This window comes from Choloepus didactylus, chromosome 6 (assembly GCF_015220235.1).
Source record: "Choloepus didactylus isolate mChoDid1 chromosome 6, mChoDid1.pri, whole genome shotgun sequence".
NCBI classification, from domain to species: domain Eukaryota; kingdom Metazoa; phylum Chordata; class Mammalia; order Pilosa; family Megalonychidae; genus Choloepus; species Choloepus didactylus.
This window is the reverse complement of record NC_051312.1, coordinates 8,440,659-8,499,722: the sequence shown is the minus strand read 5'-3', so window position 1 is coordinate 8,499,722 and position 59,064 is coordinate 8,440,659. Positions and strand designations below refer to the sequence as shown.

At 52.4% G+C, this 59,064-nt stretch overlaps 1 protein-coding gene and 1 pseudogene across 4 annotated transcripts; both read right to left on the bottom strand.

Annotated features, from left to right (window-relative positions):
* Positions 1 to 5,452: 5,452 nt before the first annotated feature.
* Positions 5,453 to 15,396, bottom strand: LOC119535719 (annotated as a pseudogene).
* A 4,549-nt stretch (positions 15,397 to 19,945) lies between these two features.
* Positions 19,946 to 58,803, bottom strand: SPTBN2 (spectrin beta, non-erythrocytic 2). Of its 4 annotated transcripts, none has more exons than XM_037839199.1 (37): positions 57,959 to 58,111; positions 52,618 to 52,796; positions 47,791 to 47,942; positions 47,188 to 47,361; positions 46,341 to 46,432; positions 46,120 to 46,200; positions 44,686 to 44,801; positions 42,823 to 42,935; positions 42,505 to 42,692; positions 41,172 to 41,289; positions 40,485 to 40,643; positions 39,930 to 40,232; positions 38,719 to 38,872; positions 37,672 to 38,542; positions 35,763 to 35,900; positions 34,113 to 34,869; positions 33,398 to 33,600; positions 32,970 to 33,060; positions 32,609 to 32,755; positions 29,786 to 30,049; positions 28,398 to 28,622; positions 27,995 to 28,084; positions 27,383 to 27,643; positions 27,165 to 27,295; positions 26,748 to 26,952; positions 25,909 to 26,283; positions 25,006 to 25,250; positions 24,779 to 24,917; positions 24,421 to 24,505; positions 23,958 to 24,154; positions 23,487 to 23,629; positions 23,321 to 23,396; positions 23,188 to 23,238; positions 22,763 to 22,983; positions 21,692 to 21,865; positions 21,134 to 21,176; positions 19,946 to 20,803 (listed from the first exon to the last, which is right to left on the bottom strand). In XM_037839199.1, the coding sequence occupies exons 2-37, from the start codon at positions 52,772 to 52,774 to the stop codon at positions 20,570 to 20,572; spliced, it is 7,173 nt and encodes a 2,390-aa protein (XP_037695127.1). In that variant the 5' UTR covers positions 52,775 to 52,796; positions 57,959 to 58,111; the 3' UTR covers positions 19,946 to 20,569. The 4 variants fall into 4 exon arrangements, with proteins under 4 accessions (XP_037695127.1, XP_037695128.1, XP_037695130.1 ...); XM_037839200.1 differs by lacking the exon at positions 57,959 to 58,111 and adding an exon at positions 53,652 to 53,733 and having other exon boundaries at positions 52,618 to 52,749; XM_037839203.1 differs by lacking the exon at positions 57,959 to 58,111 and adding an exon at positions 58,644 to 58,803 and having other exon boundaries at positions 20,570 to 20,803.
* Positions 58,804 to 59,064: the final 261 nt, after the last annotated feature.

The following is a 59,064-nucleotide window of genomic DNA, read 5'->3' as shown; positions in this document are numbered from 1 at the left end:
AATCTGTTCCTGGTGTGCTTTGAGTAATGTGCTTAGTCTGCACCTTATGGGGTGTTAATTAGATTTGCTGGGCTTTGGGATGCCTGTCCCCTGGGGTCTGAGATAACGATTCAACCTACAGAACCTGCTAAGAACCAGTGGTGCTTCCCAGTACAGTTGCCTCAAGATTGAACTTACAGGGGCCCAACCTGCCTCAATTAGTGAAGATGGGTGGGAATGGCATTTCTTGCCTTATTTATTCCCTATCTGGTAACATTCCCATTTCTGATGGACAGCATGCAAACCAGATTTGGGGCAGATGCATAAGTTTTAAACCCTTTTGAGAACTTTTTCTTTGGCAAACTAGTCCCATTGGCAATTCAAGACAAAGCTTATTTGTAATTTTGAGAAACTCCCTTTATATTTGGTAGAAAAGCTCAATCATTCACAATAAATCTGCCTCAGTATCCATCTGGGTGCATTGCCATGCTTGGCCTTTTCCACTTTATTAGGAATTCGCACAGGTCCCATGGCCTTTTCCTTGACTTATTTAGAAGACCATTGGTGGTCTCTTAAAATATATGTTACTGGGCTGTAGGATAAGCCAGGTTGGCCTAAGTGAAGGTCTTGTCTCCCAATTTCCTGCTGGGTGAAAGAAAGACTTGTTGAACCTTTGCTCAGGTGACCTTATGGATGATTGTGGATCAAGTTACAGGATAAATTAGCAGATGTCTTCATTTCTGGGTGTCCAAAGTCAAGGTCTTGTTTTTGTCTCCTTCTGCTTTGGGGTCCATTTTGGGTGCATTCTCATGCTGCAACAAGACAGCTTTTCTTTTCTTCCCTGATCTCAACAAACCATTTTTAAATTGGCTTATGGTTGGTTCAGTTTTGCATCAGAGACCATGTTCTAATGTAACTTACGTAACTACACATTTAGACAGAGTCAAACTAGGATATGTTGATTTGCTTTTACCAAAGCAAATAATGAAATACTTGGGCATTACCCAAAATCAATCAAGTTAATCACAAAACAGTTTTGTAAAATACCCTTTACGTTTTACTGCTGGATAGGATATCTCCAGGTAGCAGGTGTATAAAAAAATCTGGCTGGCAGTTATTTTCCCTTTTAATCAAGTGGGAAATGGGTAAGTCACATCAGTGGCAAACCATTCTTAGATACCACTTGGTGTGGGAGGGGTTTTGTTTCGTTTCACTTTTTGGTTTGAAGATGATCTTTCCAAGATTCCAGCCTGTTAATTCCTTGAACTTTACCATCTTGTCCTTCTTACCTTAGCCATCTTCTGTTTCTCCAGATTGCTTTCTCTAATATTCCAACTCTTAACAATCCTTTGATCCTATTGGAGCCTTCAGTCCATTGATCCTGCCAACTTTTCATGTCCCTCACCTTAATATCCCCTTTTCCCAATTTGAAATCCATGGCTGGTCCTTCTCATAATTTCTTTGCCTTTGGAATTTCCTTGCAAGCCCTGGTCTTGTCCTGTCCTGTCCCCTTCCCCCAGCCCCCCAAGCCCTTGGGCTGCTTTGCAATTAATCTCTTCAGCTCCTAGTCAATTCTTAGTCCTCATCTCACTTAACCTGTATCTTGGGTATCAGTATTTGACATACTTGGTTATTTGTTCCCTTAAAACACTTAATTCGTTTGGCTTCCAGGACACAACATTCTTGCTTTTCACTACCTTTCCAGTTTCCTCCACTGGTTCCTCTCGCTGACCTGTGGTTGTTGGAGGCTGAGCTCAGTTTGCTTGGTCCCTTTTTTCCTTCCTTGGGCCCCTTTGATGAGCCTGTGGATTCAGATGCCATTTGCATACAAAATTCCCAACTTACATCTCTGCCCCAGATCTTTCTCTTGAACTCCACTCCAGACTTCCATCCTACTGCCCATTTAACATTTTTACCTGGTTGTCTGATATTTCGAACTCAACTTCTACAAAACTGAACTCCCAAGCCCCCCCTCCCCCCACCTGCCACACACACACACACACACACACACACCTCTTGCATCCTTCCCTTCTCAGTTGAGAACAATTCGCTACCAGTGTACCAAGTTTGTGTGTTTTATGATACTAATTTCTTCGCTTACTCATTTACTGAATACTTTCTTTGCAAAAGTCTAAGCAGGAAAACAGGAAACTTACCTTTTCTACACATACCCCAGTGTCTAACATGTCATAGGTGTTTAATCATAAATGCATGTACATAAGTTACTTGATGACCCCCTCCTGGGAATATTCTGTTGTCTAGCCTTGCTCCCCGTCCATTCACTGCCTTAACAGCCACCAGTCAAGAACAGCCAGTGCCAGCAAAGGCCAGGCCCTGAGGGTAGGACCTGGGGATATATGGAAGGCCACCTTTAAAGCCAGTGCTTATAATTCAGCAGTCAAGAAAGGCAGAGCAAGGTGGAGCTGTCTGATTACCTGAGTGCCCTTTAGCTTTAAGATTTGGTGATCCCTAAGGGCACAACTTGGGCAGGTTTGACTCTAGCTCCCACAGCTGAGCAAGAACCTGGGAAGGGGAAGGAGCTGGAGTCCTTGAAGGACTGCAGAGGGAGTGGCTGACCAGGCTCCCAGTGGTCCCTCAGCTCCCCCCGTAGCCACACTTACAGCCCTCTCTCCCTGCTGGGATAGCCCTCCTGATAGTTCCTTCTCATCCCCATGGTTGTGTATTTGAGTTCTGACCCCTCTTAGTTGGTGAGCTTCCTGAGGGGTGGGGCTCTTGTCTTTTGCTTACTTGCATGTAGCACCGATGTATTTTCAGGGCCTAGTTAGCACATTTGTAATTTAATAGCCAACATTTATCCAGTGCCTTACCTTTAAAAGGAAGGTATATAAGTATCCCTGTTTTCCAGATGTGTAAACAGGCGCACAGCAAGTGTAGGCTGGCATCCCCGTCCAGTTCTGTGGGGCAGCTCAAGAGGGGCATGGGGGCCAGTGGCTCTGTAGTCCTTGGAGTGATGGCCACGTGCAGAGCTTAATTGACTTTGGCCAGAATTCCTCACTGGGCCCTTGTGGAGAGGTGGGGTACCATATACTTGCAGCAACCTATGTGTACTGGCCACACCTCAACAGCGGAGGGAATAGGGTGGGGAGGAGAGAAGGCCCTCTCCCTACACACTTATTTTCCTGATTCTTGAAACCATAGTCCTGCTCCTGAGTTATCAGAGCCAGGGGTGGGCAGGGCCACCATCCCAGCAGCCTGCTTCACTTTGCCAAATGAAGAGGCTTGCATTACCACCCTCCACCCAGCTAGGTGGGTGAGCATTGCTGGGCCCTTTGCCATTTGCTCAGTCTCCACCTCAGTAACTTCTTACTGCGGATTTCTGATGTGTGAAGTAGCACTTTTGGAATGAGTGGTCTTTTTTTCTCACTACCAGTGGGGGTGGGAGTGGAATAATTTAACCTTTCTAAACCTGTTCCCTTTATTACTGGGGTAGCCCACGATCATACTTAGCTGAAGTCTTGCTGATCTGTGCGAAATCAAATCTGTGGGGCAATTGTGCCGTTTGAATTTGGCTGGGTCCTCAAAGGCCCTGAAAACCCGAGGCACCAGTGATTGAATTCATCCACCCAGACCTGCACTTCCCCTGTGGATTCCTGGAACTGCCTGCCGTTTCTTGCACTTCAGTGCTCCTGGGCAGTGGAGCGCTGGCTTCACACAGGGAAGCCCTGAGGACTGACTGACAAGCTGACAGCTCCTTCCAGGGAATGTTTTTATTCCTCTTTCCTCCTCCCAAATCTCGTAGAGCAGGAATCTTCCTCTCTCAGGGCCTGATTTGTGAGCCAAATTCTGAAGTCATGAAGCCAATCTTGGGTAAGTTGCTTCCCCTTTTTGGGCCACCCTGTAGCCAGCTGATCTACTGTGTCCTTTGGACAAGTTCACACAGTACACCAAGTGCCCTGAGGGCCTAGAATCTTTCTACCTTATTGTATATTGTGTCATACTGACTTCAACATGTGGCTGGAAGGGCAGAGCTGAGGCTCCTGCAAGCAGGCCTAAAAGGTGGAGCAAGGCTTGGGCTACAGGGATTTTTGCCAAGGAGCTGTAACCGAAGAGGTCTATGGCTTCATCCACCAACTGGAGAAGGTGTTGCAGTGGAACCCACAACAACACCTGAGTTGTGGAGTTCACACCTACCACCTTGAGGAATTTGGCTGCTTTTCTCCCAGGCAGTGAAAATATTTAAACCAGGCTGGGGTTCATTTTCCCTTGTACTTCAGCTGTTTCACCGAGTGCTGCTGCTGCGGGTGGGCCATACCAAGTGCTTGGACTTCACTTCAGAGCTCCCTGCTCAGAAAGAAATTAATAGAGGTGAAAGCCTGGGGTATTATTTTTAGTTTTTTTCCCAGTTTGGCCAGGGACAACCTCATCCTTCACAGACATTTCACTGACTCTCTGTACAACTCTCTGTAGGCAGCTGAAGAGTTAAGAGGGCACATTTCTCTCCTTTGAAATAGAAATAAGTACATTTCTATTTCAAAGGAGAGAAAACAATTTGATCTTAAGGCACAAAAAATAAACCATAAAATTTTGGTGGGATTGCATAAATAATTGCCCTTCTCTGAATTATCACAATGGTTATTCATCTCTCATAACAAGCACCACTCTCTATGGCTCATTGGTACAGGTCTTAATCTCTTGCATGCTGATGCATAGTAAAGCTGCAACTCTGACCCAGGAAACTCAACTGCAGACCTGTGTTCCTAACCACCGCACCGTGCTGTTAACTGTCTCTTTAAGATCTCAGAGGAACCTTTGTATCCCTTCTGTCCCTTAGCACTCAGGGTGCCTTTTGTAAAGCCCTTGGCAGGGCCTGGCCCACAGCTGATAAGCAGATGTTACAGTGGGAGATGCACAGCCCATCTTATTTTCGGTTTCGTCAACTGCAGATTTAAAAACCTCAGTTGAGAGATAGTTCCACCCTCTCCTTGTCTGATTGCCCCCTGAATCACATGGCCTCATGCATGGTCCTTTTCCTGTCTCCCTAGTATTTTTTCTTTCTTTACAACAAAATATCAACTATACTGACTTTATGATAAGGGGAGAGACCACTGTTATATATATATGACAAATCTCACATTAATGCTATTCACTTTTGTTCCTCTGCAAAAAAGAAAAATACATCTGATCCTGTTACCCCCAAGCTTAACTGTTTAACAGCTTCCAGTTACTGTTAGTGTAAAAATGAAATTCCTTAACACAAAGCCTACAAAGCTTTCCATGAAATGTGCCCCCTTAACTCTTCAGATGCCTACTGCAGCCTCTCTCCTGCCAAAGAGCTCATTTCCTGGTTCCCAGTCAGGGGCCTTCTTGGCTGCTGCTTCCTCAGTTGCAGTAGCATCTCACTCACTTCACTAAATCCTGCCTTCTACATCTAAATTTCAGATATCCCTTCATTTGAATTTTGTATATGAACACAATGGTTGTGAATATCAGTAACACAAATGCAAAAAAAAGATGTGTTAGAAACGTTTATTTGTCAAAAAATAAAAAATAATATTTAAAAAAAAGTGGGAAGAGTGGCATCAAAACAAGGCTAAATTTCAGCTAATGCTGTACCACGATCACAGGTCAGACATAAAAAACAAAAACAAACAAAACAATAACAAAAACCCACCAAAAACCCCAATGGTCCTAGCAATTTTAGAAGATTGGCTTCAATGTTAAGGAGTCCAGAGCTAACAGAGAAGAGGAACAGATTGCTTGTCACTACACGGTCAGTTTAAAGGGAAAGGAGATGCTGCAGGGAGGCAGGGAGAAGGGTTCAACTCCGAAGGAAAGCAAGGGAAGAGGGCTCCACTGCACAGGAAAAAAGGGGATGCCCGCATAGTCCTTACCTAGGGCTGCTCAGAGGCTGAGAATGTAAGGAACAGAGTGAAAAGCTACAGAGACTAGTGTCAGGAGGAAAGAAAAGTCAACTTAGAAGAATTAAATTAAGAGAGAAAACATAGTTGGTCACAAATTCCTTTGTTTACTGAAACATGAAGCAATGGAAACATCCCGGCAAAGGGGACCGCGCGGAGCAAGTTCTCATATATGACCGCAGCCCGAGGGTTCAGTCCGCAATTATCCTACCTGAAAGAGAGCACAACACAAGAGGCTTACACAATGCCAGGAGAACTGCTTGGCTCCGAGTACAAGGGCCCTGGTCCCGTCCTGTATTCCAGGGGCAAAGAAAAACAAAAACAAAGAACAAAAGAAAGCCAAGTCAGTCTGGATCGAACTTATATCCAATGTAATCACCTAGGAATCTACAAATAGCAACATTTAGGACAAAATACAATCTATGTGGAAAACTCCTGTGTTGGTGATAAAGACATCTTTTTCATTTTCTTATCCACCTTTTAGGCAAGATAACCTCTTTGATAGAGGGCTACTGTTGCTGTGACAAAGGGCAAACACATTATCAAGAACTACAATTTAATTCTTGGGTCCAGAAAAAGCAGAAGATGCTGAGCTTCAAATACTGCCAATTGGACTATTCTAAATTTGTTTCATTTTAATCTTTCATAGAAAACACGGTTTCAGAAACGACAGTCACAAAGGGTAGGGTACCAAGGAGCGGCCGTTCACCCAACTCCAGCATCTCTCCAAGTCATACTGTCATGGATTTAGAGCCACAATTCCAGTAGTTTCCTTCCTTGACCAAATCTCCCTTTCCAAATCAAAGGAGAAATCACTCCTAAAATTCTCTAATTCTTCCACTGATGATGGGAACTCCAGACACCAATGGCTGGGGGAAAAAAAAAGTTAACTCACACCAGGTTCCTCTACTTATTACAGACAAAGGGCCAAATCTTGGTCTTGATCTGTGCCAATCGACTTCAAAAGCTGTGATGTTCTTGAATCAGTTCTGCTAGGGTGAGACCTGAATTTGGATCCCCAACAGTTCTGGAGTATTTCATCCTGGCAGCCTCATTAACATCAGGCTTCGGGGACTGCAACCAACTCAGGGTTATTCAGTCCATTTGAGGTTCACACCTGGAAGGTAAGTTTCTTTAAAAGTCATCACTAACAGAGGTCAGTTCAACCACCACTGCCCACAGACAACACTGACTTTAAAATACCCTAAACAATACTCTTTAAAAGACCATAATATACTAATTTAAGTTTGAAACATATACAAGAAATACAAGTTATCTGATAGATGATACCACCTTACTTCAGAGGCATATCCCACTTCATGATAGATTCACCTGCATTCAAAGTAAAAATTAATGGCAAGCTATCAAAGATGTAACATTATCCAATACACATACGTGGACACACACTGCTGCACAACAGGCTCAGGAGATTCCCAAGTCTTGTTGCTATGGTCAGATAGGCTATATTTGTATTCCTATGGTTTTGTTTTCTTCCATTCATATCCCAAAGGGGTAAGTTAGGAGTAACCCTGAAAATGCAGTGGTAGCTCAGCCTAACCCTGCTTACTGGGCCTCCAATTCAAGCACTGCTCAATTTCAAGGTACAAGGAAAACCGTGAAAATATAAACTTGTCATGATGCCATTTCCACTCAGATGAAGAAATTTATGACTTCTAGGTATTCCTAATCTTGCCATTCCAACACCTTTGGTATACATTTCCTGAAGTAGGAAATATTAAGTTTCCAGGGCCACCACCAATGGGATTTTACACTTATTAGAAAATTTACCAGTTAATCTAATTCCTTACATGCTCCTCCCTTAAACAAACAAGAAAAAAAACCTAAAAATTGTTGGAACAAATGGAAAGCCTCAGGCTCTAAATGATAGCACCACAGGCTACACAGAAAAGCACATGTAGAACAAGATGCCCTGGATTATTAATAAAGGACAGTGGCATGAAAACATTCAGCTTACCATCAAGCTCAGAACCAAACAGCCTAAAATTTGCAGGCTTGTAGATGTGTAACAGTTTGCTTTGGTAACGGCTAATGATCCAAGAAGCCATTTTATTAGAAATCTTGACGTGGCATTCATTACTAATTCTTCAGCTTAACACCACAGTGACTTTTGTAGTGGAGAGAGAATGGGTTTTGGAGTCAGCCAGAAATGAGGCTTAATCTTGGCTCTGCCTTTCAATTACCAAATTACTTGGGGCAAAATACTTAACCTCTCTGAGCCTTAGTTCCCTCACCTGTAAAAAAAAACAACATAAAATACCTTAAAGGTTTCTTATTTAGATTCAAAGATATAATGGACACAGAGGGGGGCACCCAGCAAATGTTAATTCTCTCAACTATTTTTCTGTAACCCAGATCCACTTATATGTGATTCAAGAACAGTAATCTCACTAACAACCTGAGTTCACTGTTCTCTCAATTTGGTTGGAGTCACACACACAAACAGCAACAGGCAAGTAAACCTCTGGCCTAAGCTAGAGAAATATTTAAGACTAAGATATAATTTGTACCTTTTGGATACTGTCCGACAGCAAACAGGTGGCTAGCCTCCTTTATGAAGCACAGGTTTCTTTCAAAGGAACTAAACGAAATCTCTTAACTACACCCACCCCACTCTCACCTCCAGTTTTTAAAAGGCTGAGTATCGAGCTCGGTCCACATACTGCTCCCGCTCATACCGAGCCATGTCATACAGAGAATTCCGGGCAGCTGCTGAAGCCTGAGACAGCTCACTCTCTGGCCCATAACCGTAGCCCTCTCCAACCGTGGGGAGCACAGCCGTGGCACGACGCAGGGGGCTCCTGTCCCTTCCATAATAGGAGGAACTGGTGGCAGCGGCAGCCGCCATAGCAACTGAGGTGGCAGCAGCACCCGAGTTCGGCAACAGGTGTCTGTCGTAGGGATCAACAGAAGTGGAGTTGAGGTGACTGGTCACGGCTGTGTTCTGGACTTGAGGCAGATGGGACATGGTCTGCTCTGCATAGTTGTACGCGGAAGCTGCCGCCGCGCCGCCACCACCCGGCCTCGTAAGAGCGGACCCGGTAGCGCCTTATAGTAGTCGAGTGCTCCGTATGCGTCATTGTAATACATGGATTCCCCGTAGCCATGGTAAGGTGGTGCGCACCGCTCCGTACTGTTCATTATACTGCTCAGTAAAAGTCTGCCAACGCACCCGTACGATCTACTGGGCACTCTTTTGACCAGTGCCCCTCTTTCCCACACCGATAGCAGCCACTCTGGTCCTCCATCCCAGGGGCAGTCCGAAGCCGGCTGGTGACAACTGCACATGCATTCGTTTCCTTAAGGAAATAGATGCAAGAAGATTTGTTAAAATTCATTAACATCCTCCATCTTTTCCAAAATGAAAGGTGAACTAGTATGCATAAGAAAACACATACATACACCCACTCTTGTTACCCTACTTCAGCAAACCCCTTGGAAGGAAGTGAGGCGAAGTTTAATATCAATGAAAGCTAGAAAATTTGAGTCCTCAGATACCAGTCAACACTTCCTACTTACTCCAGTAGCAGTAGCACTAGACTCCCTCCTACTTGTCTCCATAACTTTCCTTTTCGTCCCCAAATACAGAAATTGAAAAATTTTCCACTTCTTACTGCCTAAGACTACTATTTAATAATGGTTCAAAACAAGCCAAATATTACCAAATCAAATATCCAACAATCCTCATGCCTGCTTTGGAAACCATCTAGATTACCAACCTCTTGCTGATGGATATTCACAACCCACTTAAGGCCTGAGCATACAACGGTAGCTTAAAAATCACAGCAATCTTCTCTCCATCCTGTGTCCTCCAACCATTTTGGCAGGTGTCCCCAGGGGGCTCTCTAGGGAACATCTTCTGCTTCACTCTCCAGTACCTCTGGGAGTTTTAAGACCCTCCAGATTTCAATCCCACTCCCCAACCCAACCCCACCCTTTTTTTCAGCAAGAGTAAATCCATGCCTACTACTGTTGAAAAGAAAACTACTTGACCAAAGTCTCTCAACAAGAATCAGAAAGATCTTGAAACATACGGATTTCTTAGGAACGTTGTATTTGTCCCCTCTGTTCCTATGTCACAGAATTACCAGCATTTCATCCTGCCACTTGAGCCTAAAATTCTTTATAGGGCATTATGTACTTGTCAGAAAAAAGGCAGCATTTGCCAAAAATCTCTGGGCACCCACAGGCAAGCCACATCCATACTTCCAGGAAATGACCAGCACTGTGAAGAAGAGAAAACAATCTTTACTCAGGGCTTGTGCATCACCAGACCCAGGGATCACACTGATGAAAGCATTCAAGGTTCTTTCAAAAGTAGTTTGGGACAAGGGATATTCTTGGCAGTAACTTAATCCTAAACTGCATCAAGACTGTGGAGTGCTTTGCAAATTACAGCCGAAAGGCAGCCAGTACAGCATGTAGAGAAAGGGGACTGAATTTCACTCTCTCAAGGGCTGCTCAGAACAAATCCCCCCTCCACGGTCAGCACCAGTTGCTCTCTCTTTAACAGACCTTGTTCTGGATGCAGCTTTGCGACAGGAGGCCTCGTGTTCCACCATCCCGCTGGAAACAGCCCGACTCAGGCCGCAGCCAGAACAGCGCCTTGCACTGACCCTGAGAGGGGAGTGGGTTAGGGCAGTGACAGCACTTTAGTCAAACTCATTTCTGCCAACACGTCTATGATTTCTACCACCCAAAACAGTTTCTAGTACTCACTGCCTCCAACTTAAAACCCATTCTTTTGCAGAGACAAAGGTACTCAAGCTTTCCCCTCCTCCTGCCATTATAGATGCAGCATCCACTATCACCACTATAGTCAGCAGACACCACATGGCACTAATTCTCTGAAAGCAGTATTTCGCCATCCCATTGTTTTCAGAGATTGAAACACTCATTCTAATTCTTAGAAGTTATTAAGATATGCAACTCTACTTAAAACAGAGACACAGATTTTTGTCCCAATTTATATATCAAATGTAGAGTTCCTTGTAATCTAGACTAAAGGATTACAAGTTACTTTGCTTTCAAATATGCATGGTGACAGTAAGTGGCACGACAGACACAACACAAACTGTGCTCCAATTCTGAAGTCAGAGTAATCATGCCAATCTAAAAAGTAGCCAATCCAGAGACATTTATAAGGGAAAAATAATCCAATTAAACTTGCACTTGTTTACTTTCATATTTTACAGATTCTGGGTCTGCTTTGGGGGAACAAAACCCAGTGATTCTCCTTGGGTTTCTGTTACTAAATTCAATCTTCAGTCCTGCTTTTTTTTAAAATTTAGATTGGGAACTCATAAGTTTATGAGCACCTGAGGCAATATCTACCTCTGTAACAGTTGTGTAAAAGTTGCAGGTAAACTTTTAACCTGGAACTAAAAGACCTGTAATAGAAGTGATAGGTTTTTCCCCTCATATAATCTTTCCAAAGGTTGTAACTGGGCTCTTTAATTTAAATCCCCTAAAGTTTTCATGACAATTGAAAACCACTGTGCCTCTCTACCACTCTAAGGAACTCAGGAACAGAAAACTGAAAGAAGATAAAATTCCACCATGCTGCAACACTTGGAGAGACTAAAAGCTTAAGGATTTTCTAAGACTGCCTAAAGTCACTAAAATTCGCAGCCAAACTTTTCAGAAAACCAGACCAATAAAAGTGTTTTCTTTTGAAAAGTGGAACAGGAAAGAGTATTAAAATGCTGTGAGAGGTAAGAGACTTTGGGTTCCAATTTCTGAGCCCATGTGCCCATTTCCAGAGAAGGCTGGGGATGCAGCTGATACACAATAGTTCTGATATAATGCTTGTTTACATATAGAGAAAAAAAGAGACACTTGAACTCTTACATATCATTCCCAATTCAGCTGCCTGAATCGTTACTTGGGACCAGCTTCTTTGAGGTCTTCCAAGGCAAATCATTTGCTAACTAACTCAATGAGCAGTTCAGCTCACTGCTGCTTGTGGGGAGGAAACAGATCTTGAAAGACCCAGGTAAACTCAGATTCTGCTGCTCCCCTTTGGAAGTCAGAAGCTTAAATCACAACTGTAATCTATGAAATAAAGATTCAAATGCTGGCCAAAGTGGCACTCTCAAGAGGTCACCTTCATTAAAGAGAGATGACTGAAAAGGCGTTAAATTGAAAAACATGACAAACTGGTATCTAGATTGTATTTTCTGTAAAACTGCAACTTATTATGCAATGTTAAACTTTCTCTTGTTATCTGAAAAAAGAAAACAGAGCTGGTTATAAAAATGCCTATACGCATAATCCAGGGTAGGGTGTTCTCTTCAGAGGGATGGGGTGAAGAACATGAAAACCAAATAAAGGATTTTTTTTTTCCAATTCAGTTTACTTTCTATACTTTCTAAGAAAGTGATGAATTTTGTTTACAAACCTGGATCAGTTACTCATACCCACTTCCTGAAGTAATTAAACCTAACCACACATTCTTCCCAGGCCAACTCCCCCCAATTAGCTTATCTGATTTCCCTTATAAATATTTTTGCTCCTTTTATTCAATTGTACATTAAAAAGGTAAGGACATGATACTACAAGACTACCTCTGAAGACTTTGTACCTGACTTTAACTGCATTCTCTTTACATTCTGCTTGTTACCTCCCAAGAGAGAACCTCTCTTCCCCCTTTCCGCTGTCCAGTCATGAGCCCCTCCTCCACCAAATGAAAATAACCAGGATTCATTATTATAACTATCTGGAATGCAAGAGCATTCCAAAATAATAACAGTAATAAAAATAAACACAACAAAAAAGAAAAGTAAATAAGGAGCACTTAACTTTCACATTTTAAAGAACTTTCAATCATGATAAACACTCACTGTGGCAAACGCCACTCACCTTTCATCATTTTCACATCTATTACCTCATTCTAGCCTCACTACCATCCTGCGAGGGAGGTACTGCAGGGCGCAGTGACTCTACTTTATAAATGGGGAAAATGAAGCACGGGGAGGTTAAATCACTTGTCCAAGGTCAGACGACTAGTTAATGCCAGCTGTAGCTACAAGTTTTGCCCTATTCCAGGGCGCCACTGGTTGAAGCCTGAGTACTCGATGGTATACCTCCACCAGTCTCTAATAGCTACAAGATTTCTTACCCTTTTCTGGTCGTTTCCTCTTCTCCTGGTATTTCTTCTCTCATTCTGTTTTCTCGGTTTAGCAGAGGACCCTTTAATACCTCTTAACCACCCTTTCAGGGATACTCAAGGCAAAAAGGATGTTGACTTACAAACCAGAAAAGCAGCTGTGAATGTGTGCTCCAAAATAATACCGTCAACAAAAAACCTGTAGAGCAGTGCTGTACAGCTGAACCTTCTATGATGATGGACCTGTTCTGTGTCTGCAGTAACACGCTAGCCACTAACCTCATGTGGCTACCGAGTGCTCTGAAATGTGGCCAGTATAACTGAGCAGCAGAATTTTAAATGTTATTTAATTTCAATTAATTTAAAGTTAATAGCGACATGTGGCTAGTAGCAGTTTCAGATCTTTAGACAATCTCTTGTGTATTAACAACAACATATGTAAATTTATCATTGGTATAAATTATATGATATACTCTGACACCCTTACTAGAATCTATTTGAGAAGCAGGAACTAATTTCCATTCAATCTAATTATTTTTTAGAAATTTCCTTTTTTTTCCTTAGAGTTAAATAATACTACATGGAGCAAAACAGTCCATGGCGTTTTCTTTGCTGTTTGTAGAGTCCACAGGCTGAACAAATCTCAGCACCCATAAGATACTCCCCAAATTCAGAATCACCAAATTTACAATATAGGGCTTCTTCTAGATATCTTTTTCTCTTTCCCACCAGTACCTATCTCACCCAAGGCTGTAAAGAGTGTAAATCGCAAGCATTTAAACCCTCAAATATAAAGCTTCCGATCATAACAAAAGCAGCAGGAAAGCCACAGACTTCTCTCCTCCCTTTTCCCATGAAGTACTCATTTGCTTAGGCAGATTAAACCTCTAACAGCACTCAAACCAACATAACCTGCTAGATAAAGTAACCCACGGTTTGTGATCATAAACAGTTGCTGAGGAATGTCTTGGCAAACCCGAAAAGAGAAGTGTTCCTTCCCCAAGAGTAAGTCGTGCATGTGAGCAGTAAATATAACCTATTATATCCAGCTAAAATAGGACGGAAGCGACCACCCCGCCACCCCTATGGTCTCGTGTTCCTTCCGTCTTGAGCTAGGCCCACTCAGCTCTGCCACCCAGGCCCCAGAGCAGTTCACCTTGAAACTCTGTGTTGTCGAGGCCCCTGATGGCCTCCACTGCATCCTCTGCCCGCTCCATGTGTACAAAGGCATAATCTTTCACGATGTCACATTCGATGACTGGACCATACTCCTCAAACTTGGCCCGGAGCTCTTGGTTGGTACAAGTGGGACTGATGTTGCCCACATGTAACTTGGTCGAAGCTTTGCTCTTATTCTTGCTGGCTTCCACGTTGATGTTCACCCCGTGCAGCTTGTAGTGGTGCAGGTTGCGTATGGCATCTTCGGCCGCCGTCTTGTCCTCGATGTGCACAAAACCGTAGTTCTTAATGATGTCACATTCCAGCACCTTCCCATACTGCTCAAAGAGTGAGCGGATCTCCTGCTCTGTGGCCTCCCGGGGCAGGTTTCCGATGAACAGCTTCACCATCCTGACAACAGCCTGGAAGAGAAGAAACGAGGTATCAAAAGTCGGGGGTGGGGTGGGAAATTGCAGTGCACTTCATTTTAGTTTAATCTTCCCGAAAAGTTCTTGGCACTTTCGAGACCCTCGCAGAGACGTTCAGTGTTCTTTCTCAACAGAGGGGGCAAGGTTTTTTAAGAGCACTGTGAGCTGTGTGTGACGGAGGCAGACAAGAGGTCGGGGGTCAGCAGGCATAGCAGAATCCATGAGCTCCGTGAAAAGAGGCGCACTCAAGTAACGGGGTTCGCTGCCTCACGTCTGAAAATGCTCTTTTTGTGGGGAGAGAAGAGCCCGAGGGGAAGGCAAGAGACACATATCTGACTGTCCCCTAGTAACAAGGTTTTGGAGGGAAATCTAGGTACCTCTCCCGTGAGGCATCACCTTTCGGATACTCGACGAATAAAAAGCCTTCCTTTATCGCAAACCCGGACCCTCCGAAGCGGCCCAACCTCCAGCTCCTTCGCCCCAACAAAGGCTCGACCGGACCCCTGCCCCGCCCCCTCCGGAGACCCGGCCCCAGCTCCTCGGTCTTCCCCGGACCCCCGGCAGCAATGTGAGAAACCCAAACCCCGGGCCATCGCGGGCCGCCACAGACGCGGCCCGGCCCGGCCCGCCCCCGGGCTCCCCACACACCCGCAAGACCACCCCGTACCTCCGGGTGGCGGCGGCGGTGGCGGCGGATCCCGCGTCAGAGAGAACCCTACAAAATGGCGACGGCCGCTCGAGCCTCGGCGCGACCGGGCCCTTACTCGCGCGCCGGCTCACGCACGCGCGAGTGCGCGCGGCCGCCCTCCCCTCCCCTTAGCGGGAGCCGGGCGACCAATCCCGTTGCCGTATACAAACGGTTGCCCGAGGCTCGGCTCCCAGCAGCCCCAGCGCGGGGCGGGCCAGCTGTTGAGGGTGCTGCGGTGAGGACGCCAGCCCGCCCCCAGAGCCCGGCTGGCCAATCAGCGCCCCGGAAGCGGGGTGGTGGGGAGGGATCGACTCCTGTGCGTCAGAAGGGCTCGGGACGCAACCACTGACTTGGTGAAGTCAGAAGCCCGGGGGAGTCCCCAGTCGTCATAATGGGTTGTGCTACTGTGCCAGCCCTGCAGAGGGGAGGGCGGCGGGCCGTGGTGACAAAGGCTCACCTCAGTGGGTCCCCTAAAAGGAGACCTTCTTAGGGGGCCGGCCAAGCCTCTAAGGAAGCTTGGGGCCACATTTCAGAAATACAGACGTGCCACATTTTAAGCAAACTTATTCTTTTAGAGCTCTATAAATAATTTTAGACATTTTCTGTTCAAATCTTTTACTTATTGGTGACAAAACTGAGAACTAAGAAACAGAGAGCTGCTCTGTGGCCGAGCTGGGACGGCTCTTAGAGGCTTTTCTATGCAGGCTACACTTGAAGTCCTGGGTTTGCTCCTGTGTATGTATATTGGGGTGGTTTTCTCTCTCTGGATCGAGTATAAAGTCTAACTGGGTGTCCCTCACGGGTCCTGGTCCTTGGTGCAGAGGCTCCTTGTTTGGAGGTGGGACAGGGTCTCCACGTCCCCACCAAACTGCTGGAGGTCTAGGCAACTCGTGAGTCCTCCGGCGCTTTCCAGCGTTCAAAATTCAGCTGTGGTCCTAGGGCGCCTCCTCGTGGCAAAAGGGACGTTCTTGGCTGGATTACGCACCGTCGCCCTCCATCCAACAAGGCATAGATGTCTGTAGACACTGATGGATTGAGTTCGCCTGAGTAGAGCATGTCGGGGTGGTTGTCAATTGGGCACTGTCAGTTGGGTCACCACTCCTCACTGTGGTAGCTCCATAAACAGCAGCATCGGCTGCAAACCCCCACAGGCTTCCGCCGTTCTTCCCCAGCCTCTTCGGTTATGTTTCTTTCACTGAGTTCCGTTTCCCAGACTTTTCCGGAGAGGCACAGACCTTCAGTTGGAATAACCAGCACTCAGGCTCATCTCTTCCAAGACAGGGTCCTTGAGAGTCTGAATCTGCCGTTGCCTGTCTCCTACACTGTGTTTGGGGTTGTGTCCTCGCCAACTCCTTGAAAACGTCTGAGGTCACCCAAACTAATGGCCTTTTAACAGTTTTCCTTCTTCTGGATCTTTTATTTTGTTCCTCATCCTTTCCTTTTCTGTGTTTTTATGTTTCTTCTCGAAGCTCGGACTAGCATCCCATCTCTTGCTCCCCCATCTTATTCCCTACTCTTTTAACTATCCCCTTTTATCTCCATTCCCCTTCTGCCATAGGCAACCATCCCAGTGAGTTTGTGCATTATTTTGTTTGTGTGTTCTTGCAAAACATGTCTTTTTGATACACATTTTTTTCATTTTTAAAAGTTTTATTGAAAATTTCAAAAGGGCACAAATATATATACAGTATTACGATATATTCTCCTATGAACCCTTTACCCAGCTTCAACAATTATCAACATTTTGCAAATTTGTTTCAGCTAGCTCCTCTACTTTTTTTTTGGAGGGGAGACAGGAGTATTTTAAAGCAAATCCCAGGCAATGTCATTTTGCTTGTATTTCACTATTTGCCTCTAATTAAATTGTCAGCACTATGCCATTATAAAAGCTAAATAAGTAATTAATATCACCTAATGTTCATATTCAAATTTCCCCTAGATTGCCTCAAATATGTCTTTTTCCAGTTGGTTTGTTCTTATCCCAATCTAAACAAGGTCCATTCATTGTGCATTTGTGTAAATCTATTTATGTCAGTGGTATTGTTATGTAGCTCATTGTTATGCTTTTTTTCACCAAGTAAAAAAGCTTTAGTTGGGTTTTAGTTTCCTAGGCTGCTGAAGCAAATACCACATGATGGGTTGGCTTAAACACTGGGAATTTATGAGCTTACATCTTTGAGGCTAAAAGGAAGTCCAAATCAAGGCATCATCAAAGGGATGCCTTTTCCCTGAAGACTGCGGCATTCTGGGTTTGGCTGCTGGTGATCACTTGGTTCCCCTGTCACATGGCAAGGCACATGGTGGTTCCATTTCAGCTTCTTGCTTCCTGTGGTTCTCTGTCTGAATTTCATTCTTTTATGAAGGGCTCCAATAATAGAATTAAGACCCGTCTTGATTGAGGTGGGACATGTGCCACACCTTAACTGAAGACGCTTCATCAAAAGGTCCTGCTTACAATGGGTTCACACCCACAGGAATGGGTTAAAGTTAAGAACATGTTTTGCTGGGGTACGTACAACCTCAAACCATCACGGTGTGCCACCACCATCTCGGGGTATAGGATGCTCAGGTGGCCCCCGACTCCCCACTGCTGTAAACAAGGCTGCAATGACCATCCCTGTGCATGTGCCCTAATGGATCTGTGAGCGAATTTGGGGTTTATAAGCAAAGGGGTGGAAGTGCTGGGTTGCTGGTTCGTAGGTTATAGGTAGAACTAACTTGTCTAAGTAGAGCAAGGTTGTTCTCTGGGAAAGCTATGCCAGTTCACCCTCCCACCTGCACCTGAGGACTCCTGCATCTCCATGTCTCTGACGTTGTCCTGTTTCCTAATCTTTGCCAGTCTAATAGTCTAATGTGTGTTTCACAGCACATCACAGTTTGGACCGGCCATACTTCAAGTGCTCAGTAGCCATAGGTCAGTCCTCCCTTGTAGATGGTAGGTGAAGAATGCAAACATATTTTTCTCTAATTAATCTGTTTGTCCATCTTTCCTCATTGATTTCTGATACCTGCATTATGGTATTTTTGTGCTCTGATGTTGCTCATGTCCCTCACTGCTCTACTCTGTCATCTTTCCTGGAACTTTCCCTTTCTTCCATCCATATGCCAGGGTGTCCCCCAAGACTTACTTCCTGACCTTCTGCTCATCCTCTTCCACTCCTGTCTTTGGGGATTCATGCACTCGGGTAGCTTCGGCTGCCACGTGCATGTGGGCGATGCCCCGGCCACATTGCCCCCTCACCTCTCCATTCTGCCTGACCTCCTCACTCAGCTGCTCCACTTACATTTTATACGTTAAAAGCATAAAATTATAATTTCTCCATAATTTTCCTTCCCCATATACATTTCCTTTCCAAACCCCCAATGACTGCCTTTCCCTCTACCCTCCAGGCTTGCCCCCTTGGTGTGCAAATACCCAGGTTCCCTGAGTACCCCAGAGGCACGACTTTTTCTTCCCTTGGTGCAGTGGTGATTTCACTGTTGTACCTAAGGAACAAGAGAAGTTACCTGTGTGGTGCTGATGTATTAGTCCATTTAGCCCCACAGCAGATTGCTCCACAGATTATGTGTAGCCACAGATTTCCCTTGGGATACTTCTGAACTCTGCTCCTCTGAAGATTAAAGGATGATTATCCTTTGGGCTATCTGGTCTACCACAGCTCATGTTTTACAACCACCCTGGGGCTGTATCACGCTAGCCCTGGGTCTGCACACACCTGATCTTGTCTGTCTCTGCCATTGGCGATCCTGTTAAAGATAGGGCTTTAGCCTGGGAAGATCTTTTCTGAGTCCCAAAGCAAAATAGAGAAGTGGTTATTTGTGTGTGTGGGTGTGTGTGTGTGGGAAGAGAGGACAATTAAAAAACAAAACTTTTTCTGTAGGAGACCACCAGAGAATGGTCATCTCCATCAACCTCTTGAGTGCTGCGCTGGGGTCAAATACTATTGTACCAAACCTCCAATCGCCAAACCGGCGAAAAGGGGAAAGCTACCTTCTCCTCTTTTTATACTTCATCAGATCTGAAATATTTCTCCTAGGTGTTTGTGTGTGTGTTTATACACTTATGAGGTATCTGGTGGCTGCTCAGGGTGACTTTATTCTCTGGGTCAGTGGATTGAGAACCTGCCACTTGGCTGATCCCTGGATGAGCCTCCTTGATCGTCTCTAGGGAGGTGACACGTGGTGGGGGACAGTGGTCACCCCCTGTGTGCTCCTCTCCCTACTGCCAGGCTGAGCAGCAGCTGAGACCAGATCGTGCCAATGCTCTGCCGTCATCACCGTGATTCCAGGAGGGCCTGGGCATTCAGTTTCGAAATCAAGGTGTGGAGTTTTCTATGGTTTCTTCCATTTTTTAAAAAGGGTTGAGGGAATCAAGTCGAGTGTTGTGTGTCAGGCCTTATAACATTAATACTGTATTGACATCAGTACTACTTATCAACGTCATCCTAGCCCACGGTGAGCTTCTTTGGTCTCTAAAAGAGACTTGGCATTGATCGGCCAAGAAAACTGGAGGCCAGTGTCATGGGGAAATGGGTCCGAGGTAGGGAGACTCTAGAATAACAGGGGTTCTTTGAAGGTTTGGAGGCTGTGGGCAGAGTGGAAACCTGACACAGGAGACCAGCGCAAAGGACAGAGCACAGGCTGAGGCAGCGAGGGTCCTGGAAAGCAAAGCAAGGACACCAAGAGGCAGTAAGAGAAGCTGAGCTGTTTAATCACCTCCTTGGCCAGACTCGAGGCCACGGTGGCCCCCGAACAACTCAACCCTGGGCGCTGTTGAGAATCACTGGAGATGGAGTGGCCACTGGGGTCAGAGGACGAGGAGGGCGGGGAAGGGAAGGGGCATCGTCTGCATCTCTGACTCTGACACCTGGCCCTCCTGCCCCTGGGTCCCGCTCCAGCTCTGAGAGGTTCCTGGCCGGCCCCCGGGGGCAAGGAACCAGACGGGGTGTCCTCGCTGTGTTGGGGGGATGACCCTGAGTCAGGGGTAGCCATTCCCCACATGGCGCACGTTGAGGGGGCGGCACTGTCTGCACCGCGATGGGGGGCAGAGGCATAAGGCTAGGGGAAGAGGGAGGAAGGGGTGGTACTGGGAGCTGCCAGGGTCCAACCACCGGCTTGGAATTCACTAGCAGAAGAGGAAGGTTGCCCTCGGAAACACCGACATGTCCCCAGGGACGGTTCCTGTTGCTTGACCCTGGCAACAGACCCTAGCAGCAGGCAGTTGTCCTGACAAGTGGGTGGCCCCTGTCGACAGTCCCTGGCAGTTTCCCCAAGAGAGGGAGGGAGCTGTCCTGGGGGCCTTGCCCCCCAGCTACTTGTTCTTCTTGAAGAAGCTGAAGCGTTTCTCTCGCTCTCGTTCTCGGCCGTCCTTGCTGCGCAGGATGGTGGGCCCCTCGGCCCCACCCGGTGACACAGGGGGCATGGTCATGGCCCGGGTCATGCCCCGGCTGGCGCTGGGCCCCGCCGGCTCGTCGGGCTCTCCGGAGGCGGAGGACGTGGCGGCAATGGCCGCATTCACCACCCGGAGCCACGAGCTCATCTCTGCCTGCAGGGTGGATAGAAGGACACCTGGTGGGCTTCCAGGAAGTGGCACCGGGGTGGCGGGCAGGCGTATGGGTAGCGGGGGAAGAGCAAGAGGACGTGGCAGGAAAACAGCTCAGCTATTTCGTCTTGGGAGAAAAAGACCCCTGTGAGACAGGGAACATGTTTCTGTGTGGCCTTTGCAGACAGCCAGCTGGCACAACGTGGCCTGTCTCACTCCAAAGATGAGACGCCGATGGGAAAACAGGAGAGTGGGGAGACGGGGGTCACAAGGCAAAGGGATCTAAGTGTGGCCAGAGAGATGGGTGTGCGGGAGGAGACGGGGACTGCTCACCTCATCCTTGGCCTGGAATAAATATTCTTTTCCATCCTGCAAGCTGTTGGGAGAGGGAGAGGCCTCAGTGCAAAGCTGAGAATCTGGGTTTGTCGGTTCAGCGCTGCTGAGAGCCCAATTATAGCACCGAGACAGGCTGGGGGCCCGGGAGGCACAGCCCAGCTGCAGCCTCACCGCCAGTGCGGACACGTTTTGTACATTCATCAGATTCCCAGTGTTGTGCAAAAGCACATCCTTTTCTAATGGGTGGCAGGGGCCAGGGTGAGCTCATGTCCAGTCGTGGACCAGGCCTCCCGCTCCAGCTGCTCGAGGGCAGGCCACTGGTGGCCCCTTGCCTTCAGATCTTCAACCCAGGATAATTTTTTTAGCTTGATGTTGTGCAACGTCAGGCCTGCCTCTTTCTCCCCTTCAAAAGGGGTTCTCTCTCGTCTACCTCTCTTCCCGCAAACGCCTGGCCTTGTAACTCACGTTCCTCTGGACCTAGCTCAGGGGGCTCCCCCTTTACTGTGTAACTTCCAGCTTCCCCTCCCTTCCTGAGCGCATGCACCCCGATCCTACCCCAGCTTGAAGACGTGTTTGCGCTTGCGGTAGTCGAAGGCGACACTGCCCTGGGCCCTGGCCAGGCTGACAGGCACTTCTCCGTGGTATGGCACCCCCGCGCTGGCCGCCTTGGCGTCCTTGTAGAAGCCGAGGCTCCCGCGGCGCAGGATGCAGTACACGTTCTGCCATGACCTGGGAAGGATGCGGTGCAGGTCAGGGGGTGAGACAGGCCGCCTGGGCGGCTCCAGAGGGCTTCCTCTGGAAGTGGACTTCCAGCTCCACGCCTGTGTTTAGGCCCATCGGCTTTTTAACACTTAAGAAGAAAATTGTTTATTTTTTATTTTGCCAAACACCCCCACTTCCCCCATCTCCTGGTAACCTCTAATCTCCTTTCTCTCTCTGCAAATTTGCTGTTTCTAGACATCTCTTAGAAAGGCTTGCATACGGTTTCCATCCTTATGTACCCTGCTTATTTCTCTGAACATAACGTTTTCAAGGTTCATCCATGTTGCAGCACGTCCCAGAACTTCCTTCTTTCTTATGGCCAAATAATATTCCACTGTGTGTCTGCAGCACCTTGCGTTTCTCTGCTCATCTGTTGATGGACAATTCGGTTGTTTCCACCTTTTGGCCACTGGGAATAATGATGCAGTGAACGTTGGTTTACCAGTATCTGTTTGAGACCCTGCTTTCACTCTCTTTGGGTATATACCTAAAATGGAATTGCCGGGTCAAATGGTAATTCTATATTTAATTTTCTGAGAAACCGCATTTTACTTTCTACAGTGGCTGCGCCATTTTACATTCCCACCAACAGAGCACTAGACTTCCAATTTCTCTGCATCCTCTTCAGCGTATTGTTTTCTGTTTTCATTTTTTATTTTTAAGTAACAGCCATTCTTGTGGATGTGGAGTGGTATCTCACGTGGTTTTGATTTGCATTTCCCTAGTGTAGGCCCGTCAGCTTTACACCACCCCGGTTCTCCTGGGAACCCACTCTCTGATCCTGAGCCCCATCCCTTTACCAGGGGGCGCGTCTCCTAAGGAGCGACTGGGGGGGCACGGGCACGGCAAGCCCAACCCCGGTACCTGTTGGCGGCCTTCTTGCTGAAGGCCTCCATCTCCTGTTTGCGGCACAGCATTCCCTCCATCTGTTCCTGGGCAGAGAGCTCCGGGCCTCGAGGGGGCAGGGAGCCCACGTGGGCCAGCTCGGATGACCTGCTCTGGGGCATGGCAGGCGGGGCTGGGCCCCGGGTCCGGCTCTGTCTGTCTCCCCGCAGCCCGTTGGCCTCATCCCCTGTGCCAGAGCCCTGTGGGGAAGACGGTGTGGTCAGGGATGCGATGGGAGAGGCCTCTGCCCGATATCCATGAAGTCTGAGGCTCAAGAGGTGGTCTCCACCCCCACCCCCACCCTCTCCCTTCCCCAGTCTCCCCACCCACCCACCCCGGCGCTCCACCCCCTTTGTTCCTTCATCTCCCAGTCACCATCACCCACACGTCCAGGAGAAACTCACAGGCCCTTCTGGGAAGCTGCCCTGTTCAAGTCTCTGTTGCTCCATCAGGGGCTGCAGGGACAAGGAGCTGTCAGAGGACACGCGGGGGGCGGTGAGGATTCTGGTGGGGGGGCCTCTGGAACTGCTGGGTTACCTGCAAGGATTCTGCATCTGTGCAGACTCCGTTAATGGTAGGGTGTGGTGGGGAGGATGGCAGCCGTGGGTGGGCTCTGGAACAACAGGAGGCAAAGCTCAGCAATAATTCCTCAGGCTGCCGAGGGCCGGCCCTCGCCCTGTGACCCCCGGGTCCTCACTCTCACCCGTCCCAGGTGGCCTCAGGAGCCGCCTGGCCGTCCACCCGCTCCCCTTCGGGCAAACTGGCTGTGGGTTCCGGAGCCGGAGGCCGTCTTCTCCGTTCCTCCTCCTCCCTCTTTCTTTTCCGCTCCTTCTCCTGCTCCTCCAGCTGTCAGAAGATCAGAGGTCAGAGGTCAGAGGAGAGCAGGTCTCACCTGAGGGACCTTCCCCAGGGGTCTGTGGAAAGCTGAAACGTCTCAGCGCTAATCTGATGAAACGGGAATGATGGAGAGTAAAATTTGGATAGAAGGTGGGGGGTAAAAGCAGCGGGGAGATGGTGATTCACAGCACCACTCAGGGGAACTCATGACTTTGACATTGGGGACAACGGGACATGTGCAGCTTTACACCTGGCAGGTGCTAACGTGGCAGGTAGGGAGGATGTGTCTTGGGGGACCGGGATGGGCTGGGCGCTCCTGGGGCCCCGGGGCCCTCACCGCAGTGAGCTTCTCCAGCGCACTGAAACGCTCCTCCCAGGCCACCGCCGACTTCTGGAAGGCTTCGTGCCGCTTGATGAGGCTCTCGACTTCATCCACCGTGCAGCCCAGCTCGGCACTGCGCACCAACGGCTCCTGGCTGCACAGCCAGGCCTCCGCCATCCCCGCGTCTCTGCCAAACACGAGCACCTCCAGGACTGCAGGGGGTGGGGGTCGCAGGGAGATGGCAGATCAGAGAGGGCCCTGGTGGGGCCTGGTGGCCACGGTAACCTCAAGAAGAGGATGCAGAGGAGGCCATTGACACAGAGCAGGGGTGGCAGGGTGGTGCCAAGCACAGGCACCTCCAATTCTGCACCCAAGACCCCTGGTCTCACCTACTCTGGAAATTATAGCCATGAGACCCCTGGTCCCCTCCCCAGGGCCTGGTGCCACAGCCAGCGTCCTGGCTCCTCCTACTGCTCACCCAGCTGCAGCCACTCCATCTTCTCCTGCCACTTGTCGGCTGTGTCCTGCCGGCGGGCCTGAAGCTGGGACAGCTTCTCTGAGATCTGGAGGGAGTAGATGCAAGTCAGCACCCAGTGGTGCCTCTCCAGGGTCCCTGGAAATAGTTCCACCTGGGGGAACTACTGATTTCTGATTTCAAGAGATAGAAAGTTCCGGGGAAAAGATGGAAATGTGGAAAATCCTTGAGAAGCCCTGAGGTGGGGAAGAGAATGAAGGATTTCTGCAAAGACAGGAAGAAAGACGACTCGGAGGACAAATCAGAGTTGAGCCCTCCAAAGTGCGGGGGGTGGGCCCGGCCATGACCAGGCCTCACCCACCTCCTCGGCCGCGTGGTGGCTCCTGGCGAGCAGCTCCTGCCCCATGGTGATGCAGGACGAGAAGCGGTCCGCCCTGGCCTCGATCTCGGCCTTGATGCCCTGATGATTTTTGATGACCAGATCCGCTGAGGACACGTCCCTGGGGGGTCGGATACGGAAATGGTATCACCTGCTGCCCAAGACCCCATCGCAGCCCCCAGCTGCCCAGCCAGCCCCCTGGGCCTCACCGGGGCCGCTCCTGGGCGTCCATCTGCAGGTGGACCCCATCCATCCACAGCATCAGCTCCCGCACGGCCTTGAGGAAGCGGAACTTGTCCGTGGTGTCCAGCAGCAGCTGGCGGCGGGCAGCGGAGCTCCCCTGGAGCTGGGCCCAGGCCTCGGCCACGGCCTGCATGTTGCGGCCGATCTCCTCGGCCTTGTCCCCGGCGTAGGCCTTCTGCAGCCGGCGGCCGTCGTCCTGAACCTGCTGGACCTGCAGAGTCCGGGGTGGGAGTCAGGGGGCACCTGAGAAGCTGTGACCTCCCTCTTTCCTGGCTGCCTCCCTCCCTCCACCTCTAGCCCTGTGGACCAGCCAATGAAGCAGAAGGAAGAGCTGAGAGTGAGGGGTGCAGGGGAAGTTCAAGGCTTGTGGCCGAAGTGAGCCTTGCCACACTTGCCCTGCCAGGTCTCCTCTGGGGGGCTGGGCCTAGCCCCAGGGTGACCCTTTAAAAGGGCCACTGAGCAGCTGAGCTCTCCGTGGGCGGCCCAGGACACAAAGGCCCGTGAAGATTTGTTAGAATGAGATATTCCGCCTCAGAATGGACTTGGATGGAGGCTGACTGGGTTTCAACAGTTGAAGGAAGAGTTTATGCTTATTTTGGGCTGGGTGGGATCAACAGGGAGATTTTAGCACAACACGAAGAACCTTCCAGCCATTGGAATCGTCTGCAAACGCCAAGGGCCCTCGGGAGGCTTGTCACCAACAGTGTGAACACAGTGACTAGGTGTCTCCTGGCCAGGAACGTTTCCCAAGAGCAATTCTAAGCTCATCCCGAAACAAGACCCCCACCCCCAGCATTTCCCGGGCCCCCGGGAGCCTCCTGTCCCCCAATCTCCCCCAAACCAGCCCCAGCCCCGTGTGAGGGTCCGACCTGGGCGCTGAGGGCCTGGATGTCGTGCTCGTAGGCACAGTGGCGACGCTGCAGGGCCTCAGCGGTGTTGAGGTCGCGGCCTGTCCCGTCCGGCAGCTGCTGCTGCTTGTGCTGCACCCGCGCCAGGGCCTGGCGCGCCCCGTGCAGGAAGCGCTGCAGCTCGTGCGCTGCGGCCAGCACCTGGCCCCGCGTGTCCAGCAGCTCGAGCAGGTCAGCCCAGGCCTCGTTGAGACCGTCCTTCCACTCGGCCACCGTGGCCCGGGCGGCGTGGCCCCCCGCAATGAGCCCGTTGGCCAGCTTGTTGGCACTGTCCACGCGCTCCTGACCGATGGTGCTCGTGTCCCGGGAGAACTCCCGGAATTTGTCCCGGAGCATCTGGTGGAGGAAACAGCTGCCTGGACAACACTGCACACTGGTGGACGCAGTCACCCCCAAACTGATAGCCCACTTCTCTCTCCCCCGGGCCATGTGGGCCACAGGCAGTTTCTTTACCAGGGATGAGTTAGCGAACGTGTGCAGCTGGTTCCACATGACCCTGCAGGTGACTGACCTCCCCCACCTCCAACAAAGGCGTTTCGGGGTGCTTGGAACCTTCAGACTCTAACCACTGTCTGTATTTCTGTGCCAGTAGGAGCCCCAGACCCGGGACTGTGGCGGGGAATCTGAAGCTCAGCCCTGAGTGACTGGGAAGTTCCCCTTTGCCGACGCCCATGCCCAGGCCCCGGTCCTCCTCGCCGCACAGCTCTGCAAATGCTGCACCTAGAAACCCAGGAGGACCTGGGCTCCATGCCCTGGTCTCCCAGCAGGTCCCCGGCTCTCCCGTGTCCTCCCACACTCACGGTCACGTGCTCGTAGTCCTGGCCGAGCTCATGGGAGGCCGCCACCACCTCGCGCTCCTGGATCCACTGCTCCAGGTCGTCGAGCTCGCGGCGGAGCTGGCACAGCCGGAGGTGCTCCTGCAGGCGCTCCCGCCGCTCCCCGGCCAGCTCCTTCAGGCCGGCGTACAGCTTGTCCACCTGGGCTTGGCGGATCGACAGCCGCGTGCTGCGGGGGGAGGGGGTGGGCACTTGGGTCCCCAGCCCAACCTGCAGAGCCTTGCCCTCTCGGTCCCCCAATTGCTCTCCAAGTCTCCACTTCTTCAGCTTTCTAGGTGGTTCTGTACACGCGCAGTACAGAAGGCTCCACCATCCCTGCATCTTCCAGGAAGCATTCCCCTCTCCCCCAGGGGCTGGCCCCTGGGCTGCCCACGTGCTCACCTCTCCGGGTGGTCGTGGTCAATCAAGTCCTGGCTGCTGGCTGCCAGCTGGTGGATGGTCTGGGCGTAGCCGGCCAGGGCTTGCTCCAGCACCTGATGCTGCTTCACCTCAGCCTGGGCACTTGGCTCATCCTGGGGGGAGGGACAGGGGGCATCGGGAAGAAGGGGCCCGGCGGGGGAAGCAGCAGCCCCAAGGCCAGGCTCCGCCCCAGCGCCCACCTTGGCCTTCTCCTGGCCCATCATGTGCAGCTCCTGCTCGCCCATCCAGGCCTCGGCCTCGGCAGCATCGCGGTAGAACTGCTGGGCCCGCAGGGCCCCCTCGAGCCGCCTGCCTCGGAGCTCCAGCTCCTGGCTCAGGTGCTTCCACATTTCCTGCAGCTCCGCCAGCTCCGGGCCTGCCGCTGCCGTGCCCAGAGCCCGCTGCCGCCCCGTCAGGTCTGCAATCCGGGGCTCGTGGCCCTGGATCTCCTTCTGGAGGGTCTGCCCACAGCCACGGAAGGAGAAACACAGAAAGATTTGCCAAGGGACCCCCGGCCCCACAGCCCCCTTATACCTACTTGCCCTCCAGCCCTCCGCTCACCTCACACTTGCCTCTCCTCCCTCCTGATCCCACTTCAGCTCCCTCTTTTCTGGCTCAGGGATCTGACGGTCACAAGCCCCACATGATCTCTCCCGAGCAAATCCCTCTCCCGAGGCGAGCTGCAGGGAGTCACTGAAATCTAGGGTCATACCCAGTCTTGAAGTGGAACCGAGACACCCCAGGCCCTCAGAAGGAAACAAGCTTCCAAGTCTGGGGAGGCTCCGGGAACTTCTCTTTAGCTTGGGCCTCACCTGGTTTTTCTTCATGAGGAGCTGGACACTGGGCAGATCCTTGCCGTGTTCCATGGAGCTGGCCATGGGCAGCCGCTCCGTCACCCACAGCTGGATGAGACAGGGGGAGTGTCAGGGGATGTCCAGAGGGCAAAGTGGGGGCCAGGGGTCAGCCAGCAGGGATACCGGGGGTGGGGAGGGACGGAGGATTCCTAGAACTACTGGTGTGTGTGTGTGTGTGTGGAGGGAACGGTCACCTCTGGTTCTGGGGTAAAGGGGCCTGCGGGGCATTTCCAAATGTCCCCAGGGGGAGGTTTCCAGTGCCAGAGGGAAGAGGGCACAGAGCGCAGTTGCAGCTCCCAGCATCTGGGGGAAGGAGCCGCATGGCAGGGAGCCATCCGTCGCCCGGGCCCTGGCGACTCACGATCTCATCCTCCACGTCCCGGTGGAACTGGTGCTGCTCGCGAGAGGCCTGCAGGCGCTGGCAGCGCTCCTTCATGGGCTGGCACAGGGCCCGGAACTTCTCCTCCACGGCCCTCGAGGTCCTCTCCACCTCCCCTGCACCCCGGTCTTCCTGGGCCAGGGCCTTGGCCTGGGCCTGGATGGCCTCCACCTCCTTCTCTCTCACGGCCATCTCCCGCTCCAGCATCTGCCAGTGGAGGAGGGAGACATCAGCGGCACATTCCCTTCCTCACACTTAGTGGAGTCCCTCGTCCTCAAGCCTCTATCGTGGCATTTTATCCCCAGGGCCCACCCCCCATCCTGGAAGAGAGCAGACCCTCATGGCTAGATTGGTGGATCTGACACTTTAAGAACCCTGGGGGAGCATGTTTTTAAAAGATGCAGGTTCCTGGGTCCCCACCCTTTGCATTATTGTTTATGGACTCTCTCTGCCAAATCCACCCTTCTTCGCCCTGCTCTGAGACACCGGAGCCGGGCCCTGCCAACCCTTCTCCTTGGCCAGCTGGGGCAGTGTCAGCAGAGGCCACTGGAGGGACACCACTGGCCTGGCAGAGGAAGGGGCTTCTGTTCCTGGTTCCAGAAGCTTCTCTTCTTGTTCCTACAGCTAAACTGTCAACGGCATGCAAGAGATCCCTGTGGCTTGCACCCCTAGCCAGTTTCCCTGGCATTCCAGCAGGAAGCTTCCTGCTTGCCAGCCCTGGCTTGCCCTCTGTAGACCAGCTTGGACCCATGAACCCCAGCAAACTTCTCCAGCCACCCAGCAAGGAGAGGGCATCTTCCAATGTGTTCCTTCTTTAGGTGCTTTCCCTCAGCCCTGCAGATAGTAGCTGCTGCCTACATTTGCTATTCCTGTGTTCTTCAGAGCAGGAATCAGCAAATCCAGCCCACTGCCTATTTTTGCACACCCAGTTTTATCGGAAGATAGCAACGCCTATTCATTGACGCATCGGCTACGGCTGCTTTCGCCCTACGAGGCTGTGGGCTTTGTGGACCCACAGAGCCTAAGATATTTACCATCTGATCCTCTACAGGAAAGTTCACTGACCCTGCATCAAAGTTGTCTCTTACCTCTGAGGTTAGTTACCACCTTTTACTACATCATATTTCTTTTTATTCAGGTTTCCCTGTTCAAATGACTAGTATGGCTTCTGTCTCCTGACTTCACCCCGACTGAGACGTGCCCTCAGACAATCTGACCCTGGTGGCCCCGAGGTAACAGTTTGAGAACTATCAACCAACATGTTTATCCACAAGAACTGACAACGATCTCCCCAACGATCTCTCCTGTCTCACGAGCCTCAGGCTGCCTCTTCTGCTTTTCACCATCCCCAGCAAAGACCCCTGGTGCACCTGCTGTTTCTTGAGCAGGATGTTGACACTGGTCAGGTCCTTGCCGTAGTCATCCGAGTGCAGCTGGGCCTGTAGGCTCTCCATCCAGCTCTCCAGGGCCGAGCAGCTCTGGGCAAACAGCTCGGCTCGGTTGGCATCAAAGAGACTGCGGGCCTTGGCCTGGGTGGTGGTCTCCAGCTCGTCCCAGCGCTTGTGCAGGTCCTCCAGCTTCCCTGACACCAGGGCTTTCAGGTCTGGCTTCTCCAGGGTCAGCTCCCACCCTTCCTGGGGGGCAGGACAGAGAAGGCGCAGTTGCAGGGTTAGCCATCACTGAACTTGAACTTCCTAGGCCAAGAGCAGACTGGGGACCTAAAGTACAGGCAACAGTTCCAAGTTCTTTTGTGTATTTGTTAACATACTCTTCTCAACAGTTTTACCCCCTTCTCAACTGACCTAACCTCACTGCTGAGCCAAACCCTACACCTCTTTCAATCTCCAGCACACACCTCATCTCAATGAACAAGTCAGTGTGACCTTCCCTAACTGAATTCCCTCAGTGATTGTGGTTTCTAGGATCATATTGCATTTGGTCTTGTTATCATTTGCTGTCATTTCATGTTTCTCAACTCATTACACCTCACAGGAACAGTGGCCAGTGGCTCCCGCCTGATCTCCCCACTTCCAGCCTTTTGGCTTTGGGGCTTTGGTTTCCGGGGAGGTGGGGGAAGCACACTCTCTTGGCCTGCGTGTGAGGGATGCTGGAAGTACCAGAGTTCAAGCCCCCAGAAGCAGCCCTCGACCGACGATGGACAGGGAGTTAGCGGGAACGGCCAGCTTCCTTGTGCTTCGGTTGGAATAAGTCTCATGTGTTTCCTACAGCGTGTCCCAGAGATTCCCTTCGGGACTGAGTGTCAGTTGCCCACTAGGGTAACTGATATGACAGTGTACAATTTGTTGACTACCTTCCCTTCTCCATCTCGTTTCCCCTCCTGGTATGTGGGAGGAACACAGTGGAATGTTATTTGGTCATGAGAATAACGGGCCTGCACCGGAATCCTCGTTTCAGGGTCTGCTTCTAAGGGAACATAAACCACGACTTAGCTTTCAGTCCCCCTTAGGTGAGGCAACCAGGGTGAAGAGTGTCAAAACCTAGGCTGGGTGGCTTCCCCGGCCCCTGCACAATCCTCACTGCCATGCTGCCCAGGTTTCCCAGGACCTTGCCCCCCAGCCTGCCCCCCCATCGCTTCTTCCGTGGGGCTCCTTCACCCGTTCTCTGCTCCTGCCAGAATGACCTACCCCCTTGTCCCCATGTGGGCACCCATGGCCATACCTCTGGCTTTCTGTTCACACTATTTTCACCTGGTTGTCCAGGTTCTGCTCGTGCGTTCTGGACTGCCCCAAGTGCCCCTGCTCCTGGGAGCCCCACACCCCCTTCTCCCCCAAGCACCCAGGCTTTATCGGGCTCTCTCAGGGCACCCATCATGTTCTGCTCTGGATGCAGTGTAGCTCTCTGTGTCTAGGTCTCATAGCTGGCGACAGTGTCATTCCTTGAGGGTGGAGCCCATAACAGAGATCACTTTTGCTCCCCTCTTAGAGCCTAATAAATGCCTTGCAGACAGGAGCACTGAGTAAATATTTGCTGAACAAATGGAAAAACTGAACACACACTGGTCTCCCCTTCTCCCCAACCATCAGGCGCCTTTGCAGCACCTAGCTGAGTGCTGAGTGTACATAGTGCTCTCTGGGTTCACTTGCTCAGTGGAACTCAAGTTTTACCGTCCTCAGCTCTTGAGGAGGACATGGGGGGAGACCAAGCACCAAGGAACAGAATGGCTCAAAGGCAAGGGGCCGTACACGTTGGCCCTTGGGCCAAATCCAGCCCACTGCCTGCTTTTGTACATCAAGTTTTATTGGACACAGTCACACCCGTTTGTTTACGTACTATCTCCGGCTGTTTTTGCACCATAACAGCAGAATTGAGTAGTTGAAGCAGGAACTGTGTGGCCTGCAAAGACTAAAATATTTACTCTCTGGTCCTTTACAGGAAACGTTTGCTGACCCTTGCTGAAGAGTGTCATCCTTACCCAAAGAGAGTGAAAACAAGGTGTCAGGCAGGTCCGTGTACACCAGTGTTTACAGCAGCATTATTCACAATAGCCAAAGGTAGATACAACCCAATGTCCACCATCAGCAGATGAGCGGAGAAACACAACGTACTACAGACACACAGGGGAATACTGTTCAGTCGTAAGAAGGAATGAAGTTCTGGGACGTGCTGCTACATGGATGAACCTTGAAAATATCACGCTCAGTGATATAAGCAGGGCACATAACTACAACTGTTGTTTGATGTCACTTAGATGACTAGAAAAAGCGAGTTTGCAGAGATAGAGAGGGATTAGAGGTTACTAGGGCGATGGGGTGGGGCGAAGTGTTTGTTTGCAAAAATAAAAAAGTTAAAACAAACAAACTGGGAATGAGCCAGGACCAGCCCCCAGCCTCCTGCCTCCCTTCCCATGATTCTTGCCATGTTGCCCACTACCAACGAGCACTAAATGCCAAGAGGAGGGTTGAAACAAATAAATCGCCATCCTGCTTTGGTCCCAGGGAGTTATCGTGTTGGCCAAAAGCTGCAGTTTGGCTTCCTGCTGATTTGAACTTTCTCAAAGTCGAGAGCCACTGTCCCGCAGACCTGAGACGTTTGTCACCCAGACCATCACTTTCCACCTTGGAGGTGGGGTGCCACAGGTCCCCGGATTCCTGACCCTGAAGGAACCACATCCTGTGCTGTGCTGGCCCCACCTGGGCACGGCCCCAAAGGCTCTCTTCTTGCGCCCCCCTCACCTTGTCCACCTTGTCCAACCAGTCCTTGTTTGCGGCCAGCTCAGCCATGAACGCCTGGTGCTTCTGCCACTTGGTATGTAGGTTTCGGGCCTCGTCGTAGGACACGTCCTGGGCTGTCAGCATCTTCTCGTCGATCCAGAGTTTCAGCTGGACCAAGCATAAAGCAGGGATGGAGAAGGGCAGAGAACATTTCAGAGGGAGGGGCACAGCAAGGCTTAAAACTGGTGGTGGGCCTGGTAGGTGGGGGGCTTGGCAGGAAGGCACGAAGGGGCTCACATACCAGGGTGGCATCGAGACTGACGTATTCCATAAGCTGTGGGAAAGGGCTGGCCAGGGAGCGTGGGGGACCTGAGGTCCTTACCTCGTGACAATCTTGTAAGAAATGCTGCTGCTCTCGATTATCCCGAAGACGGCCCAAAAGCTGCTGCACTGCTTCTTGATTCTTTCTGTGTCTACAACAACGGGCCCTTGTGAAAACCCTGAATTTCTGGAAAAGGGCCATGACCCTCTAACTATCCCTAAAGGCTTTAGCTTTCCCACTGTGGAGATAACAGCTCCTGAGAGCACTACAAGAAAACTCAGGAATCCTGATTTCCTGCGTTGGCCTCCCTGTAGAGGCAGAACTTCCTGGTCCCTGCTCAGCTCCTCTCCAACCCCTTCTGTCTTCCTCCACTACTTTTTGCCAGCTCCCCTCACCCACTGGTCAGCTGGCCGGTACCACACCCGCCATCTTTGAGACCACCCCATTCCCCTGCCAGGCCCCTCGTCTGCCCACTGTCCTCGCCATACCTCCTCTCGATGGAGTCCGCCTTCTCTTGGATCTTCTCAGCATGGATGTTGCCCGCAGACACCAGCTGACGCCCAGCCTCCAGGAGCCCGCGGATACGCTCGCCATTGGCGTCCATGGTGTTCATGAAGTCTTCCAGTTTCTTTATAGCGGCATCAGCTGCTTGGAGTGTTCCCGGCATCTCCGTGTGGGACAGAACATATTCCTGCGTGGGAGGGGAGAGAGCTGCTCACCTCTCAAAGCACAATTCAATCTTGTGGAAGGGCAAAGACTGAGAAGGGGTCCAACCAGAGGGCACATCTGAGAGGCAGAGGCCCGTCTGGGGAACAGTAGGGTAGAGCACGTGGCTCTGAAGATGGGGCCAGATTTTATGTGAGTCTCAGAAAGTTTATGAGGGAGCCGGGCTGGAGGACCTGTCCCAGTCCAAATTCCTGTTTCATCTTATTTCTAGCTCCATTTCTTTAATAGTTACAGGACTAGCCAGGTTTTCTATTTCTTCTGAGGCCAGTTCTGGTAAATTATATTTACATCTTGTTTTGTTTTCACTCCTGGGTTTCTCTAACACATTCTTCCAGCTCATCCTGTTTTCTCAACTACTCCACCCATGATCATTTCTCATTTCTTCCCACCCACTCTCTTCCTTCACACTCCCCACCCCCACCCCCTATTTCCCTCTTCTTCCTGGTTGGGACTTGGCCCCGTACTCTGGGCTCTCACCTGGCTGCTGAGCACGCTCTCAGCTTGGCGAGCGTCCCGCAGGAACCCCTGGAAGCCATGGGCTTGGGCCAGGCGGCCTTGCCGGCTCTCCCACATGCGGCCCAGCTCCTCCCAGCCAGTTCCTAGGGCCTCCAGCCGCTGCCGTAGGAAAAGGCACTGGGGATCAGCCTGGTCCCGGGTCACCTCCTCACCCAGGGCCCGCAGCCTGCTGTACTCGCCCTGGGCCCGCTCCACCTCGCCCCGCAGGGCTGCGTGCTGGGCCAGGAGGGCCTCTGCCTCGGGCAGCGTGGCCGGCCCTTCTTCAGAGGCCACCGCGGTCTGCGTGCGGCCCAGCCAGGCCTGGAAGTCGTCCAAGCTGCGCAGGAAGTCCTGGAGCCGCCGCGCCTCACCCAGAGACTCCTCGCGACGCCGCATGGTGGCCCTGAGGTCCTCCCAGCCAGCTTGCACCTCTCCGAGCCGGGCGTTGATGGCGGGGGCTTGGGCCGGGTGGCTGGCAGCCAGGGCGTTCGCCTCTCGCGTCAGTTCAGCCACCCGGGCGGCAATGGCCTCCAGGTCCCGCTCGGTGCCGGCCAGCTTACGCTGCAGCGCCAGCACCCCGGCCAGGTCGTTGCCCAGGCCCTGCGTGGACTCGATGACCTTGGTCTTCTCTCTCATCCAGGCCTGGGTTTCCGTGCACTCTAGGTGGTAGTTCTGGATGCTCAGGGCCGACGTCAGTGCTGCCTTCTTGCCGTCTGCCAGGGACCGAAACTGCTGCCACCTGGGAGCAGTGGGAGAAGCCTGGAGTTTGGAGTTGTTTGGTAGCCCCACCCTGCTCAGATATATTTGGAAGCTTCTTCCCTGCTTATTTCTCCCTTGGTTACCCACCTGCTTCTACTTAAAAAAAAAAAAAAAGTTGGTAAAATACATATAACGAAACTCACCACTTTAGCCATTTTAAATTGTGCAAATCAGTGGCATCTTGCATATTCACTATGTTGTGTGACCACTGCCACTCTCTAGTTCCAGAACATTTTCATCACCCCCAAAGGAAACCCCATGCCCATTAGGAAGTCACTCCCATCCCTCTCCTCCCTGAGCCCCTGGCAACCACTCATCTATTTTCTGTCCCAGTGGATTTGCCTATTCTGGACATTTTTTCTAAATGGAATCATGCAATATTGTCCTTTGGTGCCTGGTTTCTTCCATGTCACATATTTTCACGGTTCATCCACGTTGTAGCATGCATCAGTACTTTGTTCCTTTTTCATGGCTGTATAAAATTCCATGGTATGGACATATTTTGTTTATCCATTCATCCATTGATAGACAGGTGGGTTGTTTCTACCGTTTGGCTATTGTGAATAGTGCTGCTGTGAACACGTGTGTACAGGTTTTGTTGGGATACCTGTTTTCTTATTTGGGCGTATACCTAGGAGTTACGTGCTAATTCTATGTTTACCTTACTGAGGAACCACCGGACTGCTTCTCCCACCCAGCTTCCCTTCACCCCTTCTTTCGATTGCTCCCTGTCTACCCACCAGCCTCTTGGACTACTGCTATCCCCTTTCATCCATTTCGCCATTTCTCCTCCCCATCCAGGCCCGACGATGAAACCCTCTTCCAGCCGCCGCCCACAAGCTGCTGCATTCTCTCTCACTTCCCCGGCATTACCTGTGGTTGAGTTGCCTCTGGGTGTCCTCGATGCTGTCCCTGCTCGGGCCACTAGCCTTCAGCAGCTGTGCAGCGATGTCATTCACAGCAGTAATCCGCGTGGCAAGGGCGTTCATCTCGGGCTCCAGGGTCTCGAACCTGTGGGGCGGAAGGGCTGGGCATGAGTGGCGGGAGCCAGCCCACACGCCCGAGGACGCCTCCACTTCCACGGGAGGCTTTTGGAGAGGCGTCTTTGCACCTCTTTGCCTACCAAGGTTTGTAGTGTCGGTTGGTCACGGGAGGAGACTTCAGCTCCCCCAAAAGCAAGCAGAAAAACTATTATCCCTGGGGTTTCTCCAAAAGATGGTGGAAGTTACAGGGCAGGAACAGCTGCACAACAGATCCTGCCCAGGGCCCCCCCTTTATAGGAGTCTCTTCGCCCACCTGGGTCCCATCCCATTAATAAGTGTTAACGAAGCAATAACCAAAAGTATTTGTTAAAGGGATAAAGGTGTGAAGTATAACTTCTCCAAGTGATGTTTCATAGCCTGATAAGACAAAGGTCGGCAAACCTTTTTTGGTAAAAGGCCACTCAGTAAATATTTTAGGCTTTGCAGGCTGCACAGTCTGTTATAACCGCTCAACTCTGCTCTTAATTCCTTCCCCATTGCAACTTTCCCCATAGTGGTTTCGATGTAGAGCAGGTTTGCATAAAGAAATTAAATGGGAATTTGGGGGGAGGTGTGTAGAAGCTGCAGACGACACAGGAAAAATTTAGAAACTCAGAAATGCATAAAATATATGTATAGTATTGTATAATAGCAACATATTTTATCTTTTAATACCAATACAGTAAACACCCATAAAAGAAAAAGAAAAAGTCCAGACTTCTCTGGTATGAAGGGCCAAAAAATTTTACGCAGATTTTCCAGATCGCAGGGGCACTGCCTCTCTAACCCCTGCAACATGGAAGGGATAACCATATTGTATGAGCAGCCATAGACGACAGGTAAACGAATGGGCATGTGTTGTTCCAATAAAACTGTTTTTACAAAAATAGGTGGTGGGCTCAACTTGGCCCTGGGGTTTAGTTTGCCGGCCCTTGTAATAGGATACCTTGAAAACTAAGAAAATCCTTCATGACGTTTTTAAGACCACTGGAAAAATCTCATTATAGACGGAACAGAAGATGATATCAAGAAATTGCTAATTTTGTTCCATGTGAGAATGGCATTGTGGTTTTATAAGAAAAGCATCTTTTCTATATGAATTCAAGATTTATTACTCTGGAAATGAAGCAATTTCACAAGAGGCGAATCATTTTCTCTGCTAAAAAGATTTATACCTTCAAAGCTTCAGCTATCTTAAGTCCACACACACAGTAAAAAAAAATTATATATATATATACTATATATATAGTGTGTGTATATACAGTATATAGCATATATATACTATATAGTATATAGTGTATATAGTGTATATAGTATATATAACATATAGTACATAGTGTATATAGTATATATAACATATAGTACATAGTGTATATAGTATATATAACATAGTATATAAAACATAGTATATAGTGCATATATATATACACTATATATAGAGAGTATTTAAGAGGGCTTCCTCATATTTCTTCAAGGGTGCATTCTGAAGAATGTAGGGTAAAATGGGGATTTGCTTTAAAAAGAGGAAGATGAATCAAATAGAGTGACACTGTGATCCTTATTGGGATTTGTTGCATAATTCTACTTTTGAATATGTTTAACATTTTCCTTTAAAACAAAAAGAGACATCTGTTGAGACTAGAGCAAGAGCTGATGGTTGAACCACCCCCCACCCCCATCCTCATCCCCATCCCCCCACCCCCACCCTGGCCCCCCCACTGCCAAGGCCATTCCCCATGGGGAGCACAAGGGGTCCCTACCTTTGCTGCACGACCTCCAGATCCTCCAGGCGCTCGGGCAGGGCCAGCCCGTTGAGCCACTGCTCCTTCTCCTCCACCCAGAGCCCGCAGGCCCCGGCCTCGCTGAGCATGGTGTAGAGCGCCAGGGCTGCCTCCAGCGCCCGTGCCCGCTCGCCCGCCCGCTCCTGCAGCTCCTTGTAGTGCTTCTCCAGGGTGGGCACCCTGCCCCGCACCTCGGACGCGAGGCTCAGCGCGGGAGGCAGGGCTGCGGCCTGCTCCTGCAGGGCGTCCAGGGTGGGCCGGCGGCCTCGGACCTCCTCCTCCAGGGCCCGGTGCTGCCGGGCCAGGGCCTGCGTGGAGAACTCGTCGTGCCCCAGCTCGGGGCTGGACACGAGGCGCAGCGCGTCCACCAGCCAGGCCTCCATGTCGTTGGCGTCGGCCTGGAACTGGTAGAGGCTGGCGGCCTGGGCGAGCCGCTGGGCCCGCTCCTCCGCCAGCGCCTCCAGCCGCTCCCACTGCGCCTGGAGCTCGGCCGCGCGGGCGGCTGCCTGCCCCGCCCCGGGGTGGCCCTCGGCCTCCAGCTGCCGGCCCTGCTCCAGCGTGAGCTTCAGGGGCCCCAGGCGGCCGCTCATCTCGCCCCGCAGGGCCGCGTGCTTGTGGAGCAGGCGCAGGACGCCCGTGAGGTCCCGGCCCGTGTCGGCCGAGGCCAGGAGGTGCTGCTGCTCCCGCACCCAGGCCTCAGCCTCGCCCACCTCCCAAAGGAAACGCCACAGGCGCCGGGACTCCTCCAGCCGGGCCCGCCGCGCCGCCGCCAGCTCGCACAGCACCTCGTAGCTCCGCTCCAGGGCGGCCACCCGCTCGGACACCAGCTGCGGGTCGCACGGCTTGTACTCTGCAAGGGGCAAGGCTGAGGGTCTGCAGCTGCTCCCGTCCCCTGGCCTTGCCGGGCCAGCTCCACCCCACGTGAATCCCCCTGCCCTCACCAGGCCGGTCCCCTCCCTGGCTCTCAGTTCCCCTGCCGTCCCAGCCCCCACTCCCCACCGGCCCAGTTCCTTCCTGGGGTCTCACCTTTCTCCGGGTCGCAGAAGCGCAGCGCGGATGCGCTGATGGCCCGCACCCGCTCGGCCTGCACGCCAATGTCCGCTTCCACCAGCTCATGCAGCTGCAGCAGGTCCTCCACCCCCGCCAGGTGCTTGCCCAGGTCCTGAGACTGCAGCCGGCCCTGCCAGGCCCACGGGCACGCTGAGGCCCCGCCAAGCAGCCATGCCCACCGTGCTCCCGGCTCCCGGCTCCACCGTGCCTCTGACCTCTTTGGGGGGCTCCAGGGCCTGTTCCCTAATGGGCACCCGTGCCCCTGCCAGCCCTGACACACACGCGCACACACACTCACACACAAACACACACCCTAGCTCTGGGCTGGCACCCTTGTCCTCAACTCCCCTCCCTTAGGACTTCCTTACTAAATCCTCTCCTGGAATCATGACTGTGACTCATACTCCAGGCCCCAGAATCACCACCGCCCTCCTATCATCACAACTCCCAGCAGCCCAGCATCTTTGGAGTCTCTCCCAGATGTAGCCTGCTCCTTCCCCGCCCCTGGTATCTGGAGGACTGTGGCAGCCTCTAATGGTCTCTGGTTCCCACTGGGGCCCCCACACACCTCCTTTACCCAGCAACCAGAGAACTTTCTAAAAACCTAAGTCAGAATCACCTCTCTCCCCTTTCCAGCACCTTCTAGGAAGCACTTTAAATGCTCCACATTCCTTTGAAGATCCAGATTCTGTGCCCAGGTATATCAGGCCATAGGTGAGCCGGCTGCTGCCGCCCAATCTCCTTCCACCACCCACTCTCCCTGCTCTGTCAGCCCCCCACCCCACCCCAGCCTGCCTTCTGGGCCTGAGAGGGCCACGCATGTGCGAGCCTGGGGGCTTAGCACTCCCTGGTCTGGCTCTTTTTATTATTCTGATCTCAGCTTAAATGGCACCATTTGGAGAAGGCTTTCCTGTCCACCCATCATGCAACCCTGTTCTGGTTCCCCCACAGCTCCCATTGCCAGCTGCTATTATGTTTATTTCCGCATCCACATGTTTGAGCCCCAAGAGAATGGGGAGCTGTGGGTTTTGTTCATTGGAATTGGGGCAGTGCCCTGGGCTGGCACACACCCGGTTGAGGCAGGCTGAGCAAATGGGCGAGAGTCCCCATGGTGGGGCCCTCATGGTCCCCGACCCCCGAACCCCGGTCTTGCTTTCAGATGCCCACTGTGCACAGCCCCTGGGTACCTTCATCTCCTCCATCCAGTCCATGAGGTAGAGCAGGTCCTGAAACACCTTCTGCAGCTCCAGGTTGAGGAGCAGCCGTTCCCGCCGGGCGGCCACCATCTGCCGCAGGAAGTCCCAGAGCCGTGCCACGTTGTGCTGCCGCGCAGCAATGCGTTTGATGTCGTGGTAGCGCTCGGCGGCCAGCTCCGCGGCCACAGCGTCCACCGCCTGCACCCGGCCGCTGTAGGCCACGATGTCCGTCTCGATGGCTTCGTGTTTCCGCACCGCTGCCTCGACCGCGGCCAGCTCCAGCCCAAAGTTGTCCTGTGGCCGGGTGGGGCGGGGAGGTGTGGAAACCAAGGGGCAGCTTCTTTGCTTGCCCCTTCCATCCCGAGTGCTCCTGCTGCCAGACGCCAACTCCCCGAGGCATCCTCTCCTCTTCTTCCCATCCCAGCTCACTAGCCCTGCCTTCTCTTCAAACCTCCAGGACCCACTTCCGGGACTTGTTGGCCATCTTCTCTCCTCTCGTTTCTCTAGCCCCCACACCGCCAGGCTCCCTGTCCCCCTGCCTCGTACCTGGGACACAAGGCGCTGGTTTTCACTGAGCCAGGTCTCCCGCATGGCGGCCTTGCGGTCGAAGCGGGCGGCCAGCTGCTCCAGCTTCTCCTGGCGGATCAGCTCGGTGCGCAGGGCCAGCTCGCGCTCGTGCTCAGCTTTCTCCAGCCGCTCCCAAGCCTGCACAGGCAGATGGGGTCAGTGCAAAAAGCCAGCGTCTGGGAAGCCAGGCTGGGGAGGTGTCAGTGGGGCCAGGGGCCCGAGGTAGGTCCCACGGAAGCTCAGTCTGATGGGTCTGTGGAATGTGGCCGGGCAGACCCCCAACAGGCAGGGGCAGAGCTGGGAGGGCCATGAAGCCACGGGAAGCCGGCGCATGGAGATGGACAAGGGCAGCTTGGGAACAATGGAAACCGTCTGGTGGGTTTGTAGTGGAGGACCGTGGCCAAATCTCATCTTCATTTTTTTTAATCTTTTATTGTTGTTTATGGGGTAAGGAATCTGGTACACAATTTTGTTACGTGAACTGGCGCAGGGAGAGGTTGGGGAGGAAGGGAGATAGATGCACGGCACCGAGGAGGCCATGGGCTGCAGGGACAGTGGTGTTCAAGTTGGAGCGGAGACGGCCCCAGGTCTGGGGACCTGTGGATGGCGTGTGGGCCAGCGGCCATCGAGGGCAGCCGGCCGTGGGAGGGGCTGCGGGCTGCGGACCTTATTGATGTCGGAGATGAGCCGGCCCTCGCGGGGCGTGTAGACCTTCTGGTTGTTGGCACGCAGCTTGCTCTGGATGGTGAAAAGCAGCACTTCCAAGTTCCCTTTCTCGGTGAACCTGGGGCCAGAGCCAGGGTAGGATCAGCGTCAAAGGCCACTTTCTTCAAAATCAAGTGTCCTGTGTTGCTTTTCTTCTTAAAAAGGCAAGGCATGCTCTTTGGGTAAAAGCCAGAAAGTACTGGCAAACCAAAAAAAACGTAACTTGAAAAAATAACCGAAAACCACACAGAAAAGATGGCTGTTACTCTTTGGCATGCACAGGTATGATTTTTGTTTTGCACACACGGGTTGACATCATTTATCAGGGACTCTCTCACAGTGAACCGGGCCCTGGTCTCAGGACTATGTGGGCATTAACTCATTTAATTCTTACCATTGTCTACCTAAGTATATCCCCCTCTTCCAGATGAGAAAACCAAGGCATGGAGTAGCTAAATAATTTGTCTAAGGGTCACACACAGTTGCTAAGTGGCAGAGCCAGGATTTGAACTCAAGACAGTTTGAGCCTGCACGTTTAACACTACTCTCTGCTGTCTACAAATAACTGTTTTGCAACCTGTTTTTCTGTGTATTTTTTCATGATCATCATTTCATGTCAATACGCCCATCTCTCCAACATTACTTTCACTGGCTGCACTCTGACTCGTCTTCCTTTCACACAGATCACACTGGTGACCATTCTTGTTCAACATCCCGAAGAGGACTTTCTAAGTCAAAGGGCACAGATCAAATCATTCCCTGGGATGTACAGGAAAAAATATTTTCTGGATTGATATCAGTTCTGGAGCTCAAACCTGTTCATTCCAAAAGAGCTCAATGATCAAGAAAACGCGTTTTAGCAGGTACCGTAGAGAACTGCCTGATGGTGATGACTGAAGGACAGCAATGATCGAGCCTTAGCAGCCGGCTGCGAGCTGGCAGCGACACTGCCGCCGGAGCCACTCCCACCCGTCCCTATCCTGGGGCTGGGTGGCTGCGGCCCCCTGACCAGTAACCTTAGCCGAGTGGAACTGTACCAGCTCCATGCACCAGAGCCACCATTTCCACAGCATGATTTTTAAAAGTGGAAAATCACGAAATGTCCTATTTGGGAACAGTTATGTCATTGGGAAGCTCTGGGTGCACTGGACTGGGGTAAATGATCCTCCAGTGCATTTGGGTCCTGCCAAATTTCCTTCCCAAAGGGCTGCCCAAATTTGGGCTCCATCCCCAAAAAGTCCACCTGCTCCGGGCAGGTGTGACTCTGCAGGGTGTGGCCTGGGGGGGCACCTACTTGGGTGGCTTCTCCACAGTGCGGTAGGAGTTGAAGGACTGCAGCTGGTTCTGGACCCCGCTCAGGGAGTTGGCCAGCTGCCGGTCGTTGAGGGTGACGATGGTCTGTTCGATCCACTGCAGCAGCTCTGAGGCCAGGGACTCATACTTCTCCACCAGCCGCTCGGCCTCCACGGCTTGGTCCAGCACCTGCGAGGCAGGGGTGTGGGGTCCTGTCTGTGGGGTTCCTGCCCCGCAGCTCCACCCTGCCTCTGCATTAGGTGTGCAGGCCAGGGGCCTCCCCTGGCCTGCACGCCTTCAACCCTGTGGCAGCGAGTACCTTGCCAATTCTTTTGCCTTCCACAGCCAGAGCCTTCATTTTGGAGAAGTAGTGGTAGTAAGTAGCCACATAGGTAATGATCGATTTCTCATCCGGTTGGTCCACATTCACATCTGAAGGAAAGGACCACCCAGCTCAGGCGGAGGTTAGAAGCAGGCCTCCTGGAGCCACGTCTGCAACCTGACGCCCTTACTCCAGTCCCAGGGCCCTTCTGGCTTTCCCAGGCGTCTTTCCAGTCCCCTTTCAGAGCCAAACGATGACTAAACCCTTCAGACCACAAGGCCGTGACAAAGCTCATCTTCTTTCTCCCCCTAGACATGGGAAGCGCCCTCCAAGCAGCATGTGGAACCCAGAAGCCCAATGAGGCCTGAACCCATTGTTCTCAGTGGAGACCAAAAAGAGTTGTTTGGGGAGGTAAGGCAAGAAACCGAGGGCCATTTGGGGATGGATCGTGGACTTATGGGCTGGAAAGATGTCCAAGGGGTGGCCTCATTCAGGGGCAGCAAGACGGAAGGTATGAACTGAGCCTCCCGAACTCGGATGTTCTGAGCAATGGGCCTGGGGGTGCAGGGCTGGTTCTCAGGGCCACTCAGCACACAGCTCTGGGTCTGACCTCCAGGCCAAAGTCCAGCCAAATGGCCTGCGAGCCGAATCTCTGCTTCCACTGCAAGGACCCAGGCTGACTATGACTCGAAATCCCCAGCCTCTCTTAATGAGGCCAGATTTTCTCCCACCTAAAGGTAAGGTTAAGAGGTGGCAAACCCTCTCAATTGCCTCTGAACAGGCAGGAGACACTCAAACCATCTTGGAAAGTTACAGAATACCCAGCCCTGCTTCTGTGTTCTTTATTATTGCAGTGCTTCTCAAATGTTCTCCTAGGAACATTGTGTCTCGCCTACTTCCATCATTAGTGAGCTGACATTTGTCATTTTGGACTAAGGAGGCAAGGGATGGAAAAAGAGGGAGAAAACAGGGAAAAAAATGACCAAGACTGAAATCTGCCCAAGGAGCTCTGGAAGGAACGTTTTCAGCAGAGAAGTCAGTTGGCCCTTCTCTGCTTCCCTTTTCCGGCCCCACCAAGAGGTGAGGACACGGGCTCTGGAGCCAGCCTGCCCACTGGGAAACCTCAGCTCCACCAGCGCTATGACCTTGGGCTGGTCGTTTAACCTTTCTTTCTAGGCCTCCACTGCCTCTTCCATAAACGGGGGATAGAATGGCACACATTTCTAAGTGTTGTTGTGAGGACCAAGTTAGTTGAAGCACATCACGTGTGGTGCTGGGTATGAAACAAGGGCTCGAAGCGTGGTGTGGATATAATCAGCGTCTCCATTGTCACCCCAGGGGCGGCTACCATGAGGCCAGTTGTTGGTGAGACTTCAAGGCCATGCAGCCTTGTTTAGAATTCTGGAATTTTAGACTAAGAAGGGCCCTGAGAAACCATGAAGAACGAGCCTCACGTTTTAGAGACGAGGAAATGGAGCCACACAGAGAGGTCAAACAACTGGCTCTAAGTCACACAGCTGCGTGTGGCAGGCCTGGGATAGAGCCAACATCCCATGGCTCTTTCTCCCTCAGGGGGAGAAAGCCTTTCTTCCTTTTTGTCTTCTTTTTAGTGGAGATATAATTCACATTCCGCAAAGCACAGCTTTTTAAAGTACACAATTCAGTGGTCTCTAGCATGTTCACAAGGTGTGCAATCATCACCACTATCTAATTCCAGAACATTCTCCCCACTCCAAAAAGAAACTCCATATGCAAGAGCAGTCACTCCCCATTCTCCCCTCTCCCCAGACCCTGGAAACCACTAACCTACTTGCTGCCTCTACCCCACAGCCTCTTTTTTTTACACAGCTCTGCCCCCACCTTCAGGATCCAGAAGTTTGGTAAGCCCCAGCTCCTTTTCAGCAAGATTGAAAGCATTCTGCAGGTTATAGTGTGCATTACACTTCTTCAGGGACTCAAAATCCAGCAGGTCTGGCCTGGGTGGACAGGGAAGAGAGAAAGGTATCAAAAGCACGTCAGTATGAGAAGATAGAAGGAATTAAATTTTAGGAATGGTTGTTATGAGCCATCAAGTTCAATCCTTAAAATACAGGTACTGCTCTCTTTCAGAAAAATTGTGCATTTCTTATGACTTCTTATTTTGTTGACATTGCTTTAACTGCTGATCACTGTGGTTGCCAACTCTTTACTTCGGTAGCAAAGATTTTTGAACAAACATACCCTGGGTGCAAAATATCAATCTCTTTATGATTTTTGTTTCACTCAGTTTAACTTAGTTTTCAGATCAAAGCAGAATGTCATCTTGTAAGTATCTTTTCCATTACAAGACCCATGGATTGTTTTAATGCTGAAAATGCTCATTTCATTCAATAACATGTGAAGAGGGGGTTATTGCTTCCTTAAACATTTCCATAAGTCAAGTTAAGAAAATGTAAAACTTCAAATGTTGGCTGATTATGGTCTGTAATATGAATAGATGCTGCTTCATATATCCAGGTACAATCTAACATCTAGTGAAGAAATTAGCAAAGGAATATAGTTTAGCAGTACATTTTATGCAGTTGCAGAACTTATTTTGATAAACAATGACATAATAAAACTGCTCTTTACCAACAAGATTTTGAAATTAGCTAAAAAGCTATCTCCATAGATACTATATTAATATTCCAATCATACTTTTAATTCAAGAATAGAATCCTACAAAAGAAAAATTAGAATATTTCTATTTGAATACTAGAATTTGGTTATTTAAAAAAAAAGAAGAGAAAGAAAAAGAGAATAATTCTGTTGCTTTCAGTATTTTGTGATTTCATTTGGGTAAATATCAAGAACTTCAATTATGAAAAATTAAAATGTGTATATATATGTATATATAACTACTGTTTTGTTTCCTGTCTTGAAGATTTTAAGTTATTGTTTTCTGATTGATTAATTCAAGTGTTGTGTGATTTGAAAAGAGATCCCATTAGGGTTTTTTTTTTCCAATATAAATTGTTTTTCATAAAAACAAAACAAACAAAAAAAAACCCCACATCAGATCCTAAAGAGGAAAAGTAAACCCACTCCTGTTTTTAATACCTCAATCACCAATTTGTTTTGCCTCAGTGTAGGCCCCACAAACCTGCCCCCACTGCCCCCACGCCCAGCCTGTATCCCTCCCACCCTTGCTTCCCACCGCCAGTTCTCTGGGGAGTACTGCGCCCCCATATCCCGGTTCCCCTCCCGTTGGTCATTCCTTGTTACTGCTGTGTGGCTCCTCTCTTCCTCCGTACGAGCGTGTGTGCTGGCTCTCACCGGTGTTTATGAACGATGGCGTTGAAGGCCAGTCCGTCTCTCCAGCTGGTGGTGAAGTTGTGCACGTTGACGTTGGGGTACCTGTGAAGAGAGATGGGGAGCAGGGCTGAGCCCCAGTCTGTGCCTTGGGGACAGTCCCCGGCCTGTGGCTCCTCGCAGCGGCTGGGGCCACCCTTCCTCGGTGCAGCCACCCTCCCTGCCTCGCTCCCCGGCATCCTCACCCTGCAGTCTTCATCTGGCACCACAGCAGCAAGGCGTCCTTGGCTGACTTCTTCTCCTTGTTGTCTTCTGTTTCCACACTGATGTCTTGGATCTGAGGCGGGAAGGAAGGCCCTCACTCTCTGAGCAGGGGCTCCTGGTGTTACCAGGGACTCAGAGGAGATCGCGGGAAACTGCTCATCAGACTCCCATAATAGGGGCATGGGGCCAGGGCCTGCCCTTCTGACGGAAGCTAGCGACCACAACACAGCGGGCCCGAGGGAGTAGAGGCAGAAGAACGGGGCAGGAAGTCGGAGGAGCGGAAGTGCCTCCAAGGGAAGGAAGCTGGCTCCTCTGTGTGGGGAACCAAAGGTGGATGAGCGGACATTTTCTGGGAGCTCGGTTTTGAAGGCGTAGGGGAAGTTACATCTGGGAGTGAAGGGGCAATTGGGAGAGCTGCGATGGCTTCAGGACATTGGACTGGCTCTGCCCAGGGTACAGGAAGGAGTTACAAGCAGAGTTTGAGGGACCAGCCCCCCAAAGCAGTTCTCAAATTCCATGTGTGAAGGACCAGGTTTTAAAATTTCCAAGCCACCCTGGACCAATGAGGGGCCGTACCGGACACGACCAGCGCCCAGATCGGGCCACAGGGCACTCCCCATGCACGTTCGACCACCCCCAAGCTGCTCTCTGCCCCGTTCCACACGGAGAACTACCGATCCCATCCGTGCCTGGAAGTCGCAGCAACGGCAAGCTGCTTCAAGGCTTCTAGAAGCTTCCTCTCCATTTCTGTATCTCTCATTCACAGACCAGCAAAAACAGTCCGTGGAGCAGAGTCGTCCACGGAGCCCGTAACCCTGTGCTGAGTACCTGGAACCTCAGGATGATGGTCCAGACCAGCCCAAGGGTCAGCCGGTGGTTTCCGTCCACGATGTCGTGGGAGCCCATGTTTTCCAGGTGCACCTTCTGCTCCTTCAGGAACTGCAGTGCTTTGTCGACATTCTCCAGGCAGTGGATCCGCATGCGTCCCTTGGTGGGCTTTGGCTGTTGCGGGGCAGGGGACACAATGACCCAGAGCCCTGGGCCTCCTCCTCCTCCCAGCCCAGCCTTCCCATGGCCCTGCTCTGCACACCTTCCCCGGAGCCTCCCAAGGCTGGGCCAGGGTTCCCAGAGCCAAAGCCGAGGTCACGGATGAGGAGGCTCAGGGACTGATTAAGATTCCCAAGGGAATTAATTGCACCGAGAGTGGGTGGGAAAAGAAAGGTTTTCAGTGGGGCCACTGTTACTGTCGCCACAAACCAATGCCACTCTTTAATCCGTGCAGCAAAGCTTCTCGGGATAAAACCATCCTCGGGGCAGTGGGAACTACTGCTTTGTGCTCTGTGGTTTCACTCTTCTCTCGGGGCAATTCCTATGGCAGGGCCCTTGCTTGTGGGTTCCCGGGTTCTCTCCCCGTCCCGGGCCGTGGCTCACCAGAGTCTCTCCAGAGAGCACCTCGAGGAGCCTGAGAAGATTGTGTCCATCCCGGAGGTCGCTGTACAGGTCTCCCACCCGGCAGGTCACCCGGGCCAGGTGCGAGTTCACCCATTTGGTGAAGGTTTTCTTCTGCACGGCTTCACGCTCATCTGTGGTGGTGACACGGGGTCATTTCTGTCCCTCGAGTACATGACACCTGCTTCGAAACACCAGTGGGCAGGACTGCCCCCGAGTCAGGAAAACCGAAAGCGGAGGGAGGGGGTAACCAGGGAGGCGGGAAGTAAGATCTGGGAGACAGGGAGGGGAAAATCCGAAACTTAAAAAGAGCTGGGAAAAAAAAGAAATTGGAACAAGCTCATAAGGAAGGTAAAGAATAAAAAAGTAAGAGACAGAGAACAGGCTTTGAGAAGGAAGGATGAGAGAACATGGAAGCAGCGGGATGTGCGGGGAATGGCTTTGGCACTGGCTGTTGGAAGGTGTGGGTTCGGGTTGGGTTCTGTCGGGTCACAGGGGTGAAACACTGGGCAAGTTACTTCAGCCCCCAGAGCCTAGATTTCCTCACCTGTAAAATGGGCATATTATTTTCTATTTCAACGGGTCATTGTGTGGATTAAATGAGTCAGAGGGTGCAGGCTCGGGGTCTGGCACAACACGACTTCTTGGTGAGTTACTGTTAGGAAGGAGGAACCCAAGCCAAAGGGATACCAAGAATGTCTCCCAGCCAGCCCTCGGGATGGCTGCTCCCTTTTGGGTGTGGACTTCAATTACAGCGGCGGGCCTTCCTAGTGGTCATTAGAAGGACTTGACGTTAGAGAGGCGGCAGGCCCCTGAGCCAGCCCACTCTCCTCAGCTAACTTAAAGAAAAGACCGGCCACTGTACTTCTGGGATGGGTTGATTCAGTTCGCTCCAAGGGATCCAGGCCTGGTTCACAAACATGCCAGAGCAGGCAAATGCCAAGAAGAAAAACAAGATCTGGAAAGTTGGGAACTGGGAAAACAGTGAGCAAAAACAACAACAAAAAGCCAGGCAGAGGTAGCCGCCCATCTGTCTCCAAGAGGCTGGGAAGCCACCTCCCTGTCTGGTCCACAGGAGTGGCTGCAGATGGGGGGTGCAGCGGGGGGTTGTTGGGTCCCATAGTAAAATAACATATTGACATTGTGTGAGCCCTAAGTGACAAAGTGGGGGAGCAGACTCAGGCCGTTGGAAGCTGCTTCAGCGACTGGGATTTCTGTCCGTTCCCGACAGAGGAGCCCAGTGCCAGGAAAACCCAAGTGGCCGGGGCCCGGACAGGCACTTTCATTTCCTTCTCGGTACCAGCTTCTCAGAAACCAAAAAGACTCATCCCTTAATGTCACCTTCCCACGCACCAGCCCTAAGATGAATGCCCAGGCACTCCCATCTGTCCTGTCTCACCCCCGAGCCCCTGGACCTGTGCCAACCTCGGGGTCCTAGGGGCTGTGTGGGATGTGCTCTGTAGCACCTACGGGTCTGCAGGCCCTGAACGGGGATCCAGTGGGCACCGTCCTGATTCCAGGCACATTGGGGTGTGCAGGTAGACGCAAAGGGGAAGGGGTGGAGAGAGTGGTTGCTAGGAGCGAAAAGGGGCAAAAGCAAAGCCCCAGAAAAACGGGCAACTTCCCAAGGTACCCAAGTTTCCATGACATTTGGATACGAACGCACACACGCACACACGCACACCCTACAACACACGGTAACTCCCAGAAAGAAACTTAAAATCGTGGTTCCAGTAAAACACATGCCAGCTCAGACCTGACCCTCTTTGCACAAACTCCCTTTGACACACTCAGTTTCCACAGACACCGCCTCCTTGCACAGATCCAGACACCCACTCAGAAATCTGGCAAAACCACAAGCAGGCTCCCCCTCTCTCCTTCTAGAACTCTCCCAGGAGGCACTTCACCTCCAAACCCACCACAAGTGAGACTGCACTAAGTGGGGGTTGGGGGGTGGGGGGGTTTGCTCACACAGATGTCCCTTTCCCAGCCCCCTCCCTCCCTCTCCCATCCACCCAGCGGGGCACCTCGTGGCCACACCTACACCAGCCGCTCACACACATTCCCTGAGTGTGTCTAAGGCTCTCTCGATTCCACTGACATCGTTGTGTTTTCCTGACCACTTGTAATCATTCCCTCCAAACACCAGCACGCTGTCTCCCAACACAGACATCCGAGTTACCGGAAGACGCTCCCCTCCGGATCCTCCGCTCAGCGCCCCCTCCCAGCCCCCAGCTCCCCCACCCCTGGCACTCTCTCCTCCCACGGGGCTCCCCTCTGCCGGGAGCTCACCTTGAAGCTGCTTGAAGCGTCCTTCCAGCACGCTGGCGTACTGAGCGGGGTTGATGAAGGCGGCCGGTGAGAGCAGGAGGCCCCCGGGGTTCTGGGACTGCTCCCCAGCCTCGTAGTAAAACTCCCCATCCCCATTCAGGCCGTTCCCACGCACCCAGCTCAGCCCATCGCCATTCATGGTGCCGCTGCCTCCTCTACAGAGCCCGCGGCCTCGAGTCCATTCTCTCCCTGCCTGGGGCAGGACCCAGTGTCCACTCCCCGCTGGAGCCTGTGCTGGGACCCAGACAGGCGGTGGGGATTCGGGGGTGATGGAAGCCCCGTGGACGGGGGAAAGCGTTCTGGGATGCCTGACCTGGGCGCCGGGGCTTTGGGACGCTCAGTGGCTTGGGAAGAGGGCGGGGAGCACCTGGCTGCGGCGAGGTGGCAGAGGCGGCTCCAGACAAACAGGTTGGACATGGCGGGGGAGGGGGAGGCGGAGCTCGGCTGGCAGGGGCAGGGCTGGGCCCAGCCGGGGCACAGGGGAGACCTGCCCGTCAGGCCCCGAGTTGCCTGAACATACAGAAGATCCAGGAGAGGGGCCCTCAAACTCCTGCTTTCCAGAGGGCTGCAGGCTTGGCAAGGACAGCCCCTCTCTGGGTGACTCGGGGACACGAGCTTGGATCCCCAGCTCAGAAAGCAGCGGAAGGCAAGCTTAGGAGGAGCCAGCCCCGTGCGATGGTTTACTTATGTCACCTCCTCTAACTGCACATTCCTGTCATCTCCAGCTCTGGCCCCTCTTCCCTGTCACTGCAATGACCAGGTGCTATCCCGGACCCCCAAGCATACCCCACGGCAGGACCCATCTACCAGATTCCCTTCCTAGTTGTCTCTGGGCTCCAGCTCTTGTCACTTTCCCCTCCCCGCCTGCCTTCCTTCAGGGCTGGCTTGGCATCTCCTCGCATGAGGCACCCACCATGCAGGGCAGAGATGCCTCTTCAGGAAAGCCGGGTGCAGAGGCGACAAACACCTAACAGCAGCACTGGGTGGGCTCGTGGCACGTGCACACAGACACCAGGGCAGCGCTGGGTGGCACGTGTCATGTGCACAGATACTAGGACAGCTGGGGGGCACGTGTCATGTGTGCAAAGATGCCAGGGCAGCCCTGGGTGGCACATGTTGTGCACACAGATGCCAAGGCAGCACTTAAGCATGTAGCCCCCTTAATGATTATTAATGAAGTAACACGAGCCAGCCCAGAACTGACCGCCTTGCTCATTATCCTAAGCCTGCCCTCCTCTGTGTGAATTCTATAAAACACTGAAAGTTTCTCCAGTCCAGAGAAGACAGATTTAAAGCCTATAAGCCTTTGGCTCTCCTTGCTTTGCGCTTAGCAATAAACTCTTTCTCTTTTCAAAATCCCAACTTCCACCGATCGGCCCTGTGAGCCTCAGGAAAGGACTCACTTTTGAGCTGTAACACGGGGGGATCCTTAAAAGTCCTGGACTGAATATCCAAAGATGCCAATTCGGTCTGTTCAGGGAGGGGCCTGGGACCCTGTGCTATAAAAACGTCACCTGTTGATCCTGTAAAACATACAGGCTCTTTCCTTCTCTGGGACAGTCTGCTTCCCGGGGGGAGGGCTGGGACCCAGCACTGGCTCTGGCTGGGAGGCCAGGAGGTCAGTGTGAAGGTTGAGGGGGGTGGGGAGAAGACAGAAGCCCAATGGGGTGGCCTTGGGGTGGGAGGGTGACTCAGCCCCACGCCCAGCCGCTGACAGTGTCAGGTGACAGCTGGCTACACTCACAATTGCTATGACAACTCCTGACCTGGGAGAGAGGAGAGCGGAGAGCCAGAGGCCCGTCTGACAGGTTTGTTTGTGCTGGGAGGAGCTGATGGGGAGAGCCCTGGCTGTCGTGGAGGGCCGGGCAGAGGCAGGAGGAGAGTGAACCCGGGAGAATGGGCGGCTGCGGAAGCCGGTGGCAGGCGGAGGGTACCTGCTTCCGGGAACAGGTAGATGGAAAAATAGGAGTAACAGGCAGCAGGTGGTAAGGGAGAACAGATGTGGGAAATGACAGTGGAGATCAAGGGCGACAGCCCGAGGGACTGAAGGGCAGGGGAGGGGGGAGGTGGGTAGATGCAGAAGTCACTGCAGCAGGATGAAGCGTGGAAAAGAATTAAAGGACACGACTCAGGGGCAGAGGCCAGGAGAGGGAAGCTGTTTCGGTCAGCTGAGCACAGAGGGGAACACAGCTGAGTCCGGGGGTTAGCACGGCTTCTGCATGCTTGGGGAAAAGGCCGCTCAGGAATATTCTGGATGACTTGAAGCTTGTTCTTAGAAGCTGAATTGGGGACCAGGGTTTGACAGGGTGACCAGGGCTGCCACATTCGTGTAGCAGCTTAAGAAGACAGTGAGTCCTCTCGTAAAGTCAGAGGACTCTTGGTCACAGGCTTCCCTCTCCGGTCTCCTCGGCATCTTCCCCAGGCCCATGGGCTTGGGGCGGGGAGGACAGGCCAGGAAAGCTGGGAAGACACACTCACCGGCCAGGGCCTTAATTCGGGACCTCTCGAAGAGGCGGGCCGAGCTGCTGTCATTGTCCCAGTCAGAGTCGGGCAGGTCCCAGCGGTTGTTGATGTCGCTGTACTGGCCCTGGATCTCCAGGCTGTCGAAGTCTGTGGGCGACAGGGTGCTGCTCATGGCGATGGGTGGCTTCCTGCTCCTGCAAGGGGGGAGGCGGCTGGTGAGGGGCCTCTCGGGCCATCTGAGCCCTCCAGCCACCATGCCCTCTGCTTCCGGCCCTGGCTCGGCTCCACTCGCTTTCTGGCCAAAGGAAGTCGGCCCCCGGTGAGAGAGATACAGGCCCGGCAGGGAAGCAGGAGGGCAGAAATGCAACAGACACGCAACGGAGGGAGCAGGTGCGCAGCCGTGCCTGAGCGACGCAGCCGGGAGGACGGGCTCTGCCAGCTCTGGGGCAGAGTGGGCCGGTGGGCAGAGACGGGGGCTGAAGCCACGGGCCTTGGCGTGGTTCAGGATGGCAGGGTGATGCGGGCAGATTCTACCCCAGCCAATCATGAGGAGAAACTGAGTTCTTTCAGTCCCCCTTCCAAACACCATTCTGAGCCCTGCTCCACACAAGACGGCCTCCTCTACCCTGTACTGGTCGGGGAAGGAAAAGACCCAGATGCTGCTCTCCAGCCAAGAAGTATCCACGACACACCAGAATACCGGGGTGTGTCCTTGGGCAGGTATCGATACAGTGCCCAGGGCTTCAGGGGAGGCTCTCTCTCCTTTGTTTCCTTTTGTTCACTACAGGGAACAGTTAATCAGTGCTGGACAAATGTCACTGTGATATGTGTCCCCTGCATTCTCACGCATCACCCCGTCCCAGCCCACGAAGCAGGTGCATTAGCCACCCCATTTCATAGTGGGGTTCACAGGAAGCTGCTCCTGTGAGATTTAAGTCGCTGGTCCGAGGTCTTGCAGCTAAAAGGAACAGCGCTGGGTTTCAAAGCAGGTTCCTGCTGACCCTGGGGACAATTTCTTGGTCATGGCCTCACAAACGGAGAATATTTACATGATCCTCTGACTTTCTGGAGCTCCCCCTGAGACGTCAGCATCCACCGCTCCCTTCTAGGGCCCATGGACGCTTGCCGGCACTACTTATGACTCCGTTAAGCCAACAGAATGCCGTCCTTCTCAAAACTAACAAACGAGCTTCAGATTAGCTGCTGGGGGGAGGGAGGGTTAAAAAAACCTCTACTGTCCAAAGTTCTCATGCAATCCGGCACACAGCAGTTATTCGAGGGAAGGGAGGGGGCTGGGTCTATAACCTTATCAGAACCCCAAATTCTGCATTTTCTCATTTTCCCAGTACTTCTCAAATACAGAGGCTTTTTAATCCTTAGCCTCCTAGGGTTAGGGCTATGATCTTGGCAGTCACTGGTCTGGAAAGCAAAGAGGTATGGACGGTGAGCCTCTTGTGCAGTTTGGGGAAGGAAGAAATGATGGGTGGTGGGAAGGTGGGGTAGGGAGCTGGGTGTGTTCCCATGGACACACAGAGGCAGAACTTGGCTTCTGTCATCAACTGGGTGTGTGAAGCTGAACTTGGCCATGTGAAAGGCAGGGTTATCTGCCCCAGCTCTTTCTCCCAAAGAGAAAACAACTGCTAGGGACATCCTGGGAGTAGCACTAATAAAGTACAAGGGACCAAAGTTCTAAAGTTCCTAGATTTGGGCTCCCCTGGAGCAAGAAAGGGAGCTCAGTCTCCATTAGGCGAAGGACTCCTTTCTCATCCAAAATGCATTTCCCCTGATCCCCTCCAGATTCTCTGAATTTTCTCTGTAAACATTTATATAAAAATAAATTTGAGGGTAGAGCTGAGTCACCCTGAATAAAGAGCACTGCTGAGGGCAAGGCATGACCTGGACTAGAGTTACCTAATACTTTCAACTGCTGGAGAGGAACCTGCCCAAGTCCCAGCACCAATTCTAATTCCAGTTCATCTCTGTCCTTTTAATTAGAGCTTCCTCCAGCAACCCTGCTCACGCGTAGCTTTGGAATGGATATTTTCAGCACTCACACAAAAATACCTACACACCATGCCTCCTGGCTGCCTGTTCACACGGCCCCTTTTCCTTTACCAAGAGTCATGAACCTGCTGAAATCAGCCCTGGGGAATGTTTTGTTTGGCCAATAGGCTGGTTAAAAATGACTGATTTGGGGTTCCATGAGGCAGGCCTGTGCTCTCCATTTCTCTGCAGGCCCCACCATTCCCACCAGCCATTCCATGTGCTTATGTCACTTGCCTGGCATTTGAGGGTTTGGGACCCTGGCTTATATCTTTGTACTCCACAGAGACTTAAGGAAGCAGACTCGGTCTCTAAACCAGTGTGTGGCCCTGGGACCCCCAAAAACTGCATAGAGCCCAAGTATGATTCCCATAAACTTCCATGCAAATGGTGCTCCCTGGTGGCGATCAGCCCAGGGCCTCTGAGTTCTTATCTCCGGGTCTCTGAGTTCTGATTTTCAAGCATTCCGGCTTTGCAGTCTCTGTGGCTTTTTGGACAAGAGGCTGTGTTTCCCATGTTCCCCGCTGCCATCCCCAGATTCCTGTAGTCAAGTCCTGCTCTGGTCTCTTTTCACTAGGAATCTTATGCCCTCCCTGCCCCCACCCCCCTCCACCCCCCACCCCACAAGCCTGCAACCTTATTCTCCTCTGTGGATTCCTCAACTCTGGCAATGGGACTGTGTAGCAGCTAATATAGATGACAGTTTCGCCAGCACCTCATTCTTAGCCACTGATCTCGGGGCCAGGCCCAAGTAGCTTACACTGTTAGTGCCAGAGTGATGCCAGCTCCTGCCAGGTGCAGGCTTGGGGTCCTGCCAGAACCTCCGACTGCTCCGCCCAAGGGCAGCTGCCCCTCTTCCTTTCATTTTGACTGGCCCATAAAGCTAGAAATCCTATCCCCAGGGCTAGAGCCTGACTTGTACCCTAATTCCTCCTCACCACATCCTGCTCTTGATTAATTCTTTACCTCCCTCAGAGAGAGTTTGTCATTCCCTCCTCTGTGCTCCCACAGCACTGGAGATGCGCAGCTATTATTGCCCTTATCACGTTGTATTACAGTTGGCTGTTTCTGTGCCTCTCTGCCTGTTCTACTTTTAACTCACTGAGGACAAGGGCTGCGTCTTACTCATTTTCTGTTTGTGTTTTCCAAGCATGGTGCAATAGGTATTCAATAAAGATATACTGAATGGATTGGCCATAATTCCTTTTTTTTTCCCCATCATTAATTTCTTTCTTGGAGCCAGAGAAAAGCTCAAGGAAGGAAGGGAAATGGGAGCAGGCAATCTACTCTGTGCCTCAGCTGGAGTACTTCGGGGCTGAGTACTGTAAGTCGGGACCAGGGATTCTCAGATTGGTGTGCATCACAATTTCCTGGAGGGCTTGTGAAAACATGGATCACTGGACCCGGCCCCCAGAGTTTCTGATTCAGCAGATCTGGGGCAGGGGCAAGAATTTGCACATCTCACCTGCTCCAGGTTGATGCTAAAGCTGCTTGCCTGGGGACCACATTCTGAGGGCCACGGGGGTAGAAAGATGGGGAGCAGATGGGGCTGGTCAGAGGAGCTGTGAGGACTGAGAAGACACAGAGTTTCAGGATGTGTGTGACCTGGGGGGTCACTTCTGGGTGTGGAAAGGCCCTATCCCCAGCTATACTCAAAGAAAACTTCTCTTCAGAAACCTCAGGACACACAAAGAGTCAGGAGGCTCTAACGATGAGATAAGAAAATGAATTCAGACGGGCTCTAAATCTAATGAGACAACTAGAGCTGATGCCCTGGCACAGGCTACCCCCAGCAGTGTGGACGGAGGACGATCGGGCTAGGGAGCAGAGAGGCAGAGCTGGGGAAATGGCAAAGGGTGAATAATGGATTAGAGAAATGGAACTTTGGCAAAGGAAAAGTCTTTTATTTGACTCAAAGTATAAATGGATGAACTGGCAGAGAGAGAAAAGGAAAAAAATCACAAACTCAGGGCTACGGGGAAGGCAAGAGAGATGCATGGAGGGGCAATCGGAGAAAAGAGAAAAGGTAGAACTACTCCCCACCCATTTCCTTCCAGGCTGTGCTCCTGATAAAGCACAGATGCTCCTCTCCAACGAACATAGGAATATAGAGGGGGACTGAGTTTTTGTCTGATTCTTTCCTTTAGAATTCTCTGCTAAAAGCAGAATTATTCAGACTAATTCTCCTTCCTTTGCTTCCCACCACCCCCAGGCCTGAGGTTACCTCTGTTTCTTTAAGGGACAAATCTAAGCTCTGTACTAGCTTCCCCCTCCTAACCCTCTGCTCTTCCTAATGTGCCAAGAGGTCAGCCAGCACCTCCATCTCAGAGACATATTTGGAACTCTCTCTGCCCTCTTCACCTTCAAGGAGAACTGGTTTGTGGTTTGTGGACACCCTGCCCAGGCCGGAGAGCACTGGAAACGAAGGCGAGGAGGGTGGCTGAGAGAACCCACAGGGACAGCGTGGAGCAGGTTAGGACAGGGCCAAGCTGGAGTCTCAGAAGAACATGCGGTGTCATGGGGTTAGCAGAGTGGGGTGGTTCGGGCCGGAGTAGATGCAGCGGTACTCGGTCTACCCCGGCGAGGCGGCCTTCATCATACTGTGCGGGGGTGGGAGTAGGGGGACACGACGACGACGATGACGACGACGACAACGACTCCACAGCCCTCTAGATGTCCCGGCCACCTTACACCCGCCTCCCACCTCAGGAAAGGGCCTCAGTCTCCCTCTGCCACTCGTTACCATCACCAGAGCCAACCGTGCCCCCACGTTCACACACACACTTGAGGGGGCAGGGAGGAGAACACAGCGCTACCAAAGAAGCCAGAGGAGAGCCCACACGGCTCCGGGGGAGCCCCCAAGCAGCTCAGGAGAGAGTCGGCATCCGCTGACGCCGGGCAAAGACGGCCGAGCGTGCGCCCGAGCGCCTGGCCCCGGAGAAGCCTCTGCGCCCGGAACCGTGGCGCTGTCAGAGCCGCGGCGAGCGCATGAACGCATCTGTCAGCCCGAACTCTCTTCCAGACTCCTCTCTCGGCTCCGGAAAAGCCCACGTCCCCCCAGCCTCGACCCCCGCCCCCCAACCCCCGCGCGTCCCAGCCCTCGGGCTGGCTGGCACCTGAGAAGCTGGCATATGACTTTCCATCCCGTCCCCGGGACCCCGCGGGAGCGAGAGCCGGACGCCGCCGTCCTCCTCGGCGCGGCTCCCGACCCCGGCCGGACCCGACCCCGACCCTGCCGGCGCCCGCACGCGCTGCACAAAGCGCGCCGCCCCCGGCGGCCGGGACAAAGCGAGCCCGGGCGCCCGGCACCTACCTGGCTGCGGAGGCTCCGGCCGCGGGCGGGCGGGGGCCGCACCGGTCGTCGCCGCGCCCGCAGCCGGGCCGCGCGAGGCGGTTGCTGGCGGCGGCTGGGCGCACCGCTGGCGGCGAGCGGGCGCTGTCACGGGGCGCGAGCGGCGCGGGGGACGCGCGGAGCCGGCGGCGGCGGCGGTGGCGGCGGAGCGCGTGGCGACGCGCGGGCGCGAGCGGCGGGACTGCGGCGCCGCGGAAGGAGGACAATAGCCTCCCCCAGCCGCAGGCCGCCGGCTCCCGCGGGAGGCCCGGGACCATCTGGAGCCGGTGGCCCCGCGGGGCTTGGGGCGGGGCCCGAGTCACCCCCTCCCCGCCCAGCGCCATGGCAACCGCGGCCCCCTCTGGGTTCTCTCCGCGGCTCCCCGGCCCCGGGTCGCTGACCTGCCCCGGGGCGAACGCGGCAGCGGCTCCCGTGGCCGGGTCTGGCCCACCTCCCACACACACACCTCCCCTGGTCGGTGCCCCCCATAACCCCGCCTTCCGGCCCTCGCCAACCCCGCGTCACCCCCGGGCCGCGTGGGTACCCCCGCCATAGCTTACGAGGCTCGATCTCCAGCAGTTCTAACACCCCACCTTTGTCCCTATCTCGCATTTCTTCCAAAATCGGTATCCCCCGAATTCGCGATCCTTCTTTTAATGGTACTCACCACCGAGATGGGTTCTTGAGAGTCAGCTTCTGTTTTCCTTTTCAAATTTTCCTCTTTGGGCACCTCCAGTCCATTTCCCTTAAGCATTTCCTTCATCCGTCCCTTCTCCCTCCTGCCCTCCTTCAGGCAGGTAGGCCGGGCTCTCTTCCCTGAGCATCTCCATGGTACATGTGTTGGAGCTTCGCCTTCTCACAAATCAGATTCTCCGAACACTCATCACTGCAGCCTCCCAGCGCCTCTCATTTATCAACCGGGAGAACTCCGGCCTATCACTGTCTTAATGGGGAGAGGGGGTGGGGAATGGACATTTCCAGGCCTGGTGAGGCTGGGTTTCTCCTCGGCTTACCAGCGCCTGGGTGGTCCAAGGTCTAAGACCCTTAATCAAGGTGAACTGCTCTCTGCTTAGGAGAGGAGGGAATTA

Bases quoted from the DNA above. Each gene is read 5' to 3' on its own strand.
- SPTBN2 (XM_037839200.1), bottom strand. From the start codon at position 53,718: ATGGGCCCTAGAAGGGAGCGGTGGATGCTGACGTCTCAGGGGGAGCTC. The intron at 47,362-47,790 runs GTGAGCCACGGC...GCCCCGCAACAG, and splicing joins TGCTCTCTGGAGAGACTCTG to CCAAAGCCCACCAAGGGACG. The intron at 27,296-27,382 runs GTGGGCGCTGGG...CCCTCCCCCCAG, and splicing joins TGGGCCAGGAGAAGGCCAAG to GATGAGCCAAGTGCCCAGGC.